Raw genomic sequence first — 72,089 nt, 5'->3', positions numbered from 1 at the left:
TGATGCAAGACATTGTGTCTGAACTAATTCGTCCTCTACTTTTGATTCATGTGGGGAAGCTGGCAGTTACTTGCTGAGAACAGGTTTGTACTGGTACAGAATCCAGGAATACTGGTTAGGTTAACTGTCCGCCGTTACGTAACTGAAATACTGTTTGAAAACGGCGTTAAACACAAAACAAACAAACAAACAACATTAATTAGTCACATTGCATTCGCATCTTGCAAGTTTTCTGGAACAATTTACAAAAAAAAAAAAATTGCAGAAAAGGGAATAATTCTGTTTATTAAATGCATAAAAGATGCAGTATTCACGAACATATATTACCACATACATACACAATGCCGGGATTTTTGGCATGTCGTTCTAAATTTAACTATCCAATCAACGGTGATCGGGAAGTTAAAAAAGAAAAGAACAATCAATCGCTAAAATAATTTCATGAAAAATTTCCGCCTTCCTATAGGTCGTAACATTATTGTGAAAAACTACACAAATGATAAATTAACTTAATAACTAACTTAGCTAATGCTAGATTGCATATTATCATAACTACATTATAACAAAATAAACTTTATATTAACCTATGTAGTATAGATTTTTACTATTTTACTACTCGGTAGTAGTTTCATTCATAAATTCCCCGAAAGTTGTTTAGTCATCGTCATGTGATTCTACAGCTATTTCGTTGATTTCCGTTACCCTGCGGACAGTCCCGGACAGTAACGGACAGTATAAAGGCCAATGGCAAGAAATCGTTAATCTCCGCATTGTAGCTATTTTTGCGCTCCGTTACCTCCCTGTTACTCATCGACAGTTTTACAAACGTGACTGTTTATTTTTAGATTTGAACCGTGGTTTTAAGCATTAGAGGTGCGATTAATATTATTAAAAGTAAAAAACGGACGTTTATTACAAAAATGACGTTAACGGATCTTACTAATTCAGCTGAAAACAATAAGCAAGAACCGTAAGTTAAAACGCATATTTTCTTTGTATATGTTGTTTCTCCACGTTGGCAAGTATCCGTAATCTGATAATAACGTATTTGTTTCGTTTAGAGTAAGTTGCAAAAGTACTTGTCTTGCAAAATATTCCGTACAATTTTGATTGCAAAATAGCTTTTATTTTCCAGAAAAGTGGTTTAAAATTATGAAATGTTTTCATTGCAGCTGTTTGGATATAATTTAAGTGCAATTAAGTTAGAATACCTGTATCTTAAATGCGTATTGCTTTTTACCGGCTGCTTACGCAATTTAGGTCTTTTTGCGTAAAATATTGCATTATTGGAGACCAAGTAACGCCCTGAATAAACTTGTTATTTAGGGTGGAGATCGCATAACACGGTCCAGTAAATAAAAGTTCAAACTTGTATGTAACCACAAAGAGAACAAAGAAATTTCCTTCCAGGCCCCAGTAGGAGCAAGGTTAGCCGGTTTGTCTACCGTTTGCAAAATAAAAAAAGAGAACGTTATAAGACCTGACTAGGTCACCGACATATTTTACGTCTTTGTTAGCTGGTTAACAAAAGACTATTAATACTTTCTCTTTCGGCTGTGGTTTGCAAACGTTTATATATTGCAAGTCGGCATAAAAATGCAAAATTACTTAACATATATCCAAGAAATTGCGTTTTTCCTTGAAATTAAATAAATAAGTTTAATGCTTATTTCAAGTGTATTAATGCGAATTGACGACAATGCATATCCGCCTTGAGCACTACAAGCATTGTTTTTTGTTGTGGGAGTACATTAATGATTTCATTCGAGGAATGAATGTTTTCGCCGAAAGTACAACAAGACTGTTACAACAAGGTAGAAAATAAAACAGGATGCGAGTATTTGCATTTCAGATTTCCGTAGAAACGAGGAATATTGATTTGCTGTATTGGCTAGAAATTAATTATTTATGTCATTACAGTCCAAGACAACATAATAAGCCTTTATAGTGCATGCGTATAAGCAGCATTGAATGTCTGGCAGGCATCCCAGACAGGACATCACTGTCATGATTTTTTTTTGCAGAATTGGGACTCATTTGCACCTGTATTTTCATATCTAGTGGTGTTTTAGTGCCGTTTTTATAGCCACATTTTCGATCAAAAGTATGTCTTAAAATTTATGCCGTTTTTGTTTTTACAAGAAATCTCCACATTTTTTAAATATTTTTCCACCAAAAATATTAGTACATATATGTAGGTAAACCTTACCATTTAAGACATAATGCCGTATACTTTTAAGCCATTGTCTTCCTGAGTGTAGCTTAAGGAAAATACTACAATTTGGTGCGATTTTTCCACTATTTTTGTCATTACGATGCGACTTTCCCCTTCTAAAGGCTCTACCCCTGGCCCCCAAAACTGAGGAAACACTTTTTAGTTCATTGCTTAAGACAGCACGGTCTAAGCAGGGTTCGCACTCACGATTTCAGACTGATCCTCCGATGTATGACAATGTGAGAACAGGTCTGCCAGTTAAGAATTAAAGGTCACAGTATAAGTATGTACACTGAGTCACATGCTATTGAGTAAAAAAGCAGTAAATTTATTTTGTATTGCTGTCATTGTATAAGACCAAAATAGTGAAATACATGCACTATGAAAAAGAACACACCTGACATTTTCCTTGTAAGGAAGTATCGGCTGAAATTATTTGCCAAAGTGCTTTCAAGGCCGATATCTTAAATAGTCGGTTAGTACGATAAACAAATACTTGAAATATTTTAATGAAAGAATGTGTGCGGGTCCACACAGGAATTTGTACTAAAACAACTTTAAACTTTTGCAAAAATAATCGAAACTGGAAGTAACTTGTATTATGTACAGTTTCGGATTCAGAACAGAACATGTGTTAATTTTTTCAGACCTTCGACTCTGTAGGATATGAATGTCAAAATGCATGACACTAATACCGTATACAGATGTTGTGAATACATTGAGGGTGAAGATATCCCTATTGTTATAGGAACTGCAATGCTGTTTGTTGTTTTTGTTTTTTCTTTATCACTTTAAAACAGGATCATAAAATAGCACGATATTCAGGGGTGTATCGATCGCGTCTTGCAATGTTTACCATGTTACTAATAAACACCGCGGTCACCAGATTCCACAAAGCGACAAAGTTCAGACAAACAAAAGAACTTTAAACTGATATTAGTGACTATTTAAATGAGGTACAAAAGATTATCTCCAAGCGAACTATAATTTACAATGATGCAGTGGATGGGCACATTATGTAAATCAAATGCTACGTGATTGAAGACGTGTTCTTACACATTTTTTCTGCACGATAAACATCCATACTTGATATATTTTAAAAATGCAAATGCTTTAAACAGTTTCGTGACTTATAAATTATCTAGTTTTACTATATTTGGGTATTTCAATCATAAATAGGCGGATTCGCCTCAAGCATTATATAGTATTGCTACCGTTCGCGATAACTGGTGCGCATATGAGAAATTCAGTAACATACTTAGTGATGACCTCATAACAGCGTACTTAAACATATCTATTGTTTGTTTTCGAAAAGATGCATGTGAGCTTTTTCTCAGCCTTTCGTGACCTTGATACAATATGAATCACAAGATGACACCACCTAGTGACTAACCTTGTGACAGCAACGGGGGATACTGTCAGTATCAGGCGTGAACTTAAACCATCCGCTACGAAAGGTCAAAATATCAGTGATTTGCAGGTTAAGGGTTGCAACTTGTTAAACATTGATTTCACTTGTTTGATTGCTTAAGGGGAAATCACCAATAATGACTCAGGTATTTATTAAGTCGGTCACATTGGGTGAATATTGGATTTTTTTTTGTATTGACCGATTAAAGGGAAGTAATCGAAAGAGTTGTATTGGATTTATTACACTGATTCATGACTACAAATACTTTGTTGACTCATATGTTATTAGTAACCAGCGTGTTCCGATTTCCCGCGGTAACTGAGTGCGCCAACTGACATTCCATTCACAGAAATATCTTTGCACTGTAGAAAAATAACTAAACTTCGGATAAATAGCGTTTTTATTTGATGATGATGGGGAAGTAAGTGTTGTAATTTGATTTATATTATTACGTTTGTTAATTGAAAAAAGCATCTGACATATTCATTAGTGCATTCTTAACTTTTAGTGTATTTTAATGCAGTTTTTGCGCAGTATTGTTCACTGGATTTGGTTCCCTGGAAAACAAGGTGGCAAATTATTGATAGCGTTTAAAAGATGTATATCATTTTGAATATCTTTGGATTTGATTTAGAGAAAGTACAGAGCTATGAAAATGTTAATGAAAAGTGCATACCTATGAAACATATCTAGAAATAACGTAAAACTGAGGTTATTTGGAACATCAGTGTTGCACTGCATACCCTCGCATGCAAAACAATATACTAGGAGATTTTCCCTGTTACTTAAAGTACGTTAATATTTAGCATAAAGCATGTTTTTAGTAAGAAGTGCCAACAATTAAGGAGTTGGAGAACAACGGACTACTTGACTATGCAATTGTGATAATAAAACAATATATGACGTGCCTGAAAAACAAATTAGTGGTTTAAGCGATATCAGCATAGATTAAAAAAGTACAGGCATCACATGTCTGAATTGCATTCATAACTATTGTAATAACGAAACAGTTATTTGAACATGCATGATCGCTGACCAGACTGCGACGTATATGGCAAGCATGGTTTGGATCCATGCTGGGCAAACGGCCACTATTGTCTCATGGCAGGATCAATGTATGCACGTGCAAACAGATTGCTTGGAGTATAAGCGATATCAAGGCTAACCCTTAAGCAAAGAAGGTCACACCCGTCTCTGTATTCATTCATTCATTCATTAGTAAGTACACATCTTTTGTACTTTCAGATCTGTAGTTGATATTGGGCAAGTACTGGTTGAGGTGCTGAAACAGGCCGTGTCTCAAGGGAGGATCACACTTGGAGGGTTCGAATGTGCGGAAGTACTGGAGACGTAAGTATCACCTGCTATAGTTTATTATTTATTTACAAAACATAATTAGAAATTTGATGCATCAAATTTTAGTTAATACTACTTTATTTTAGCTCGATTTTGATGAAGCTTTAAGCTTATTTGAACCGCTCTCGATTCTGCTTCCTGGAAAAAAACAACAGTACTGGCCTCTTAAGAGAAGGCGTGATCATGACCCCTGTAGGGCTCGAACCCACGACCGACCCTCGGGTTGAGCGGCCAACATTTTAACCACTAGACTACCACTCCCCTCGCCGAAAGCACGCTAACATGAATTTAAAGTAAGCGTAATAAATACTAACCGAAAGAAAAAAGGACACTGGCTATTATTAATACCAGATTATTTATGTTGACAATAAATGCAGCAGTATCCCATCCCTTAAAACTTAACAGAACTTTGCATTTAAGACGAAAAACAGAATTTTGTGGCGTTTTTGTCTGATGACCATATTTGGGCATATAGTACAAAATGTAGTACACTATCTGAAAGCGTCTCTATTGATCGATATTTTATCCCACGCAGCTCCTGAATGTCAAAGGAAGTTGCAGAAACCTCGGGGTAATATTTCGCAGTAATATTCCAACATCCATTTATTTGAGACATTTTTAAAATACATTAAACACTCCCATTTTGCATGTCTAGGAACTAGAATGCATTTTGAAAATAGATGTTTAAAAGGTAATTCTAAACGACAATGGCAAAAAAGACATGGCATAAATGTATCAGAATACATTTAATCTCCCGGAATATATTCTGCTGTAATAAAATACTTTTTGTACTTGATGGAAATATGGTATGCAAGAACTTCATTCAGACTTCCGCAGAAAATTGAGAGCGCCATGCATGTATAGCGCCATGCATGTATATAGAGGCACATTTTTTTTTATTGAAATGCATACATTTTAAAAACAAAATTATTTTCATTAGCTATATAATTATTTTCAATGAAATCCGTTGCTCAAACTTGCAGTAATATATTCAGGGTAACATGTTACGTCAAATTAATCACCAGATTGTTTCACATTAAGAAACTGTCCCATAAAATAAACTAATTATCAGGTTACTATCTGGAACAGTCCTGCATTCTATGCATATTTATTGAACTAATATGCATGTAATGAATAGAACAGAACAGGACGTTCCGCTTTGTAAAGCCTGAATGCAGAATAATAACCGTTTCTTTCTAATTTTTTTTTGTCAAAAATAGCTTAAATGTCGTGTTTTTTTTTCTTTTTTCATTTTACCAAGCGCTAAAAACAAAAGGTCAGTAAATGGATTCATGCACTGAATAATTGACGATATGTTTTTCGCTTTCATAAAATGTTTTATTTTTTTGTACACACAGCACTTTGTACTTTGTGTGCCCGTCCGTTTAGCTCAGTAGGGAGAACGCAGTACTACGGATCGCGGGGTCATGAGTCCGATTCCCGGGAGAAGTGTATGTTTTTCTCCGTGACGATTTGATAATAGACATTGTTTTTGTGTCTGAAATCATTCGTCCTCCACCTCTGATTAATATGCAGAATCCAGCAGTTATACTTGTAGAGAACAGGTTAGTACTGATACAGAATCCAGAAACAATGGCCAGGTCAACGGCCTGCAGTTACTATTGAAAAACATATTTTTTTTGTTTTTCATGTTTTGTTTTTTCAGATACAAATAAACACATTGTCCTTGCATTTAATATTTGTTTTGATTTTTTAACAGTTGTCCAGAACAAGTGATGCTGTGTATTCTGCCGAAGGTATCCGATTCAGACACTATGATTAACATTCAACATAAACTGATTGAGGCACACTGCTGGGAGAACGACGTCAATGTTGTAAAGGTATGTGGTATTATATTTCCATAACAGAATAAGTGAAAAAAGTACATTAACCTTTACCCTGCTAAATTTCTAAAAATGGACTGATCCATCATTCAGTTTGGGTCAGTACCACTTATGATTCAAAGGAGAGTTCACTGAAAATTTACTGACTGAATAGCGTACAGTGCAGACCAAGATCAGCCTGTCCATGTTGGTCTGCACTGGTCGCAAAGGCATACTCATTTGCCGCCAAAAGGCTAAAAGCTAAATGTACTTAGAATCACCCTGAATAACCAAACGGTATTCAGTGTATGACGAAGGGAAACGGACGGTCTGTTTGACCGATTTAATTGTAAAGACCATAGAGATTCGATACCACCTGTTTACCCCGCATGTCACGGTTCGAGCTCTGTGGGCCACATCCGATACCGGTAATAGTTTTATAAAGCATACAAAGATTAGTTGAAAGCAATTTAGTACTCAGCCTAAGTGTATACAGATCTCATCTCAGCTGGGGGTGAAATTCAGGCAGTTGGTCTTTTCAAGACATAAATGGGAAAAAGGAAAGTATATGTATTCCATATTTAGCAGAACGCTAATAGAGCCATCCTACTTGGAAATTGTAGTTGTTTTTACTTGGAGTTTTTGTATATTAAACTAAGTGTGGCTACTTAAAGCACGCGAAGCAATTGTAGCAGTTTCGCAAATGTTCATAAGAATTATTTAAAGTATTTTCATTTTAAAACCACAATGGGATGAGATGCACAAACCAGTTTTATACTAGACGTAAAAAGTGAAAAAGATGCCGAGCATGCATTATTACGAAGTTTTGTCCTTTTTTGTGAAATTTAATAGAAACGACCTTCCTTCGTAGAAGAACTATTTGCTAAAAGATGTTTAGAGACTAATTAGAAGAGAAACGTGTTTGTCATTTACGTCGTTAACAGAACAACAGAAACCCTAGGTTGGGAATACAAGAAAATTGCACGCTTCTGTGATATGTGAAGCCTTTGTAAATAAACAATAAATCTTTTTTTCATTTCTAGGTCGACAGCGCTGAAAAGTTGGTGTCACTTCTAACAACGCCGGATGAGAATTCAAACATAGACCGTACACGGGATTTTAGCAGCATCTTAATAGGCTTCCCAGTAGATGAAATGAGTTCGGACGATTACCAGATGACAAAGTATTCGTATTTATTCCAAGATAGCCAGATTGATGTCATTCCGTTACCTGATTGAGAAAACTGGACACAAAAATACATAACTGTTAATATAAAATGTAAGTTTTAATTTGCATACATAAAGACATATACATCATATACCGTTGTTGAGACATGTCAATTTTAAGTCCTTTTTCATATTTATGTATACATGCAATTTGGTGTATAACAAGTGGCGACTATCTAATACAGTACATAAATGAGCTTGCAGTGAAGAAGTTTTAATCGCCACCATAATTGTACACAGTGGTTAAAGAGGTTGTATCACGTGCGAAGCACACGTGCAAATCTACAAATAAGTATTGCAAGAAGACATTCTATGATGATGTGATTAACTAGTGATTTTATATAGGCCTAGTTATTTGCTCCAGCTGTGTCTTTTTGTCCTGAAGCTACAGGGACGTCAATATTGTCTGCAATTTAAATATTATGGCCACACTCATTTAATATTAGTTTTGCACCATCTAACATTCCATAGTTTATTAAAAATGATTAAAAGAGCCAGTAAGTAATTCGAATAAAAATATAATCTAAGCAATATATTTTCTTTTTTCAGTGGACAGCACACGTCCATGAATGATTGCGTCCAGAACTTTACGGAACACCTCGTCATTCTGAATATCTACACCATTTGATGTGACTCATCGCCTATAGAGTGTGTATCATAATGACATAGAGTTCGATGATAACGTCAATTTCAAGTCCTCCCTGGTCACAGACGATCTTATTAGTACTTAATATTTCCATCAATTAGCGGACTCTGTTTAAATGTGTCATCATTGACCTGCTAGGAAACTGTGTCAAATAGTTTTATTTCCATCAGTTAGTGGATTCAGGATTGATGTACAAGTTTTGAAGTCATCTGATTTGCTTATTTCTTCTGTTATTGATCAGGCATACAAATGCTGCGAAATGATATGCATCTCCATTAAGTCTGAACATTGGGTATTTAAATTGAAATTGAAGGCCAAAGATTTTTATACATGTATAAAAAATAAGAGGTTGGACAAAAAATGGTTTCAGTGAATTGAACAATTTAATTCTTCATATATGAACATCTTGAAACCTGTCCACATGATCAAATCGAATGTATTTATTTATGTTATCTCAGTGTATATACCATATTTATGTGCTGGCCACATAATATATTTATGCTTTGTTAAGTTATAATAGTTACACGTTATGCTATGTTATGTTTTGTTTTATTGATAATGTAGTGTGAAAAGGAAATATATGAGCCACGCCATGAGAAAACAACATAGTGGCTTTGCGACCAGCATGGATCTAGACCAGCCTGCGCATCCGCGCAGGCTGGTCTAGATCCATGCTGGTCGCAAAGCCACTATGTTGGTTTTCTCATGACACGGCTCATATATCTGTTGCTTCTTAATTTTGATCTTCTCAGCTGCTGATTTTTTTCCCACTCAACTGGAAGAGGGGATTTATTGTAATGCTCATGTTGATGTGTCTGTCTGTCTGCCTGTGTGCGGACATTCGTAGGATGTCTGCTTATGGTCAGTACAGTACCTTATTGTTTTAGAGGGTCACAATTACAATATACCAGAGACTGAAAATTGCCCACCCAGTTAGAGCTGACATGCCATCCTTGTGGTGGGTTGGTATATGTGTTTTTCAAACAGCTTTCATTTATTTTTTTTTTTTTGAAGTGTTAAATTATTTATTTATTTATTGTGTTAACAAAATCTTGCCTAGCCAAAGTAAAGATCTTGTCAGCGTCCGAATGTATGGACATGAAACGTGTCTCAAAACTGTACGGATATGAGGACCTTGTACTTATTTTGGTACAATACATCATTAAGCTACTTTTCATAGTTTGCTGAAAAAGTAAAATATGTTTATTTACACGTAGTTCAATTTTAAACCATGCGTCAGTGATAAGAAAATAATGCTTGAAATATGTATTTGAAAAAAAAACATGCATATAGGGTCTTAGAAATTTACTTCTTTCAAGATGTTTATTTTATATTGTACAAAGAATTAATTATTTAGGTAACTTGCTCAGACATGTCAGTCATCTCCACAAAAAGGTTCACCTGGCTATTTTTAATGCAAACTTCCATTTTTCTTTTCATTCTTGTACATAGATGCTTAGAATTTTTGTTTTGTTTAATGTTAATTAGATATGAATTGAGTGTCAGAAAACAAGTAAATATATATGCCAATATTCCCTGTAAACGTCATTTCTCTACTCAAAACTTCATTTTGCAAGATGGTTCTTTCTAACGTGACAACACTTGCATTGATAAAGATCTAATTTCTGTCGTTTTCTGCACGTGAATATCGTTCGTTTTTCTCGGTTATAATTTGAGTATTTTTTACTTTTACATTTTTTTGCTGGGCAAAATCTTAACATGTGACGATGTAATATGATTATGAAGGTGACCTTTGTAAATTTATTTTATAAATAAAAAAAAATCAGAAATTAGTGAAATATTAATGCGTAAATTATGTTATGTTATCAAATGACATATTTATTCACGTTTGCGTGACTTTGTAACTGTTGAGTTGCATAAATGTATAGATTGTTATGAATCCACAAAGCAATAAAATGAATGATGCTATATCTTTTCTTTGAATTTTGGTATTGTATTTCTCAACATTTTAGAATGTTGGAGCTGTGGTTTTCTTTGTATGTCATGCAGGTAGCCAAAATGACCAGACATATATGGACAATTTGACAAAGAAACAAATACTGTCTATTACCTGCCCCAAAACTTTGCCATTTGCACTGTGAGAGGGTTCAACTTGTATTGTAACACTACAAACATAAATATATGTTCAATGATGTACATGTACAGTAACAAATGTTTGATTCGACATCTGCTACTGTAACAGTAATAAATCGTTATGCAAGGCTTAGATAAAAGGACAAACTTGTATTAATAGTTTATTGTAACTTGTAAGTCCTAAAGATCAGTTTTAAAGCATTTTGGGGGGAGGGGGCGGGGGGCGGGGGATAAAGAGCGTTTATGCATTCGTCTTTTTGGATTCTGTGTTTGGACTACGTAGAGAGAATTTGAAATCCATTCTTTTGGGAGTTAAAAACATTCCTAAGAGTCCAATGTCCGTTTACATGAATGCATTAGGAACAAACTAGGCACACTGTTACCTTTTCTTACGTAGCACATCCGGTTATGTCCATATGTTTCACCTTAATAAAATAAAGCCTTGTCAGATACTACAATTTTTTTCCGAATCCGATTTCAAAATTTCTTTAACACCGTCCCAAATTCTTGACCTCATTTCCTTTGTGCAGCGCTGAGCAGACGTACTTTTAATCTTTTCGTACGTTTATACTACGTATTCTTACCTAGATTACATTTATATTTATCCGGTAGACAAACTTTGGAGATAATACAAGCGATGTACTTTAATAACCGTTGGTGTTTGCTTTTGGAGGTCGATTTTGGAACGTTTCCTAAATTCCACCAATACTTCAACCCGATTTTATGACAAATGTCTGGTACTTAGGTTAAAGAAATGTTATACTACATTTTCCGTACTTGTATTAGAAGCACTATGCTCTCTTATTTGTCACCTGTATGCACGCGTGCAGCCACATGTTTTTTCGAGTCAAAGTGCGAGTATTTTTAAAACAATGGTGCAAAGTACAAATTTCGAAATATTCGTGATGTGAATTTCAAAGTGTTCACACCTCTCATATGTTTCTGATGTGACAATTCCATACATGGGCTGATAAGGTATTCTGAAGCAAGGTGTGTGCACTTCACTACAGGGAACGAGTCATATTCATACGCTTTCCAGACATTGTTCAGAGTTTACAACATGCTGAACAGTTTCATGGAAAAAAAAAGATTAACACTAAATGTTCACACAGATCCTATTGCATGTTATATGAAAACAAAAGCAATGGTATAGACTTCGCAGTACCGGCGGCCAATATCCCTAGCTGGATGTCTTCAGTTAGAACATTAATTTTTTTCACGCCTGTTGCATCTGAATATCACAGTCGAAAAGAATTAATACTCTGATTGAATGTAGTATAGTGTATTGAAGTATGAATACACGGTCTTCGTAGTTTTCTGTATAGCGTGCTGCACTGTGTTGCTTCAGGCGACTTACACTAGTTTTATTTTCCACTAGATATTGTAAATGTTAAAGCTTGAACTTCTTAAATATCTAAGCAGCTTTGTTTTATCTGATTTCAATTACTGTCATTTTCCATTTTATGGTAAGTTTAAATCAAATAGTGCAGGAATTAATATGAGAATCTTTGTTATACATTGAGACAGTATATTCAGCACCAAGGCACGCGAAATGCAAGTAGTTAATGTTTGTGCCTTGTGCCTTGAACCAAGACATGTCTTGAAGTCCACCTGACCGCGCAGTCCTATTGTGCAGAGCATAACCGAATCTCTAATAACTTAGACGCCAGGCTATGAAAATTGGGACGCGAACGCTCGAAAATGTATTTCAGTGTCCCTACATATAACGTTCGTTCCAAGAAAAGTACATGAGCACTGGTGCAAGTGCAGCCGTCCGCCCATATACTGAAAACAAACGATATCGATGTATTACTTTCCGGCTGCGATGACATTTCGTGCTGCACAGGATTATCGTGCACTATATAGTTTTCAAGGTAAAAAGCCAAGTTTAATTAATTAGATCGGGAGAAATGGAAATTACAGATTTATAATGCTCTTAGTCTGCACACAAAGTGTAACGTGCTAATTGGATCTATTTTCACGTTTTCGTACCAATGACGGGTAAATGTTTTGAGGTTAATTGTGCCATTTGGAATATGTCTCTGTTCCGCATAGTCATATTTTCCGTACTTAAAAGCAGACATTTTTTTCAACTGCTGATAGCTCAAAAAGAGACAGCCGTAAAACTGCAATCAAAACGTCAATAGGTCTAAGCTATGCTCGAGAATGATTATTTTTGTACGTAAAACCTCCAGAACTCCCCCTAGTCTGTTGCAGAATTTATCAAAACTTTAGGGACTTTGAAACTGTCAATGAGTACTGTACTCGCCGCAATCAACAGGGAAAAATCAGACGGCCATGGAAATTGCGGCAATAAACTGCCCTGTCACGCCCTATATGGTCCCCTTAGGATAAAGCTCCATAGGGAGCCATATTCGGAGCACGTTTTCCTATATTGCTCCCCTTATCGTGGAGCTGTATACAAAGGCAAGTATGTAAAAATTCGAATATGACTCCCTATACATGGATTAAAATACTAACAGTAATGTAAGAGCACTACAAAAGAGTTTTACAAAACACGAGTATGTGGCCCTGTATGTTGCACTTATGATTTTAACCGCCGACCAACCACCCACCCATACACACACACACACACACACACACACACACACACACACACCCTTAGGGAAGCGGGGGAGTTGTAAAGATTTGCTCTTTTCCGTCCGTGCGTACGAATGAGCAAGAAAGCGCGAGCGTATGCAGGTAGGTACGTCCCGAAAATTGTTACCATTTGATCAAGAATCACCAAAATCTACAAAAATGATAACTGGCAAGTGACCTTTGGCACCAGTCCTGGGTTTTAATTATCTGGACCAGGTATTATAGTGTTTTGTGTTATGGCCCATGCTTTAGTCACAGGAATGACGCGTTTATCTTCTTTGGAAAAACTACCCACCGGCTAAACACGCGATGATGCATTTATGATGATGCGATATTTCAACGATATCTTAAACTGTCTAACCAGTCTGCCATTCTGTGTAAAATTAATGCGAAAAAAATATGTCTTAGAGACAATCCCGCGACACATTTAGCATGACCCTAGGTTAGACAAGCAAATGCCGGTAGCCGAGCTCTGCATTCTAGCTCGGCATTCATTAGTTACTATGGCTATCCAACTCTGTATTCTTTTTGTTCAGCTGTATAAAATCGGATGCCAATAACCAAGCTATATATGAGCCGTGCCATGAGAAAACCAACATAGTGGGTTTGCGACCAAAAGGATCCAACCAGCCTGCGCATCCCGCAGTCTGGTCAGATCCATGCTGTTCGCTACAGTTTTATCATTGCAATAGGCTTTGAAAGCGAACAGCATGATCCTGACCAGGACTGCGCGGATGCGCAGGCTGGTCTGGATCCATGCTGTCGCAAACCCACTATGTTGGTTTTCTCATGGCACGGCTATATAGGCATTCAGCTCCTTGGCATTCGTTTTTTTTTCTACTATATAAATGTGAATGCCAAGCCTGAACTTCACACACATTACTGAAAGTAAAATCGGATCTGGACTATGCTCTACAGTATTTTAAGTCACGTTTTAGAAATTAATCTCACTATCTTAAATGAATTAGCAACTACGTAGTCTATGCTGCATGAAGAGACCGAGGAGCTATATGCGGAACAGAGCAACAGGTGTTCCGTGTATAGATCCAATTTTAGCAAAAGAAATACCCAATGCAGGTCCTTTCGTAAGAACGTTCGTACGTGAATAGAGGGCAATATTTAGATTATGCAAGTACATGACTTTTGCTTGTAGGTCATAGGTCGAGGTCACTATTGAAGGCCAAGTCAAAATTGTTTCCGCTCTATATGCATTGATTGATCTTAGTGCTACACACAAATTTTCCCCATGATGAGACAATGTGTCAACATAGGTCAGGTAAAAATTTGTTTCCACTCCGTAACTTTTAATTGCATTGAAGGATGATTCTATTTCTACAAAGCAATGTTCCCCATGATTAGACTATGTGTCGCGCACATGATCCATGGTTGTCGGTCAAAGGTTAAGGCCACTATTGAAGGTCAAATTAAATTGTTCCCGTTCCATAACATTTAAGTGCATGGATGGACTATCTTAGTACTGCACATTAATGTTCTCCTTGATGAGACAATGTGTCGCGTACATGATCTATGCTTGTAGGTCAAGAACACTATTGAAACTTTTAAGTAAAAATAGTTTTTGTTTCTTAGCTCTTAAATGCCTTGAAGCACGTTTAGTCTTAACACTGTTGCCAACAACGAACGCTAACAAAGTTTTCCGCCGGTAGGGGACTTCTGTATTGCAATACTTGGTCACTTTTTTAATTAAAAAAAATACGAAAGTAAGGATATCATTTTATGACTGTTGTCAACCAATACTGCATATGTGTAGTTTATAGATATCAATAAATGATCAACAAGATAAGAATGTTGCCTATTACTGTACACGCTATATGGTACGACCCTTAGTAATAATATTATCATAATCTTCTCAGCAGGGTAACTCGTAATTAACTGCTGGAAATGGAGTATATTAGCTGTGAGTAGCACTGTTTACTAAAGGAAAAAAGTAATTGCTTGACAGTGTAATAATTAATTCACACTTTGCTAAAGAAAGTGAAAAAGGATAATATTTGCCTTCCATCGACATATTCGGTAACCTTGGTTGATGTACTATGTACTTTAGATTTAAGCATGGTAGGATGACTTTTGTTGGCGTAAAGGCACTTTTTTGCAGGCATTTCCGGGCATTCCTGTAATTGTCCGTGGCGGAAGCCGCCAATTAAGTGTGGCTACGTGCATTAATACATTATTTGTACCAAAGATTGAAAGTAATGAGATATTATACCTTTCGTATAATTAATCACTTTGAACCAAAATTAGCAACAGAAAAAAATCTTTCTCCCTATAAAGTTTCTTTGTTGGATTGTCAGAGATTTATTGTATATAAAATTGTTCATGCGCATTACAGGGGCAGATCCAAGATTCTGGAGCACGGAGTTTCTCGGCGGATCCGGAGGAACGCCCCCATCCCCTTATCTCGGAAAATAATTGGCATGTATACCTCAAATGGTGCAGTCTGACTAATAGTTGAGATAGTTTGAGCTTGAATATTTTGACGCAATGCTTTCTTTTTTAAAGAATGACACCAGATTAACAGCTTATATGACTAATACTGATAGTAGAGCCAACATTTTTAACTACTGTATGATTCAATTTTATGCTGTCTGTATGGTCGCCGAATTCTAACGGAGAGGGACAGCTCCCTCCAGTCTTGAATCTGCCTTGAGATAAGTAAAGTTAATTACGCGTGCTAAACGCCATGTTACATAATATATATGTCAGTGCGCTTATCGTAAAATTTAAATACGGTCAGCACAGTGCTGTAAATGGAAGCAAACTTGTCCTAAATCAGAGACTCAAAACCAAGGATTTAGTCATAGATATTAAAGCAAATCTTCAAAATACGTGCACACATGCTAATTAGAATATTTTTGCAAATGTATCTTGATAACGAAGGCAATTACGACCTTATAAGCTAACGTATACGGACACCCTATATAAAGCTCTTATATCCCAAAAAGGAGTGAATATATAATAATATAATCTTAACTTGACCCGATTTACCATATATAGGTATTATGATCACGAAAACTAACCCAAATATAGTTATCCCACTGCTGCACATAGTAATTTCTTATTTAAGCTTTTAAACGAACTGAATGATTAAGTTTGACTGTGCCTATGACAAAGGCTTTAGAAATGGTATATTTTTATTTGAATGACGTATTTTGAAGGACTATAATGGCATTTTTATTGCAAATATCCGTTATATCGTGACTGTTTGTTTATGCGTGACGTCATACCTTTCATCTACATTTTAACCCGGGTTGATTCTATGTCACGTGACCGACTTTGCTATTTTTACCCAGTATATATAAATCGAAAATTTTACCGTCGCGCTATCATACGTGAAACGGGCTGGTACGTGGATGATTGGCGGGGTGGAATTTACAATGATTTTATTAAATTGTAAACATAGGTGTAAGTAGCCTAATGGGAAAACATGCTTTTTGATTTTATGTTGACGCCTCATTCAAAAGTCTGACACATGCAGCTTAAAAAGTGTTCCGCCCAGTGGTAGGCTTAAAACTACCACGTAATATGTCGAGTGATTCAAGAATAAATTATTAAAGGGAAGCAGTTTCTCTATAATATTGACTTCTTCATATGTATACGATGCTTTATCCGTCTCAAAAATACGGCGATCATTTCTATATATTTACCTACAGCCTAACATGTTCCTTGCAAGCAAATTGCAATTTCTCTACATAGATTTATGCAGAGGACAACACCACTCAGACGTGAAATGTCCATCAAACCATCAGAGAATCGAACTCGCAACATCTAGATTGAAATACCTACACTATGTCGGCGGTTTTCTTAAATGTGCATTACTATAACGTAAAGGGGAGCAACTATTTTAATCGGTGCGAAAAACATTTTGAGAATCCAGATAGAGCCGGTGTAGTTGCCTCCCTCAATATAATTCTCCCTGAATAAGGAGGTCATGATGCAGCTATATTTTAACACTATATACTCTCTAGGAGGACGTAGTGCCGTCGTATAGTTCGAAATTTCCCCCACCCAGTCTTCTGTATATTATAACTTGCAAAATGCGTCTCATTATCACTTTTACTAACATATAATTGTACAAATTTGTTAAATTACAAGGACACATTAACTACAAAATGAAGGGTTTCAAGTAAAGGGGAATAATTGCTTTTAAAAGTACTGGATAAATTCTATCAAGGCCGATATAGTAGCCCCCCTTCTTCTAAATGATAGGCGATGGTATATATTATTTCATAAATTTCCTGTACTGTTATGTATGCTTAATTGTTTATTTATGGTGATAATATTAGTAAGGATTTCTGCAGATGACCATTTTTTGGTAAAATTATTGAAGGTTTGAGTATAATTTCCTGCATGGGTCCTTCGCGACAATATCCGTTCATTCACCTCCTTGCGAAATAAACGTTAAAGCTACCACCGAGTTAAAGGCCACTAATTGTTTTTCCATAGACCTCAATTACAACATTACGACACGTTAAGCCTTCCACAAATCGAAATTTGTATACTTACAAGAACTTTTTTATTCGAAGGCGTAACCGGGCCGAATGTGTATAGGTACGGGTTGGGACCCTCCTCTCGTGCCTTTTTGGACTAAAATTTGAGGTACGGGAGGAGGTACTCCCATCATTTTAGTGTGACCAGGGGGGCCCTCCCCAATATAGGTATGAAATGGTGGCCTCTGGGGCATCCTTGGGGTGGGGGGCACAGACCCCCTGGATCCGGGCCTGGTAAAAAGTATATGAAAAATGATACAGTGAGTAATTTTGGCCCCCTCTTTTACAAATTATGACCCCTTTTCACATCGTTGAGACAGTGGGAGAAAACCGTTTATTGAAACTATATTTCAATACACATCAAATATAGCACTTATCGTAAAAATGTTTAATGTGAATTTTGTAAAAAAATGTAAAAAAAAAAAATTCACTTACTGTGTATATTTACTAAAGTGACTTTGAAGAAGTAAGTCTTACCTTATTCCCAGGTATATATCTACCTTACGTAATATACGTGTTGTAAGACGTAGCTTACAGAACGATCTTCTCGTGCACAAGCAACAACACCATGCTCATCAAAATCATCAAAAATAAAACCATCATATAAGATCAGAGTTAATGAATAACAATAAGCGAATATCAAAATATTCTAAAACAAATTGCAAGGATGAAATACTTATCGCAGGAGCATAAAAGTGTAACTGTTATTTATAATTTGTGTGTCCTGTTAAGGTGACCTATCAGAACTATTTCATCATTTCTTTTAACTTGTGATTTTTAAATCATAAGAATGAGAGACGACTGTTTAGTTATTCGATCACCTAAGTGTCGAAATCTTAGTTTTAAAAAGGAGATTGCATGACAGTCGAATTATGGTGATAATGACACATCTTCATAAACTGTTTAATGTTTCTGCACTTTCGCCATAGAATAGTGAACTGAAATGCTCATAGAAACGGTATTTTTTCGCAAAGTTTGATTGTTTTTCCACAGATTTTCGATTCGAAATAACGGAATGAAAGAAATGTTTTGCCCCTGAAAAGTGTAATTTAATGTGTTAACTTAGGCTGAATTTGTTTATATAGGGAAATAATTAACTATTTTAAGCCTCCCTGAATTACTATATTTTATTAAAACATTTTGTTATTCTACGTCATTAATTGTGCCGCAGTAAGTTTAAAAGCTATAATGTTGCAATATATGTTTTCTTTAATTTGAAAAATATACTTACATTGAGCAGACTGGCGGTGCAGAAAAAGCGTTTCCGAAGTATTTCATCATCGGGCTTAGTCCATAGTCTATTTATATAAGTACTCTCCTCACATTAGGGAACGCACTGTATAAATGAGTAATCTGTGTCGGTATAATTGCTTTTCTTCTACATGTCATAGGTCATAAAATAAGAATTGTGTAAGGTCTATAGTGTCAGTGTGATTTATTATATTCCAATAGTTTAATATGCATTCTCCTCCACGACCTATACATTCCAATACAATACTCTACTGACGGATGCCGTACCATACTAATCCGATAACATCACATTACCCTAGATAGATTGATATATATTGTATTGTAATAAATATATTATACATATATTTACAGATTTCCTCATACAGAACCCATATTGTATAAAAGGCCCCCGTGACATACATTATGGAGCAGACTGTATTAATGGGAAATCTGGGTCAGTATGACTGTTCTTTCTTATGACATTATGGGACATACTGTTTGAATTGCTTTCCTGCTGACATTACGGAATGCACTGTATAAATGAGTAATCTGCGTCTTTCTAATTGCTTTTCTTCTACATTATGGAGCAGACTGTATGAATGGGAAATCTAGGTCAGTATGACTGTTCTTTCTCCTGACATTATGGGGCATACTGTTTGAATGCTTAATCTGCTTTCCTGCTGACATTGCGGAACACACTGTATGAATGAGTTATCTGCGTCTTTATAATTGCTTTTCTTCTGCATTACGGAACAGACTGTATGAATGGGAAATCTGGGTCAGTATGACTGTTCTTTCTCCTGACATTAGGAACATACTGTATGAATGTGTAATCTGCATCAGCATGAATAAACACCTTCCCGTGCTTCTGGATGGACTTCGAATTCTTTGTTTCTGGTATGAACTAGACAGTACTAAGTGAATTCAATTTAATCTTCTTCAAGAAATCACCTTATTTTCTTTTCTTACTGTGGGTGATGTATAAAATAGGTTCTGATATAACAGTATAAAGTGTTTTGTTATAAAATTAAAGCATATATTTTTAACATAAAGCAGAATGGCGCAGTGAAAGCGTGCTGGGCCCATAACCCGTAAGTCCGAGGATCGACACCTTGCTCTGCTATAGTATCTTTATTGCTGCATTTAGTTTGGAATCTTTTACACTGGCATCAGTCGTTAGTGTCACATAGCTGCTTTAGACAGTCTAGAATAAATTCAACACCTTCCTGATGTTGTAGAATCCCCAAAGGCTTACACCTTTCTAAATATTTTCTGATGCAACAAAATGTAATAATTAAAAAAAATCTGATTACTTTATTCAAAATAGATATACGTAGAGCAGAGTGGCGCAGTGGAAGCGTGCTGGGCCCATAACCCAGAGGTCCGAGGATCGAAACCTCGCTCTGCTATAACATTTTTTATTGCTGGACTTAGTTTGGAATTTTTAACACTGGCATCAGTCGTCAGTATCAGATAGCCTGAATACATTCAACACAATCCTGATGTAGTAGTCTGCCCCTACGCTTACAACATTTTTAATATTTTCTGATGCAACAAAATGTAATAATTTCAAATCTTATTACTTAATTCGAATTAAGTAATCGTAGAGCAGAGTGGCGCAGTGGAAGCGTGCTGGGCCCATAACCCAGAGGTCCGAGGATCGAAACCTCGCTCTGCTATAATATTTTTAATACTAGACTAAGTTCGAAATCTCTTACACTGGCCACTGCCACCAGACCAGAAAGAAAATTATTCATGTCCTACCCCTATGTATACTATAGTAGACGCAACTTGACCCCGATGGTTGACCTTTGCATTATAATACATAATGAGGCACAACCTATTATTGAAAAGGAGTGTACGTAAAACACGAGCTGCACGAGAAAAAGGAAATATAATTTTGTGTAAATATAAATTAGTGTATTGGAAAGTTTTAATTGATCAAATGTAAGTATATATACTTTGATACTGCACTGTATACAAACTAATTCCATATAAATATACACGGCTACCCTAAGCACCCTTGATTTCTATAATGAAATAACCGATATGAATAATCAGCCTAAGGTCAACCATCGCGGTCAAGTTGCGTCTACTATATAATTTATAGAGATAGTACCTAAGTTTTTCAAATCATAGGTTTGAAGTTAAAAAGCTTTGAAATGAAGAGAAATGTCCATATATTTCTCAAAAACAGAAATATAGACAATATTTTAACCAGAAGTGCGGAGTTATGAGCATTTAATATTTTCATGATAACGAAAATTTTGTGATCAAGGAAATGTAACTCTTCTTGAACATGGAGAGCATAAACATCAAAGGGACATAATATAGTCAATATTTTCTAATTGGGTGCATTTGATTTAACTTTCAACTTTGATCTGGATTGCTAAATACTGATCCATGATACTGTGTGCTAAAAATTTAGAACATCTGGAGCAGTCTATTAACAGCAAAACTATGCTTTAGCAGAATCTAAATAGAGTTAAGCTCTAACTGGGACTCGAACCCAGGACCTCTCACCCCTAAGGCAGACACTCTACCACTTCCCTATAACAGCAGTAGCTAATAGCTATGCAGTTTAATTGCTGGATTACATTGCGTGAACTGGAACAATAATCGGTGAACTCCGGATTATCGGCGTATTCACTTTGTTACCTAACGGCAATTTTTGTGTAAAGAAAAAATATAATCTAATGCTGCCAACGTCATAATTGGTCAAATCTGCCCAAATTTCTCTGACGTGTTGTTCAGAGTATGAACTTACTAACTGGCAGTACCAGTGAAATATTACTTACACTGAATCTTTTATATTTGCCCTTTTTGCAGCTGCCGAACGGCAAAGACGATGAGATTTGTCCAAATATAAGTAATTATTTTACCAGTTTTGAGAGGATTTCAATTGATGGGAAATTACAGTTACAAACTAAATACCTTTCTGCAACACATGGAGTCATTAGCATTCACTGTCAATCAGTATTATGACTGAGATCGACTGTCATTCATTCATTTCAAAGTTTCATAGACAGAGTCCGTTGTTTACATTTTTATCGTAACCGGTGCACTTGTAAAAATCACTTTAGTTTGAAAAATCAAAGTATGCGAAGAGCTATGGTACGGTCTCTAGGTATAGTATAAGAACCATGGTTGTGAACGGGAAAATGTCCTAACGCAGCAGCATAAAAAGTGTTGTTGTTGTTGTTTATAACTTGCGTGTCCTGTTAAGATTACCTATCAGAGATTTTTCATCATTTCTTTCAATTTACGATTACTATTTCCTAGCCAATGGCAACTTTTAGAGTTAAGTTTGAAGAACAGATCAACAGAATGGGAGACGAGTTTTTAGTTATTTGGTTACCTTAGTGCCAAAATCTTAATTTCAAAAGGGAGATTACATGATAATTGATTAATGGTGATAATGAAACAGGTAAGTTTGTTTTTGGTTCATAAACTATGCAATTTAATATTTCTGCAACTTCACCATAAAACAGTGAAAACCACCTGAAATGCTCACAGGAACAGTATTTTCCGCAAAGTTTAATTTTGATCGGTTCTCTACAGATTAATGGTGGATGCCTTCAACTCAAAATTACAATATGAACGAAATGTTTTGTCGCTGAAAATTGTCGATTTGTGTTAGATTAGGTTGAATTTTGCTGATAAAGGGAATAATAAATCAACTGTTTAGACTCCCTCAATTACTATAATTTATTAACACATATTCTGATTCCACATTAATTGTGCCACAGTAAGCTTAAATGCTATAATCTGCAATATATTTTTGAATACTAACTGTATGAGCAGGGTGACGCAGTGGAAAGGTACTGGGCCCTTTTCCAGGAAGTCTGATGATCGAAACATCGCTCTGCTATAACGAAATATTTTACCATCGGGCTTAGTCCGTGGTCTCTTAAAATCCGAATGTTCTTTATTTGATATAAAATCCACTTATTTTGTAACGGTTTTACGACATTTTCTAGCATATCAGATTTTCAGAGACTTATATTCCCATTAAAAACTATATCGCTCCTACAGAAAAAGAAAAAGACAAAAAGTGGGGGAGGGGGGGGGGGGGTGATAACTTTTATATAAGAAAACTACAATTCGTTAAATACAAACCGCTGAATTGACTCCTTTTCGCTTCTTTCAATGTCCATTCAAAGACGGAAAATCTTTACGCCGCCATTTTTACCCAGCATGCGATAGAAACATGCCGATTTCGATAGATCTGGGTCAGTATGACTGTTCTTTCTCCTGACATTATAGAACATACGGTATGAATGCGTATTCTGTGTCAGCATGAACAAACACCCATCCGTGCTTCTGGATGGGCTTCTTTGCTTTTGGTATGAAGTGATAGTCAACTGAATTTAATCCTGGTCAAGACACCATCCTCATTTGTTTTTTTTAATGAGGTTGATGTTTTAAATATTTTCTGATATAACAGTATATAGTGTTTTGTTATAAATTTAAAGTATATATTTTTTTAACACAAAGCAGAGTGGCGCAGTGGAAGCGTGCTGGGCCCATAACCCAGAGGTCCGAGGATCCAAACCTTGCTCTGCTATAACATTTTTATTGCTAGACAGTTGGCTAACTTGGAAAAGAGGCCTGGTTAACAAATCCGTAGGCATTTTTTAGTACAATATGGTATCATACCTTAAAACGTTCGTTATTCTTTCTACTATTCAACCAGGGTGGATACCATGCACAAAAATCCATTTTTATTTTTTTTTTTGTGAGGCCCCAAAAGGGGACAATAAGTTTTTTCTCAATTTTAAGGGAAATTAAAGAAAATTTTCAATTTTATCATTATTTGATGAAATGTGTATCTGTTTTAGATTAAATGTATTGTAATATGAATAAATATGTTCAACACACTAATTATTTTAGAATTTGAGGCCCATTACAGGGTTTTTTAAAAAAATATTTTGAAATTTTTGATAGGTATCGCATAATTTAGAAGTATATTGCTTTTATTCTACTTGTGAAATCTCTACGATAGTAAGGTTGAGTATTTAAGGTTCAGGTGTGTAACAGGCATTCTAATACACAAAATAATAAAAATGGCACCACTTTGGGGTCATGTTATTGTAGAATAATTGATAAGCAAATTTTAAAGTTGGTAAATTGCCCTCTTCTTTCATATGTTGTAAACCATAAAATTTACCAGAATATTTTCTTCACAGCAATTTAATATGTGTTCTTAGGTAGTAATTTTACACACCGCCCCCCCCCCCCCCCACCCCCCCGCCCAAAAAAAAAAAGAATACAATAAATAAATTTTGAGGCTCCAAAGGGGTTTAAATTACTCTCATTTCATGATAATTTAGATTAATGAGTAGTTATTAGTTAAAAGAATCATTGCTGAAATATATTTAGCATATGACGATTTATGATTCACCATTTTATATGTATGTTGGTATTCACATCTCTTTAATAGGATGTAAGTGGAACCTTAACTAATATGCCATAATATAAATATTGCTCAAAGACCAGATTATTCTTAAATGTGTGCCCTCTTGATATACTAGTAGCAAGCCTACAATTATATTCATTGGCAATGTCACCTATACATGTTTCTTTATTCATCTGATCTCATGTAACATTGGAATATACCCCAAACAACAATCAGATCACAGCTAGTGAGAGATACAAGTCAAAGACGTTTTAACCAATTTGGTATCAGCGGAGCAGTTATCCGCTGCTCAATCTGGAGGTCAGCATTTCATGTACCACATGACACCAGTACTGGTGTGTGTCCACGTCAGTAAATGTCACAATGACACTTCACAGCTGATAGTTACATTTTATTATTGTAAGTATTTCATTACCTGAAAAGGATAACTGATGTTCATGTGAACATGCAGCACCTATTTTCCCAACCAGCTACGTTTTTGGTAGGTGGTGTTTATGAAGTAGCCACAAAGGGGCTAGAAAATTCTAATATTTCCAAAAATAATGTAATCATTAGTTTTTTTGTGTAATTTTGTGCCTTGCAGATTGTAGATATCGGCTCTTCTTTGTCCTCATATATATACTCGCCTCTATTAATGCTATAGGAAGAAGACCGTCCAGGACCTGTGAAATCTGTTTGTTTACAATTTTGATAATAGATTAAGTATGTATATTTTGTTGTTCGTCATTAACGATAGTTATACTTGTAATGATTCCTGAGAGTAAGCATTTCTATGTACAATGACTGCATGAAACGATTTTCCGGACACCTTAGTGATAGGGCTAGATTCCAACCTGAGGGTCCTCCATGTAGTTTCAAGTAAACATTAAAAATTTGTTAATGGTCATTTTTTCAGTTCTAGGCTTATTATGCTCTAGAAGCCTATTTTGCTCAGGTTAAAAGAACTGAGTACAAGACTTAATAGTTGTTAGGCTTACTTTGTATTTAAATTTACAGAAACATTTTGTATTGTACATACTTTGTCATTACGTCTTTTATTTACACTGTTCTGCAACTCTGAAAAGTTGGAAGGATGAGGAGAAAGATTTACTTCACTTTTTACTGGTTTAATTTCCAAGTTGTGTTTTTGCAACTGACAGTTCCAAAGACTTACAAAACCACATATTGGTTACTTCCTGAGGTCTGATGACCGGAAGCAATATGTGAAATTTTAATCAAATGCATGTAGTTTCTGAAATACACCTTGTTTTTAGCTCATCTGATTTTTTGAAAAAAAATGATGAGTTATTGTCATCACTTGAGCGGTTGTCGGCGTCGGCGTTGCCTGGTTAAGTTTTATGTTTAGGTCAGCCTTTCTCCTAAACTATCAAAGCTATTGCTTTGAAACTTGGAATACTTGTTTACCATCATAAGCTGACCCTGTATAGCAAGAAACATAACTCCATCTTGCTTTTTGCAAGATTGATGGCCCCTTTTGTACTTAGAAAATATCAGATTTCTTGGTTAAGTTTTATGTTTAGGTCAACTTTTCTCCTAAACTATCAAAGCTATTGCTTTGACACTTGGAATACTAGTTCACCATCATAAGCTGACCCTGTACAGCAAGAAACATAACTCCATCTTGCTTTTTGCAAGAATTATTGCCCCTTTTGGACTTAGAAAATCAGTTTTTTTGGTTAAGTTTTATGTTTAGGTCAGCTTTTATCCTAAACTATCATAGCTATTGCTTTAAAACTTGCAACACTTGTTCACCATCATAAGCTGACCCTGTACAGCAAGAAACATAACTCCATCCTGCTTTTTGCAAGATTTATGGCCCCTTTTGTACTTAGAAAACACCAGATTTCTTGGTTAAGTTTTATGTTTAGGTCAACTTTTTCTCTTAAACTGTCAAAGCTATTGCTTTAAAACTTGCAACTCTTGTTCACCATCATAAGCTGACCCTGTACAGCAAGCAACATAACTCCATCCTGCTTTTTGCAATAATTATTGCCCCTTTTGGACTTAGAAAAATCATTTTCTTGGTTGAATATTATGTTTAAGTCAACTTTTCTCATAAACTATCAAAGTTATTGCTTTAAAACTTGCAACAGTTTTTCACCATCATAAGTGGACACTGTACATCAAGAAACATAACTCTATCCTGCTTTTTGCAAGAATGATGGCCCTTTTTAGACTTAGAAAATCATGGGTAGGACAATATTTCTATTATACAAAAAAAAAATCAGATGAGCGTCAGCACCCGCAAGGCGGTGCTCTTGTTTAAGTACATGCTAATCTTTTTCCAAATAGTCTAGGTTGAAAACGAAATCAGATTATTTTTATTTCAAAAGGTTAGATGACACAAAAGCCTTATGTAAATTTTTAAGATATGAACTGTAATACATGCAAAGCTTATCCAAGGTCAGGATGTCAACAGTGAACAGAATAGCTCTCACTATTCTTCAAATGCACTGGAATTTTGAAAAGTTCGGCAATTTATATGTGTGTATCAATGTACATCAAATATTTACACACAATGTTTTGCAAAAAAAAAAAGAAGAAATATTTGCCAGAAAGTGATATTGTGTGTTTACTTTTTGAGTGTATATATCGGTTCAGCATTCCATATTTGGGCGATTTGACTATATGTGTCTCAAAAGTTGGTACCAATAAACCGACATTTTACGCACTCTTATTGTAGTAACAATTAAATGAAATTTGTTTTGCCCTCCGTGCATTATTTCATCACGAGCGGGCACCTGGGTAGAACCACCGACCTTCCGTAAGCCAGCTGGATGGCTTCCTGACACGAAGAATTCAACGCCCCGAGTGAGGCTCGAACCCACATCAATGAGGGGCAAGTGATTTAGGAAATGAGATGCAGCGAAGTAACATATATATGTAATATATTGGCTCTACAATTTCTTGAAATTCTCAGAGTTACTTATTCTATATGTATCGAAGTGTTTTGTGAAAGTCTTGGTTTTAGTGTTCTCAGACCTCAATAGAAAGTGATGCTGCAATAATAAAAACAATGAAATTACTTTACACAATAAGTTTTAGTACAGTTAATGTTTTAAGACTACGTGAGTATATCCGCACACTTAACTGAATTTTACGTTGATTGCAAAAATGATATGCAGCATGTCCGGTTAAAATTGTTCATTTTGGGTGTAACTCCTTTTGGGGCCTCTTGAATTATATATGATATTTCAAAGAAAATGTAATATGTCTTAGTTTTTAATATGCACTGGACACTATAGAGGATAAACACTTCCTAATTACATGTTAATACCAATGTACCGCAAATTTTAACATATTGGATACATCACATCATCATGTAAATGCCGTCTGAAGAAGAACCCCCAATCTAGGGCCTCTTAGTCTTTAATTTCACCTGAAAATAACATTTATACGTCAAATTATATTATATAAGTGAATCTTTCCACTCTATTATATATTTAAGTCAGATTTACCTTAACCTGTAATTTAAACACTTTACTTTCATTATTATTTCTTTTCACGTGCAGCCCCTTTTGGGGCCTCGCGAATAGGGATATTTGAGCCTGGTATCCACCCTGGCTGACTGCCATATACCCCAACGAACATTTTGATGTATGATACCATATTGTACTAAAAAATGCCTACGGATTTTTTTCTCAGGGCTTTCGCCAACTGTCTATGCTGCCTTTAGTTTGTAATCTTTAACAATTGCATTAGTCGTCAGTGTCAGATAGCTGCTTTAGACAGTCCTGAATACAAATTCAACACAATCCTGATGTAGTAGTCTGCCCCAACGCTTACAACAGTTTTGGTTACGGGTTTATCCCGCTACCAAAGTTAATGTGTATTTCTGACAATTACAGCATCTTTATTTGATTCCAAATCACATCCAAAGGATGTTCATTTGCTACACAAAATAGTCTCATTCATGAACAATGCGGATGAATTATCAATGAACAAGCAGTTCTTATTCAACCTGTATCCACTCGCACTGACCATTTAGATTATATAAGATCTGTCAATGATAAGGTATTCCAGCCCATGGCTACATCACACGCTGGGTCAGGCAGAGTTCACCTTAGATATGAGGCACGTTAAATTTGTATTTGTTTCTCATTCATGTATATTCATAGACTGGCATTTAAACAGAAAATAAATCTACCAAAAACCCACAACCATCAGACATTTCAAGGCTTTGATTAATATTTTCTGATGCAACAAAATGTAATAATTTCAAATCTTATTACTTAATTCGAATTAAGTAATCGTACAGCAGAGTGGCGCAGTGGAAGCGTGCTGGGCCCATAACCCAGAGGTCCGAGGATCGAAACCTCGCTCTGCTAGGATATTTTTAATACTAGACTAAGTTCGAAATCTCTTACACTGGCCACTGCCACCAGACCAGAAAGAAAATTATTCATGTATACCCTACCTTTAGGTATACTATAAGAACACCAGAAAGAAATTAACACGGTACATGTTGTACCTTTACCCCTAGGTATAGTATAAGAACCATGGTTGTGAACGAGAAAATGTACTAACGCAGGAGCATAAAAAGTGTTGTAGTTGTTGTTATTTATAACTTGCGTGTCCTGTTAAGATTACCTATCAGAGATTTTTCATCATTTCTTTCAACTTACGATTACTATTTCCTAGCCAATGGCAACTTTTAGATTAAGTTTGAAGAACAGATCAACAGAATGGGAGACGAGCTTTTAGTTATTCGGTTACCTTAGTGCAAAAATCTTAATTTCAAAAGCATGGCCAACATTCCAATACACTGACCAGTAGTTTGGCAAAAGTAGTCTCCCTTGAATATACACGGATCGCGGACCCGATAACGTTTATCGATAAGCAATTTTACTATAGATTTGTATAGGAAAATATATTTCAAACATTAAAAACGTATTTTTATCGTTATTTAACAAAATTTTATAACCTCGTGAAGTAATCTTCATTTTTTGCCCTTTATTTCAATATATTTTTCATCCATGTGATACAAAAACTTATTGCTTCCATTTTTGTTTGAAGTTGATGACTATGGTTTCTATGTATTTCTATATAGAAATTTTAAAAAGATCGGTTATGTCAGGTTTTAAAAGGCTATAAAAACATTTTCTATCAAAATGACATTATTTTATAACCTCGTGAAGTATTCTCCATTGTGTGAACATTGTCTGGGTATTTTTTATTTTAAAATTGAATTATAACAAATTGCTTCCATTTTAATTTGAAAATGAAGTAATCGCAATCTTGAGCACGCTTTTCACAAATATTTACTTAACGGTACGACGGCACAAGGCAATGCTTATCAATGTGTTGCATATCTATTTGAGCATTTTATTTATTTATTTATTATGATTAAAAGTAAATCTTTTTTGAATTGGCAAACTTTAAGTCACATCTTTAATTGGAAATAAATTGATCTTAAAAAGTCCGCATTAAGTTAAAAAGGCAATTAGAATTAATTCTATGTAATTGCTTTACAAACTGTGTGCCGGTTAATTTTTGACGATATTACAATAAACCGTTCAATAATTGAAACATTTCGCGAAAATTTTGTTATGTATGGGCATAAAATATTACATACAACCATGACTTCTTTACGTTCACTGATCACTGCGTGAATGAAAAAGTATAAATTACAAATTAATGAATGATGGTCATATTAACTGTGGTGATAATTTGATTTATTTACCCGTGCGAACATTTCTGTAGAAGATGAAAAAAAGTACACTTTACGAAACTTATTATTCAAATTGAAAAAAACAAACAGATGTATATTTATCAAATACAATAATCACTTTCACCTGTATATGACCTTTTTCATTATCATGATATTGGCAGAAATATTTTATGAACACAAAGATATTTTTATAACTATATTATTATTCTATATTCCATAAAGGAAAATTAATTCCTACTCCACAAATCTTCATGGTCCACGGGGACCCCTGTTGTGAAAAATTGCTCATCAATTAGCGACTATTACATAATCGCTGATAAGCAGCAGATAAGACGGGGGTTTTAGATTGGATTATCGTGGTGGACACCTCTTCACAAATGTTTTATGGTCTTTTTGCGAAATATTGTGAAACAATGAAGTTTTATTGTAATACAATAATTTTTAATAGCAAATAGATACTTCAGGTTAATTGTAAAATGTAAGATAGTATGTGTTTTAGACAATTACAAAATGTTTTTGTTTTTTTTAACAAATGTATGTTAATATAAATGTGCACAAACATGACTCAAATGAAATGTTGAACTTATATAGTAGTGGATCTAGGCATTTAAAAACACACATGACACTAGAAATTGCCAAAATTTATATATGTCTTTAATTCAGTTTAGGTTGTATTGTCCAGCTGTTCGAAACTATTCTGAAACAAACTGCTTAACCGTCACCTAATTTTCTACACCCATCTAAAATTTTATGCAAAAAAGTATAATAAGTAAAAAAAAATGTACATCTATGATCAATTTGCCGATAAATAATTTAATAAATAAATATCTGTTATGAGAAGATATATATGGCAGAACATCTCTACTTTATGTCTCAGTTGATTATTTTTATTACAGACGTATTTTGGGGGTAATTAGCATAGCCTGGGGTGTTTAACTTATCTCCATCCGGTGTATTCGCAAAGGTCCATAAAACGCGTAAAACATTTAGTCAAATGCAGTAATTGTCAAAATCGAATTTTTCTGGGCGATAAATTAAAAAGAAAATAACTCGAGAACATAATTTTATAACATTACGTTTCGCAGCAAAAAGGGGAAATGCTTTCAAAGGGGATTTAAAAGAAAAGGAATCGTTTAGTGTGATGTTTTATGTATATCCTTTATCACTGAAAAGTGGCATTTTTTATTTTTAAATTTTTGGTCCATGCATTCAACGAAACTTATAACTCCACTCAGCATATACAGGACAGAAAATCAACATTACATACGCATGATAAACAAGTATTTTTACTGTAAAATCGTACATTTTATAACTCGTGAAACAATGTCGGTATCTAGCAAAGTCCATAAAATACAATTAATTACAGTAGTTTAAAGATGTATTATATTCTGCTTTAATTAGCATACTTCAATAATTCTGTCTAACCAAGATGCGTTGCTCGAACATGTAGAGCCGAGTTTACCTATAAATGCCAAGCAGCAGGTTTATCGATATTTTAGTGTAAAGGGAAACAACTACAACGGCGCACAAGACAAAAAATCAATACCGACAAGAGTTGTGGTTCTCATATATTTCACGCTCAAAGTTGGGGATGGGGAGATTACATGATAATTGATTAATGGTTATATTGAAACAGGTAAGTTTGTTTTTGGTTCATAAACTATGCAATTTAATATTTCTGCAACTTCACCATAGAATAGTGAAAACCAACTGAAATGCTCACAGGAACAGCATTTTTCGCAAAGTTTGACCGGTTCTCTACAGATTAATGGTGGGTGCCTTCAACTCAAAATCACGATATGAACGAATTGTTTTGTCACTGAAAAGTGTCAATTTGTGTTAGATTAGGTTGAATTTTGCTGATAAAGGGAATAATAAATCAACTGTTTAGACTCCCTCAATTACTATAATTTATTAACACATATTCTGATTCCACATTATTAGTGCTACAGTAAGCTTAAATGCTATAATCTGCAATATATTGTTGAATACTAACTGTATGAGCAGGATGACGCAGTGGAAGCGTGCTGGGCACTTTTCCAGGAGGTCTGATGATCGAAACCTCGCTCTGCTTTAACGAAATATTTTACCATCGGGTTTAGTCCGTTGTCTCTTAAGGCTGAACACCACTAAATCCGACTGTTCTTTATTTCATATTAAATTTACTTACTTTATAACAGTTTTTCGACATTTTCTAGCATATCACATTTTCAGAGACTTATATTCCCATTAATAACTATATCGCTGCTATAGAAAAAGAAAAAGAAAAAGAAAAAGGGGTGTTAACTTTTATATAAGAAAACTACAATTCGTTAAATACAACCCGCTGAATTTACTCCTTTTCGCTTCTTTCAATGTCCCTTTCCGAGACATAAACATTTTACGCCGCCATTTTTACCTAGAGTGCGACAGGAACATGCCGATTTCGACGAAATGCTACACATACATACTGGAACGCGGTAGAGCAAAGGAAAACACGATGCTATTGAGAAAGGGCAAGAGCAAAGGAAGAAAGATCAGTACTATTTATATTTGGACTACTTGTGTCTAGACCTGCGGAAGCTTACATTTGATTTGGTAGTGATCAGCCTAATTTTAGAAGTCTAACTGCTTTTTTCTCACATTACAGAACATACTGTGTGAATGCGTAATCTGCGTTTCTGCTGACATTACGGAACATTCTGTATGAATGCGTAATCTGTGTCAGTATAATTGCTTTTCTCCTGCCATTACGGAACATACTGTATGAATGGGAAATCTGGGTCAGTATGACTTCTTTCTCCTGACATTATAGAACATACGGTATGAATGCGTAATCAGCGTCAGCATGAACAAACACCCATCCGTGCTTCTGGATGGGCTTCTTTGTTTTTGGTATGAATTAGACAGTATTTAGTCAACAGAGGTTAATCCTGGTCAAGAAACCATCCTCGTTTGTTTTGTTTTTTACTGAGGTTGATGTATAAAATATTTTCTGGCATAACAGTATATTGTGTTTTGTTATAAATTTAAAGTATATACTTTTAACATAAAGCAGAGTGACGCAATTTAAGCATGCTGGGCCCATAACCCAGAGGTCCGAGGATCGAGACCTCGCTCTGGTATAATATTTTCATTGCTGCCTTTAGTTTGGAATCTTTCACACTGGCATCAGTTTAGCCATCCTGAATAAATTCAACACAATCCTGATGTAGTAGTCTGCCCCAACGCTTACACCATTTTTAATATTTTTCTGATGCAACAAAATGTAATAATTTCAAATCCTATTACTTAATTCGAATTAAGCAATCGTAGAGCAGAGTGGCGCAGTGGAAGCGTGCTGGGCCCATAACCCAGAGGTCCGAGGATCGAAATCTCGCTCTGCTATAATATTTTTAATACTAGACTAAGTTCGAAATCTCTTACACTGGCCAATACCACCAGACCAGAAAGAAAATTATTTATGTATACCCTATACCCTCGATATACTATAAGAACACCAGAAAGAAAATAACATTGTACATGTTGTACCTTTACCCTTGGTACAGTATAAGAACCATAGTTTTGAACGGGAAAATTTACTAACGCATTTCAATTGCGCATTTTTCATCTAAAACGCACAGTTCTGTAATTAAATATAAATAACGCAGAGGTCCGAGCAGGAGCATAAAAAATGTTGCTGTTATTGTTATTTATAATTTGGTCCCCTGTTAAGATTATCTATTAGAGCCTTTATATAATTTCTTTCAGTTTGCGATTACTATTTCAAAGTCAATGACAACTTTCAGATTAAGTTTGAAGACCAGATCAGCATCTTTTAGTTATTCGGTTACCTTAGTGCCAAAATCTTAATTTCAAAAGGGAGATAACATGATAATTGATTAATGGTGATAATGAAACAGGTAAGTTTGTTTTTGGTTCATAAACTATGCAATTTAATATTTCTGCAACTTCACCATGGAAAAGTGAAAACCACCTGAAATGCTCACAGGAACAGTATTTTTCGCAAAGTTTGACCGGTTCTCTACAGATTAATGGTGTGTCTTAAACTCAAAATTACGGTATGAACGAAATGTTTTGTCACTGAAAAGTATCAATTTGTGTTAGATTAGGTTGAATTTTGCTGATAAAGGGAATAATAAATCAACTGTTTAGACTCCCGCAATTACTATAATTTATTAAGACATATTCTGATTCCACATTAATTGTGCCACAGTAAGCTTAAATGCTATATTCTTGCATAAAACCTTTGTTTTTTGCCGATTTTGGGCATGCACAAACAGGGATAAAACGTGTACAAACAAGGAGATTCTCGTGAGCACGCGCTGTTGGTGAACGTTTTGAATATGCTGTTGCGGGTCCAACGTAAGCAAATTATGGATCCCGAATCAATTTTGGCCGAAGTCGAAAGGTCCGAGATTTATGAAATCTTTTCATCTGCATTTTTATTAAAAATATCATTTTTCAACCTAACTTTACTTTAACTTGTCATAAGCGCTACCTCTCTTGATACGCGACTGCATTGACGTTCCTTATTATTGTATTATTACGCGTACAGGCGCGTAGGAAGGCCTAAATAAAGTGGATTCACCAAATAGGCGAGGGGTATAGGCATCGGGTCCAGGGCAGAGCCCTGGTAGGGGGGTCAGGGGGCGAAGCTCCCCGGCGAAAACATGGTTCGCAGAAAATTATATAATATTTCAAGCTCTTATTGTTGACATTAGGCCTACTGATTGAAATTTATAAGTTATGGTAATTGAAGAAACCTTACATACACAAACTTTAAGTCATATATAGGCCATTTTAGAGCATAATATGAAACATTTGGAGACAAATTTTTGCACCCATGATGGTCACCGGTTTTAACTAAACCATTTTTATCTATAACTGCAGCACAGAACTTTAAAGATATTTTGGCATAAATAAAAATCAGAAATCCGAGTGTTTTCGTTTTTCGGCAAAGGCTGACTCTGAATATATCAAATATTAGGCCTAAAAAAAATCTTTGTTTCCGGTAACATACTAAAAATTTTTTTGTGTCAAAAAATGATTGCAAATAAGGGGGTAATGCCTTTAGAGCATCACTAAGTTGATTTCTAACATCACTGGCCATGTTTAAAGCATAAAAAGTGAAGTTTTGCAACTTTTTGTTAAAAAGTTGAAAAAAATAGGCCCTATTCTCCAAGGCCATAAAAACATTTAGGATCGGGCCAAAAATTTAGGGTAGGTCGGGATACCGGAAACAAACAATTTTTTTTACGCCTTACCAATTTTGTCAAATTTTACTTGGTTTTAACAAATTTTTAACAGTATAAACTTTAATCTAAATAAAACTAGCTTCTAATAGAAATTGCCTCAAAAATAACTTTATAAAAGACAAAATTAAGAGCATTGCAAAATAAACATTAAAAGTTGGTTCAGCATTCTTTTTTGTAAGTGTTAGGGACCTATGGTGGCATATGAAAGATGTCACCATAGGAAAGTCCAGTAGTGATGATGTACAGTACAAAACCAGACGACGCAAAAAAGACGCTAAATAAAGTAGAACGAAATAGGTATTTTTAGTTCAACAAAGCACCACGAAATTTAGGCGTTACGTACACAAAAAAACGCGCGTACTTGTGCATTCATTATTTGATATTATCACCTGAAACTTTCAGCACCGTCGAAAATAAAAATAGCTCTAACTGAATTCTATAGCAATTTTGATAAGGTAATGGCAGAATGTTAAACAAAAATATATAGAAACAACCGGTTATTATAAAATATACCCGTAATATTTCATACAGCGTGGTCGTTTCTATTTTCTTGTCCTTTTTATATTTCATTTTTATCATAAATAAATGAGCCGTGCCATGGGAAAACCAACATAGTGGGTTTGCGACCAGCATGGATCCAGACCAGCCTGCGCATCCACGCAGTCTGGTCAGGATCCATGCTATTTGCTTTTAAAGCCTATGGGAATTGGAGAAACTGTTAGCGAACAGCATGGATCCTGACCAGACTGCGCGGATGCGCAGGCTGGTCTGGATCCGTGCTGGTCGCAAACCCACTATGTTGGTTTTCTCATGGCACGGCTCAAATGCAAAATACTACGGGCATAAAATTCAGACTTTAGGCCAGAAGAGGTCAAAAACAGAATGCAAAAAGCTTTAATAACTAAAAAAAACGGCAGCATTTTAAACACGTGTTGTCAAACAAAATTCTGTTAAATTGCATAAAGTTGCAGTGCACTCATCGAACGGAGCGTGTTAAATTTATCAATTTTAAATAAATCTTTGTTCTTAATTTTATCTAGTTGCTTTTTAGTTACTGTAATAAAAAGAACAGTACAGATAGTCCATGGTCATGGCAGTTGTCCCCTTGGATGTTTTGTGGGAAACCGCGGGTATCCTTGTGGATGCATTCTCAAATTAATAACTTGCAGAAAACAGTATTAAAACATTTTTGTAACATCTATTTAAAATTTGGAACTTACAAAACAAAACAATCATACCACCACCATTACTCAGGCATATTCTAAGACTTACACCCGGGCTTTGAATCAAGGCCTTTTATCATATATAGTACACTAATTACGATTTGGAACACATCAATTCTAGATAGGATAAAGATGTAAAGAAAAAAATTGCAAAATTATGTGGATTCACGGGCGTACAGGCGTATAAGTAGCTACGCGCCTGGCGTATTAAACTCAAAGTAAGTTTACACGCCGCGATTTGATCCCTGAAAATGATAGGCAAACAACATTTACAAAAATACAATTTCGTTTTCCAAATTAATTTGAGTCGAGAAAGTTGACATGCTAACTTTAAATCTTACACTAAAACTTTTAAAAAATGTTTGTGTCTACTTTACACATCTATGCAGTCTACTGATGTAGTGATGGTGTGTAATGTAAAGCATAAACATGACGAAGCGTAGGCTAAAGTTTGAAGGATTTTTCCATAGTTAATGAACATTTGATGAAGAGAAGGTATTTATTATATATTTTTCAATTTATTTGTAGATCTCACCAACCATGTTTGAGTTTATAAATCCAATCTAAGTTGATTATATCGATGTTGGAAAAATTCAAATTTTTGTGTTTATCAAACTTTGATCGCGATGGGGTGGGATGCAAAGCAAAATTTTCTAGTTATAGGCCTAGAGATTTCATTTTTAACGACATGAAGAATATAGGTATCGATACCAGTTTCTATTAAACGATAATATTTACATTTAAAAAGCGTAAGGGACAGACTATTAATTTAAACCAAGCAGAATTGTGTTCTGTCGGCACCTCACCTGCAAATTGTGTAAAGACAGGATGCCGTGTATGCCCTTTTCTCGTAATTCCGAGCCTCTAAAGCTAAAGTTCCTACCGATATATCGGAAAAAGGGGAAGTCATGCTTATTTTACATATATTTAATATTAAAGAAATTACCACAACAAGAATGTCCGTTCGACATGTATAAAATATGCACTGTTTCTGTATGCCCTGGAAATGCATAAATAAAACATGTGTCCATAACAACCTGAAACGGCCGACTTCGATCGGCTAATGTCAGCTGAATAGTCTTGTTTTTTCGATATTTCCAGCACTTTAGTTGTGTTTTATGCAAGAATAGCGACAACACACGTTTGTTTCGTGAAACAACATCTGCAGAATCCCTCGGGCTATGTTGGTGCACTCGCACTACGGGCTCGTGCACCAACCAATCCCTTGGGATTCTGCAGATGTTGTTACACAAAAAAACGTGCGTTAACCCTACAATCTGCAATATATTGTTGAATACTAACTGTATGAGCAGGATGACGCAGTGGAAGCGTGCTGGGCCCTTTTCCATCCATGAGGTCTGATGATCGAAACCTCGCTTTTCTTAACGACATATTTTACCATCGGGCTTAGTCCGTGGTCTCTTAAAGCTGAACACCATTAAATCCGACTGTTCTTTATTTCATATAAAATCCACTTATTTTATAACGGTTTTTCGACATTTTCTAGCATATCAAATTTAAGAGACTTGTATTCCCATTAAGAATTATATGGCTGCTATAGAAAAAGAAAATGGAAAAGAAAAAATGCGGGATGATTACTTTTATATAAGAAAACTACAATTCGTTAAATACAACCCGCTGAATTTACTCCTTTTCGCTTCTTTCAATGTCCCTTTCCAAGAGATAAATTTTTTACGACGCCATTTTTACCCAGCATGCGATAGAAAATTGCCGATTTCAATTGAATGCTACACATACATACTGGAACGCGGCAGAGTAAAGGAAAACACGATGCTATTGAGAAAGGTCACGAAGAAAGGAAGAAAGATTAGTACTATTTATATTTGGACTATTTGTGACTAGACCTGCGGAGGCTTACATTTGCTTTGGTAGTGATCAGCCTTAATATTAGAAGTCTGACTGATTTTTTCTCACATTACGGAACATACTATATGAATGCGTAATCTGTGTCAGTATAATTGCTTTTCTCCTGCCATTACGGAACATACTGTATGGATGTGAAATCTGGGTCAGTATGACTGTTCTTTCTCCTGACATTATAGAACATACGGTATGAATGCGTAATCTGCGTCAGCATGAACAAACACCCATCCGTGCTTCTGGATGGGTTTCTTTGTTTTTGGTATGAATTAAGACAGTACTTAATCAATTGAATTTAATCCTGGTCAAGAAACCATCCTCGTTTGTTTTTTTTACTGAGGTTGATGTATAAAATATTTTCTGAAATAACAGTATATAGCGTTTTGTTATAAGTTTAAAGTATATGTTTTAACATAAAGCAGAGTGGCGCAGTGGAAGCGTGCTGGGCCCATAACCCAGAGGTTCGAGGATCGAAACCTCGCTCTGCTATAATATCTTTATAGCTGCCTTTTGTTTGGAATCTTTTACACTGGCATCAGCCGTCAGTATCAGATAGCTGCTTTAGACAGTTCTGAATAAATTCAACACAATCCTGGTATAGTAGTCTGCCCAAACGCTTACACTATTCTAGATATTTTCTGATGCAACAAAATGTAATAAAAATTTCAAATCTTTTACTTAATTCGAATTAAGTAATCGTAGAGCAGAGTGACGCCGTGGAAGCGTGCTGGCCCATAACCCAGAGGTCCGAGGATCGAAACCTCGCTCTGCTATTTCATTTTTATTACTGGAAAAAGTTCGAAATCTCTTACACTGGCCACTAGACCAGAAAGAAAATTGTTCATGTATACCCTGCACTTTAAGAACACCAGAAAGAAAATAAAACTGTACATGTTGTACCTTTACCCCTAGGTATAGTATAAGAACCATGGTTGTGAACGGGAAAATGTACTAACGGATTTTAATCGCGCATTTCTCACCTAAAACCTGCAATTCGGTAAATAACGCAGAGGTCTGAGGATCGTTTTTTCGCAGGAGCATTAAAAATGTTATTGCTAATTATGATTTGCGTGCCCTGTTAAGATGACCTATCAGAGCTTTTTCATAATTTCTTTCAAATTGCTATAACTATTTCCAAGTCAATGAGAACTTTCAGATTAAGTTTGAAGAACAGAACAGAACAGCAGAATTAGAGACGAGTTTTTAGTTATTCGATCATTGTGTTGATATTACTAAGTCAATTCAGTTTAAACCTGGTTAAGAAGCCACCCTCATTTGTTTTCGTACTGAGGTTGATGTATAAAATATGTTCTGATATAACAGTATAAAGTGTTTTCTTATAAATCTATAGTATATATTTTTAGTTTAATATTATAACGGATATTAATCAGAGTCGCATGGTGGAATCGTGATGCACCCACCCAGAATTTCGCTCTGCTATAGCATTTGTATTGCTGCACTTCGTTTGAAATCTCTTTCGCTGGCATCATTCGTCGGTATCAGGCGGCTGCTTTAGACAGTCCTGAATAAATTAAACACAATCCTTATGTAGTAGTCTCCCCCAACGCTTACACCTTTTAAAATATTTTTGATGCAACAAAATGAGTGGTACAATGGTAGCGTACTGGACCTATAACCCAGAAACCTCGCCCTGCTTTAATATTTTCTTACCGTCCTTAGCCAGGAGTCTCTTACACTGGCCACTGGCACCACACCAAAAAATATGCCACTGTAGATGTTATATCCCTAGGTATACTATAAGAACACCAGAAAGAAACAAAACCACTGCACATGTTATACCTTTACCCCTAGGTATATTATAAGAACCACGGTCGTGAACGGGAAAATGTACCAACGCATTTCAATTGCGCATGCGCAGTTCGGTAAATAACACAGAGGTCTGAAAGACTTATTTTGCAGGAGCATAAATGTGTTATTGCTATTTATAATTTGCGTGCCCTGTTAAGATGACCTATCAGAGCCTTTTCATCACTTCTTTCAACTAAGAATTACTATTTCCAAGTCAATGACAAATTCAGATTAAGAAAACAGATTAGCAAAATGAGAGACGAGTTTTTAGTTATTCAATCGCGATCACCTTAGTCAACAGGGAGATTACGTGATAGTCGGCTAATCGTGATGATGAAACATGTTCGTTTGTTTTTGGTTCACAAACTATGCAATTTAATGTTTCTGCAACCTCACCATAGAATAGTGAAAACCAACTGAAATGCTCACAGGAACAGTATTTTTCGGGAAGTGACAGTGGTTCTCTACAGATTAAGGTCGGGTGCCTTCAACTCAAAATTACGAAATGGACGAAAAGCTTTGTCCCTGAAAAAGTGTCATTTTATGTGTTAGACCAGTTAGGTTGAATTTTGCTGATAAAGGGGAATAATTAACCAACTATTTAGCCTCCCTCAATTACTATAATTTATGGACACATATTCTGATTCCACATCATTAATTGTGCCATAGTAAGCTCAAATTCTCTTATATTGATACTGACATTATGAGCAGTGTCGCACAGTGGAAGCGTGCTTGGCCCTTTTCCGGGAGGTCTGATGATCGAAATCCCGCTTTGCTTTAACGAAATATTTTACCATTGGGCTTAGTTCGTAGTATCTTAATATAAGAATTCTGACTGCTTTTTTTCTCACATCATGAAACAGACTGTATGAATGCGTATTCTTCTTTTCTGCTGACATTACGGAACATACTGTATGAATACGTAATCTGCTTCAGTATAATTGCTTTTCTCTTAACATTATGGTACAGACAGTATGAGTAGGAAATCTGGGTAATTATGACTGTTCTTTCTCCTGACATTACGGGACATACTGCATGAATGTGTAATCTGCGTCAGCATGAACAAACACCCATTCCAAACTTTCTTTTCGTGCTTCTTGACGGTCTTCTTTGTTTCTGGTATGTATTAGACAGGAGTATGTCTATTCAATTAAATCCTGGTCAAGAAGCCACCCTCATTTGTTTTCTTACTGGGTTTGATGTATAAAATGTGTTTTAACAGTATAAAATGTTTTGTTATAAATTTATAGCATATATCTTTAACATAAAGCAGTGGCGCAGTGGAAGCGTGCTGGGCCCATAACCCAGAGGTCCGACGATCGAAATCTGGCTCTGCTCTTACATATTTATTGCTGCATTTAGTGTGGAATCTTTTACAGTGGCATCAGATTATCAGTCGTTAGTATCACTTAACTGCTTCAGACAGTCCTGAATAAATTCAACACAATCCTGTTGTGGTAGTTTCTCAAAACTTTTACACCATTCTAAATATTTTCTGATGCAACAAAGTGTAATAATTTTAACTCTAATTACTTAATTCAAATTATGTATTCGTAGAGCAGAGTGTAAAAACGTGCTGGGCCCATAACCGAGAGGACCGAGAATCAAAACTTTGCTCTGCTATAACATTTTTATTACCGGACTAAGTTCGGAATCTCTTAAACTGGCCACTGGCATCACACCAGAAAGAAAATTCCATCCTTCATGTTATATCCTATCCTTAGGCATACCATAAATACACTAGAAAGGAAAAAAGCACTGCACTTGTTATAATTTTACCCCTAGATATAATTTAAGAACCATGGTCATGAACGGGAAAATGTACTAACCCATTTCAACCTAAAACGCTCAGTTCGGTAAATAAAGCAGCTGTTTGAGGATCTTTTTTTTTGCAGGAGCATTAAAAGTGTTATTGTTGTTTATAATTTGCGTGCCCTGTTTAAATGACCTATCGGAGCATTTTCATCATCTCTTTCAACTTGCGACTACTATTTCCAAGTTTCGTATTAAGTTTGAAGAACAGATCAGCAGAATGAGAGACAAGTATGCAACTTCACCAAAGAATAGTGAAGACCAACAGAAATGCTCACTGAAACAGTATTTTTTTGCAAAGTTTGACCGGTTCTCTACAGATTAATGGTAGATGCCTTAAACTCAAAATTACAAAATGGACGAAATGTTTTCTCCCTGAAAAGTGCCAATTTTATTTGAATTTTCCTGATAAAAGGAAATAATTTAGCCTCCCTCAATTACTGTAATTTATTGACACATATTTTCATTCCACATCATTAATTGTGCTACAGTAAGCTTAAATTCTATAATGCTGCAATCTATTTTTTAATACTAACTGTATGAGCAGGATGGCGCAGTGGAAGCGTGCTGGGCCCTTTTCCGGGAGGTCTGAGGATCGAAACGTCGCTCTGCAATAACAAAATAATTAACCATCGGGCTCCGTAGTCTCTTAATATTAGAACTCTGACTGCTTTTTTTCTCACAATACGGAACATACTGTATGAATGCGTAATCTGCGTCCTTATAATTGCTTTTCTCTTAACATTACGGAACAGACTGTATGGTCAATATGACTGTTCTTTCTCCTGACATTCAGGGACATACTGTTTGAAGTGGAATCTGTGTCAGTATGAACAAACATTCATTCCCAACTTTCTTTCTTCTGGATAGACTTCTTTGTTTCTGGTGTGAATAAGACAGTATTTAGTCAATTCAATTTATTCCTGGTCAAGAAGCCACCCTCATTTGTTTTCTTACTGCGGTTGGTGTATAAAATAAGTTATGATAAAACAGTATGAAGTGTTTTGTTATAAATTTAAAAGTATATAACTTTGATTAGATATTACATATATTTATGATTTAGCGGAGGGGAACAGTGGAAACATGCTCGTCCAATAACCCAGAGGTACGAGGACCGAAACCTCGCTTTTATGACTTAGTCCAGAATCTCTTATGCTGGCATCAGTCGTCAGAATCAGCTTTATATAGTCCTGAACAAATTGTGATGTAGTAGTCTCCCCCTACGCCGACAATATTCTAAATATTTTCTGATGCAACAACATGTAATAATTTTAAATCGTCATGAGGAAGAATTGACCTCATGACCGATATTGCAGAAAATCGATATCAGGGGAGACAACAGCTATTTGGTATTGGTAACATATATTGGTAACAGGTGACCGGTATTGCGATGTCGATATCTACTGCCTCCGGGTATTGTCACCTGGATGTTTATTTCAATATCAAGTGTAATAAAAGAGAAGGTTTTTCATAAGATAATTAAACAAGCTTGAATTATCACTGGAGTTACAAATTATGGAAAAGGGATTTTTCATTAGAAATAAAAGAAGTCATTTTTATCAAATGAATGTTTAATGTGTAATTTTCTGAACCATTGCAGAACAGAACAGAATTTTATTTAAGACTTGTACATGGTACATCGTCATGCATAATAAACAATATATTTTGATAATACAATGTCACGTTAACATGATCTTTCAAACATATGATAATTATGAATAATATAATAATTAAACAACAAAAAGTAATGTTTAATGATGGAGGATGAACAGTTATAATATACCATTCATAATATATTTATAATAATTCTATCAACAAGTAGGCTTAAATGTGTTGTTAAAGTTGCTAATAGAAGACGCATATGTTAATATTAATTGTTAGCATTCATAATCATATTTCTAGTTTTAACAGATTCTTTAATATACTTTGCAAGATTTAATAATATACTCTTTTTATTTGTAGTAATAAGTTCAATGAATTTGTACATCGATGGTCTATTATAATAATACTTCTTAATGTATTTTCTTCTAATATCTATATAACATGGGCATATTAAAATGAAATGATATTCATCTTCAATATCTATAGTGTTACAACATAAACAGTATCGTTCATTACGTGGTATTCTATTTTGTCCGTATCGACCAGTTTGAATTCTAAGAGTATGTGCAGATATTCTTATCCTTGTAACAAAAAATCTATAACTTTTAGGTAATAAATCTAAGTAGCATCTATATGTGAGAGTTGTTATACAATTTTTATAAAGATCTAACACGGCACTATTTTCAACAGATGCAAACCACTCTTGCATGTAATTATCAATAAGTCTTTGTTTAAAAATCTTTGGAAACATTTTACAATCTATCAAACTAGTATTATTGAAATATTCAGAAAAGCCATACATATCTAATACGTTTTTAACATTCGATACCCAGTTCTTTTTACCTATATTACAATCAGATACACCTAGTTCATAGACTTTCCTTAATATAATATTATCAGTATTTATTAATTTGCACCAATATTTTATTATTCTCACATATCTATCAATATATAGAGGGTGCCTACCTAACTCACCATAAACACTTGCATTACAAGTGCTACTTCTAACATTTAAGATTCTTTTACAAAATTTAATATGTACACGCTCAATATCTTTTGACTTATTGTGGCCCCATACTTCAAAACAGTATGACAAAATAGAGCCTACAAAAGAATCAAACAACTGACATAATAACTTTGGTTTAAAATCAAAATCTTTACAGTTATACAATAAAACGTTTAAAGCCTTTAATGCTTTACCAATCAAATGTTCTTGGTTTAACACAAAACTCCCTGTATAGTTAAAAACTGTACCAAGATAATTAAAATAATCTACAACTTCTATCGGTTGGTTATTGTAAAACCATCTTTCTCTAGCGAAAGTAATTCCCCTTTTCCTAAATACAACAATTTTAGCTTCATAACATTAACTTCTAATCCCCATTGTATACAATATGTGTGTAATAAATCAAGACTATTCTGCAGATCTTCCGGAGTTTTACCCATAATTGCCATATCATCGGCAAAAAGTAATAGAATTAATACAATGTCGTCAATCAATAAACCAGAACTAAAATTGCCTTGTAAGTACAATTCAAGGTCTTCTACGAAGAGAGAAAAGAGTATAGGCGAAATTACCTCCCCTTGACGTAAGCCTATTGCATACTGGAAAAAATCAGAATATGAATTACAGCATCTTACGCATGATTTTACTTTATCATACATATCCTTTATAATGCGCAGAATTTTTCCTTGAATGCCACACTTGTACATTTTCAACCATAGTGAATTTCTACAAATACTATCAAAACAGGATTTTAAATCAATAAATCCTACATATAAGCGTTTGTTATTATTTAGGTAATGTTGTATGACAGAGTGCAGAATAAATACAGCATCAACAGTAGACTTTCCTTTTCTAAAACTGAATTGGCAATCAGAAATTACTGAATAATTGTTACAAAATGTTTCAATTCTATTATTTAATATTGTAGTAAATAACTTAGACATACAACTAACTAGAGTTATTCCCCTATAATTATTTACAACTTTGGGGTCACCTTTTTTAAATACCGGTACAATAATACCCTCTGTCCATTTGTCTGGGAAAAAACCAGACTCTAAAATAGCGTTAAACACACCACAAAGATGTGAACACAATACGTCTATAGATTCAATAAAATACTCGTTTAAAAGACAGTCTGAACCTGCAGCTTTGTTTGACTTAAGCGACTTTACAGCCTTCTGTATTTCTTCACATGTAATGGGGACATTCAATTCTTCATAACTACAGTCCGAAGAATTAAAATCATGTTCATTACAAAAAGCTTTACATTCATCATTTTGGGACTGAAATACATTGTTCGACAAATTTTCGAAATAATTTTTAAATTCATCTAAAGATATATCATCTTTTGTACCAGTATATTTATTTTTCTTAAAATGTTTCCAGAATTGCTTGGGATTACAAAACCGTAATCGTTCAATTTCAGAGTATTTCATTTTAATATAAGCTTTCTTTTTTCTACGAATTAAATCTTTATATTCCTTTTTACATCGACAAAAATATTGCCTACTGGCTAAATTTTTACAACTATTAAAAGAACTCAATGCATCTAAGTATGTACTTTTTAATAATCTACAATCAGCATCAAACCAGTCTGCATCACTTACAGAGTAACTATCTGCAAATGTAACACGCTTTTTACTTATATAAGTTCTGGAAAAAAGTGGATCTGCTACTTCCCTAATTAGACTTGTAAAACTATTTAACATAGTATTAATGGACATGCGATCATTTTTATCAATATCGCTCGTAAGGCGATTAAGGTCAGGTAATTTTGCAATCAGACCTACCCGGAAGGTATTTTGTAGGTCATTTACCCATTTATATCTAGTACTAACACTTTCTTCTAAAACAGGTGTGCTATAATTTGTGTATAATGAAAAAGTAACGGGAGCGTGATCACTCCATTCGTTTATACTTTGTATACAAAAAGAACTTATATTTGAAAAATTAATTTCATTGGTTATAACATAGTCAATAACGGACGCCCCGTTTTGCGAAACATATGTATACATTCCAGTATTACAATCACTACCTAATCTCCCGTTGACTAAGCGGAGGTTATTTGATCGACACAGGTCAATTAATTTAACTCCATGGGTATTACAGGTCTTATCCATTGAGGCCCGGTCTATGTACTTGTCGGGAACATAACAGTCATCATCGAATGACTGATTTATACGATCACAAATAATAAAATCATGTTTATCACCCACTCGGCTATTAAAATCGCCTGCTAAATATACCGAACCTAGGGTTTCATAAAGACTAACATCATTTTCAAGGCAGTCAAACAGATCAACATTTACTGTATTGTAAGCCGGGGAATCTTCTCCCCAGAGGTACACACCACATATATAAATATCGTTTTCTGTATGAAAAAAAGTTTTATCTAGTTTAATCCAAAGTAGAGTGTCATATTTATTTTCAACAATAGAAATGCCATCAGCAATTGATTCCCTATAATATAATGCAATTCCACCACTCGGTCTTTTTGCTCTACGATGCTGGAATTTTCTATAAAAATTATGAGTTACATAATCAGATAGAGCAATATTACTGTCTTTGGTAGCAAAAGTTTCATACAGAAAAATAATGTCATGTTTTGATAATATATCTACAAGCTCAATACTGTCTCTTTGGCTTTACCTAGCCCATTTATGTTCCAGGAAAGGATCTTAAGTTCATCCCCAGCGAACTCCTAGTCTCTGACAGGTTTACCGTCGATGTAAAGGGTGTCGTAGGATATCCATGAGGTCTTACCTTGTTCCCGGGCTGCTTTCATCTTTGGGACGAGTTTCTTTCTCTTGTCGACAACTTCTTTTGGGAGTTGTTCGTTTACAAAGTATGGTGTACCAGATAGGGCCTTCCACTGTTTACGTACTAATTCCTTCTCTTTGTATAGAGTGAATTTCGCAACGATACTACGATAGCGTCCATTTAATTTACTGCCCATACGGTGTACTCTCTCAAAAGATATACTGTCCACTAGATCCTGTGCAATTTTCATTTTGTCAACCATAAATTGTCTTAATTTGATTTCTGTGTCCTCAGTTTTCTCCGCAGGGTCCTCTGGTATGTTAGAGAAAATGAGATTATTTCGCATAGATTGCGATTGCAAGTATGTCACATCATTTTGTAAGTTCTCCCTTTGCTTTTCTAAAAGTGTTAATTTGCTTGCAGTTTGCGCAAGTGCAAAGTCAACAGAATCCGTTTTTTCTTCAATTGAATTAATCCTTTCATTAGTTTTTTGGTCCATGCCATGTAGTTTTGTCCATATTTTCTTTAGTTCATTTTCAAAGCTATCAACTTTTTTTTCTAGTGTTTCTAGCGTTTGCAGTTTAGTGTCCATGTTAGTGATTTTTGTGTCTAGTTTCTTCATATATGCTAAAAGATCATCATTACTTGTTTCTTGCTTGCTTATGTTTGTTGCCATTTTGCTTGCGTGCGTGCTTTCAGAAGTTTTGGACTGCCCTACTGACTCTTCAATCGGAACACATGAAGGATCAAATACACTGTTATCGAGATTTTCACTATTGTACAAAATACCGTTAGTCTGATTAAGAACTTCGCTCACTAATACTGGGTTAGAATCCGAGCCAGATTTTGACCTATACCTTCCCGCCTTTAGCGTATGATCATTGTTCTCTCCTTCACTACTGTTTTTCCTTTTTTCAGTTCTTATCCGTTTTCCTTTCCCCATGTAAATTTATATGTGTATTCCTTATTCAATATTCTAATATCCAGTTCTAAATTTACTAGTTAAAAAACTGTTTAAATCCATCTAAAATCCATTTTTTACACCACAAGATTTTGAACGACCACACCAAACGATCACGTGACTTTGCATTTTTAACATGTTATTTTATAATAATTAAATTAATTTTTATATCAATAGACCATATCTATCAGCAATAAAAACCATATTTTCATATTAAATTATTTTCATACATATTCTTATATAAGAAGAATGTATATTTTAACATGTTTTCGAAAAACAATGTAACAAATCGGCTGAACATTGCTATCTGTAAACCATTTAGATTCAAGTTAAAGGCAAATATCGATGAAGTCTTTTATTTATTTTTTTTTCATTTTCAACCAAATCTGAAATGTAAATGACCCTTAATCTCTAGAAAAAAGGAGGTTCGTACCCAAAGACACATCCTTTTATATTTATATAGCACTAGCATTGATATTTTTACGGCGTCTCCCATCTATAAAATATGCTGTCGTTGAAAAATAAACTGATACTGATAAGTTATTTTGTTGTTTGTTTTTTTTTAAACAGCTGTTTACAATTTATAATTACACAGGTGTAGGTTTTGAATTATTTTAATCTGAAATGGTTGAACATCACACGTATATCAATTCAATAATTCTTAACATATAGACAAAATAGGAAGTTTAATGAATCGAAAATTATGGTATGTTTGTAAAATTTAAAAAAAAAAAAAAAAAAAAAGATAGTGGCAATCAGCGTGGTACAGGTATTTTGCCATATTCAGGCAGACATTATTCATTTTAATATAACTCCACCAATATATGAAAACTGTTTGCAAAATAAAAAATATGCAAAAGATTAAAATAGCATGATAATTTTACCTTGTAATTACAAAACAAATACCCGTATTAAATTCAAAACGCAATTATAGCCTTATCAGTATTATAAACGTCTGTGTTGTTTTAACGTTCCTTATTTAGAGGTAATTGGCAAGTTTTATTACAGGTCCAATAAAAAGGATTTATGCGTGATGCATACAACATTTTATTACTTCTATATAGAAATTTGTTTCATGTAAAATTATCTTGAATTGAACATGTACAATAAATTATGAAAGTAAGTTAATCACGACGACATTTATGATAACTGAAAAGATCATGAAACCAGGTAAAATGTTCACGAAAACAAAAATATATCATTAAGTTACTGAAGTAAAATTCAATTCTGTTTTAAATGCAGATATTATTTACATTGCAAAAACATTCTTGTACACAAAAAAATGCTCCGGACATATTTTCCAGCTTTAATTTGATCAAGGCGGACCTTGAAATTTATTTACTCAAATTTATTAAGATTTTACTTAATAATATACAAAAAATTCTGTATTTTACTTTTTTACGACAGTTTGCACTTGTGATCCAAGGGTCGATAGGAAAGCTATCTCTTTTAATGTTTAATTGACATAATTGGCATAACTGACACTTGATATTTAAATGTATATGAAATAAGATGAGAACAACATAAGAAGAAATGCGCATCTCTTTCTTTTTAGAACCGAAATATTAAAATGCAATATTTATCTTATATTGTTTTTGTGATATTAACACAAAATGAATTACTCGCGAAGTAAAATTACATTAAATGATTAAATCATTACTTTAACCTTTTGATCACAATACCGTATGTTCACGCGGCATACTATAATATCGTCTGCTTATGACGCTACAACAACAACTTCGCGCTGAAGTTAATTTTTCTTCGAAATTAGTGGAAATAAACCGTCTGAGAACGAATCAAATTTTTATTTCACAAAAATGAAACAAATATCATTCAAAAGATAAATTCAATGAGAGTAGGAAAGTTCTTGCACCTAAGCTTTCATATCAATGGTTTTATACAAAAAAAATGCTTTGAAGAAACGCATGTATGAGCTTTTTGTACATTTTATATGGAAACAAAGAAGGGAAAAATGACGAAATGATGGCATCAAACTTCATGCGAAGAACGAATAAAAAATTAAGATAAAATTTAATTAAAAAAACCTTGTGATGAATCAAATGTTGAACTTTGGTAATATGTTTGCACCTAAGGTTTCTTATTTTTAGTAATTTTGTTATTAAGTAAAATGTGTACATGCCCTTCTTATTTCTATATAGAAAATCTGACCGCTATCGATTATTGGCCGGAGGAATATTCTTCGGTATGATTATTTAAATTGAAAATAAATATGCGTAGAGCAGAGTGACGCAGTGGAAGAGTGCTGGGCCCTTAAGATCGAAACCTCGCAGTGCTATGAATTTTTAATACTTTTCTTTCTCCTGGCTATGATTATGAAACAGACTGTAACGGGTAATCTGTGTCAGTATGACTATCTTCTTTTTCCTCCTGACATTACGGAACATACTGTGTGAATGGTTAATCTGCGTGAGTATGACTGTTCTTTCTCATGACAGTATGGAACATACTTTATGAAAGTTTAACTGCGTCAGTATGACTGTTCATTCTCCTAGCCATGATTATGGTACAGACTATATGAATGGGTAATCTGTGTTTTTTTTTCTCCTAGCCATGGTTATGGTACAGACTATATGAATGGGTAATCTGTGTCTTTTTTTCCTCCTAACATTTTTTTCTGTTTGCTTCTGGATGGACTTTTTTGTTTCTGGTATGAGTTAGACAGTATTTCAAGTAAATCCCCCTTCCTCATTTGTTTCCTTATTGAGAATGATTTACAAAATATGTTCTGTATTATGAATATAAAGTATGTAATTGTGGTTTAATATTATGGACATATAGCAGAGTGGCGCAGTGGAAGCGTGCTGGGCCCATAACCCAGAGGTCCGAGGATAGAAACCTCGCTCTGCTACAACATTTTTATTATTTGACTTAGTTTGGAATCTTTTACACTGGCATCAGTCGTTAGTATCATATAGCTGCTTTAGACGGTCTTCAATAAATTCAACGCAATCCTGTGATATAGTCTTCTCCAACGCTTACATTATTTTAAATATTTTCTGATGCAACAAAATGTAATAATTTAAAATCTTATTTTTCAGTTCGAATTAAATATACATAGAGCAGAGTGGCGCAGTGGAAGCGTGCTGGGCCCATAACCCAGAGGTCCGAGGATCGAAACCTCGCTCTGCTATAACATTTTTATTACTGGACATACGGTAGTCCAAAATCTCTGACACTGATACCAAGCAAGAAGGGCTGTTTGATATTTGGTTTTATTATGCTTTATATATATGTCTTGATTTTTATATGATTATATTGTTTTATATTTTCTGTTTGTCTAATGTTTCTGTTGACACGAATTTTAGAATATCTTAAACCCATGTTCTTGAGTTTGTATGAGTGTAGATATTTAATATTTTGTCTCTTTAAAGTAATGGACTGCGTGAATGCGTAATCAGTATCGAGTTAAACCTGATGCCCCAGTTTAGATTAAGGGGAGTAAATGTTTTAAATTCAACTTAAGCCCGGTCCTGTAGCCTCCCATTAGGTTTGTAATAATTTTTTAAAATATATCTTTTATGATGCAACAAAATGTAAACATCTAAAACCATATCAGTATAATTAGTAATACAAATGCGAAGAGCAGAGTGGCGCAGTGGAAGCGTGCTGGGCCCATAACCCAGAGGTCCGAGGATCGAAACCTCGCTCTGCTATAACATTTTAATTACCGGGCATAGTCCAGAATCTCTCACTTAGCAAGAAACTTTCCTTTAATAGGATTGTTTTGATATTTGATTTTCATTATATTTTATCTGCATTCATTGTGAAAATGCCGATCAATCACTAGAAAATCTATGTGGTACAGAATTTGATTGTCTGATGGTCACTTAACATTGGGACGTAGACTATTTGTCTTGACAGTTGCTGTGACACAGGTGATGTTCCTTTGATATTTGTTTGCTTTTGAAACCAGTAAATGTTGACCAGGTACGTTTAGTATATGTCTTGATTTTCGTATGACTATATGTTTTCTTTTTGTCTGGCATCTCTGTTGACACGAATTTCAGAATATCGTAAACTCGAGTTTGTTAGAGTGTATATTTTTGATATTTTGTCCCTTCAATGTAAGGGACTATATGAATGCGTAATCAGTATCGGTATGACCTACTGTCTGATTGAACTTAATCCCGGTCCTGTAGTCTCCCTTTAGGTTTGTATTCTATGCTCTGCTTTACCGGGCTTTGTCCGGAGTCTCTTACACTGGCATCAGTCATCAGTCTACCTCTTTAGCAGGACTTTCTAACTTTGTTACATTATCCTTTATTTGCAATGATGGAGAAAATGTCGACAAATCACTCGGATATGGAAGGGGAACACACTTTGTTTGTCTCGACTTTTTTTTTGACATTCGCGAGATGACTTTTTCCGCGGCACAGGTAATGTTCACTTGATATTTGCTGTTAAAATGGATAAATGTTGTCCGTGTAACAGTATTATATATGTCTGGATTGTTCATACTAATATATTGTTTTAAATGGGTTTTCTTGATGTCCTGATGACACACATTAGAATATCTTTCACTCATGGTTTAGTACTCGTTGATTAGTCTTTCACTCATGGTTTAGTACTCCTTGATTAGTTTGTAAGATCACAACATAACAGGGTGAATTTTAATGACTCTGCATGAATGCGTTAAAACAGTGTCATACATCTATAACACTTCTAGGCTCCTTTTTGTTATTATAGCAATTTATTCGTTAAACTAAATGAGATTGAGGGTGCGTACCTGGTGCCTGTGTTTAGAAAAGGGGAGCAACTGTTTCAGACAGCAACAATACATAAACTTAATCTCGATCCTGTAGTCTCCCTCTAAGTAATCTCGGATTTTTAATATTTTCTGATGCAACAAAATGTAACTAATATATCAGATCATAGTAATTAATAAGAAAAAGCATGACAGCAGAGTGGCGCAGTGGAAGCGTGCTGGGCCCATAACCCAGAGGTCCGAGGATCGAAACCTCGCTCTGCTATAATATTTTTATCACAAGGCTTAGTAAGGGATCTCGAGTACATTGGTGTCAGTCGCATGAATCGTTTGGATATAATGCTTCCAAAATTGCAGAGAGACAGATTTTATCTATAATATTTTTACTTTTTTTTCTAGACATTCTGAAGATGAGCTTTTTCATGCTTAAATTTTGTGCTGGAAAAATCATTATAAGTGACTTGTTTGGTCGCAATGATACATTGTTTTATTTTTTTGCTTGTCTGATGTTTTACCGATGAAACAAATTAGAATATCTTTAACTCGTATTTTTCAATTTGTAAGAATAGTAAGTTACACTGTGGATTCGTAACATTTTATCATAATATAATTGAGCCGTGCCATGAGAAAACCAACATAGTGGGTATGCGACCAGCAAGGATCCAGACCAGCCTGCGCATCCGCGCAGTCTGGTCAGGATCCATGCTGTTCGCTTTCAAAGCCTGTTACAATTAGAGAAACCGTTAGCGAACAGCATGGATCCTGACCAGACTGCGCGGATGCGCAGGCTGGTCTGGATCCTTGCTGGTCGCATACCCACTATGTTGGTTTTCTCATGGCACGGCTCATATGAATATAAATGTAGTGGACTGCATGAATGCGCAATCAGTGTCGATATTCCAACTACTACATAATTATATCCATAACACTCTGCATCTTCTATTGTTTTTAGGGTACGAATTTATTCGTTAAAGTAAATATGAGATCAATGGTGTACATTTTTTTAAAAAGTACTGACTAATTTACCTGATCTTATTTCAAGTACTTCCGTTCCAGATAAAGGGGAGAAATTGTTTAGACAGTGTTGAATACATTTAACTTAAGCCCGGTCCTGAAGTCTTCATCTATGTTAATGTAACACGTACAATTTAAGCATCTGATATCACATTTAATCCGAAAACTTCAAGAGAATGGCAACAGAGTGGCGCACTGGAAGCGTGCTGGGCCGATAACCAAGAGGTCAAGGGATCGGAACCTCGATCTGCTTTAACGAAAATTTATATTTACCGTCTGACAGTCCGTACTCTGAAAATTAGGACTCTTGACTGTTTTCTGCCACCTGACATTACGGAACAGACCGTATAAATACGTAACCTTTTTAAGTAGTATTGCTTTTCTAATGGCATGATGGAAAATACGCATGATTGTGTAACATGCGTCAGCATGACTGTTTTTCTCATAACATTACGTAACAGACTGTATGATTGGGTAATCTGTATCAGTAGGATCGTTACTCTATTGACATTACGGAACAAAATGTATGAATGTGTATTTAGTGCAAGTATGAACAAACACACATTCCCAACTTTATTTCCGTACCTTTTCTGTTTTTCCCCTTAATGGACTTCTTTGTTTTGATATGAATGTAACAGTGCTACGTCAATCAAGTTAGAACTGTCAAGTAGCCATCCTCGTGTTATTAAGGCTGATTTATATATGTTCTGATACAATAATAAAGTGTTGAAATAAATTGAAAGTAAACTATTTTAGGTTGTTAAGATGTACACAAAGCTGGACCCATAACCCAGAGGTCTGAGAATTGAAACCTCGCTCTGCTATAACATTTTATTACCGGGCTGTTTGTGCCGTACGACGGCCGTAAAAAGTCTCCCCGTACATACAATCAGGGCTGTTATATTTTGATATTCTCAGATCGTTCAGCACGACCTTTACGTCGTGTTACTGGTACTGTTTAGTTTCTCAGCTTGAACATTTCGGGCTTGAACATTTCGGCCGGGGTGGTTCTAATATTCCCGCTTTCATAGCTTTCAAATTAGGTATTGTATAATCACACCTTGGATATGGTGCCTGTTTTTTAATTTTGTCTTTTGGCAGTTTCTGTGATATGCAGGCTCCATAACCTCAGATCCCCTTTCTACATTCCAGTTTGTTCATACCCATTGTTTTCTCGTTTAGGGCAAACCCATTATTTTAACTGGGGACCATACGCCGCTTTTCATGGAATTACACACTTGTCTAGTGTATCATTGAAGATTCCATGTGCACCGCCGTATGAACACATCTGCGGATATCTCTAAATTGTTTTTGGTGGCTGCTGCCACCAGTGTCAAAAAGAATACTCAGTTTGAGAAATCTTGTCAGTTCTTAAGACCATCCTAACAACACAACCAGAAATAGTTCCAAGCTTTCCAGGTAAACAATTATCTACACAACGTGCAGAATATGCAAAGCTACAATATATGCCTTAATACCATTTTTAATGTAAATTCGGAGACTAAAATCAATACAAACTGAAGTCAACGTTTTAATTAAAACAATCACGTGTATGAATACAAACATGCAAATTTATGGTCACGTGAATAAACGGTGACCTCATGTCACCTGAACTGGAGCGATGATATTGATTAGCTATTGCATAGTACTGCCCCAGAGGTCACGTAGCTTATAACGTAGAAAAAGCAGCTTATATATATAGAAACCTAGCCTGGGAATCATGACTGACAATTCAAAAATGTTTCCTAACCGCAGTGTCACATGTATAACTCCCGAAATTTAAGGCTTTATTTGATAAAGAACAATGACTTCTGCTAGCAATAATCCGCGGCTAAAAATAGAAACGGAATTTCAACGGAAAAAATTCCAAACATTTCCGGTCCATAGACAATACCAGTTTGTACCTCTGATAGCTTTTCCAGCAAGTTGTAACACTTTTCAAATATGTCAGAACAAACTTAAATGTTCGTCATAGCTATCAAATTGTAAGATATTATATTAACGAACCCTAGTGATCTAAGAATGTTACTGAATTTTCGACTGCATTGTCTCGTTTTCGTTTCAAGCACGCAAAAATATGACCACATATTAATTAGGCTATTTATAGAAAATCGATAATCAGCAGTGATATGGATTTCCTCAGGCGTTGATACTGCCAATTAACACTAATTAGCGCAAATTTAGTTAGATGATTTATGAACAGGACAGTAATTTATGGATATAACTTGAACAGGTACAGTTCATCGTTATATCAAGAACAATATGTACTAAAACATGCTTAGCAATACGAGAGTGAACAAAAATAAAAGAACATTCAGTTAAAATTCATTCGATATTGTTTGCGATGTGACCTGCCGTGAGAATCAAAGACATGTATGTTTTCTAAATAATATTCCCTCACGGATAATCTTCCTTCAGCAAATGTACAATATAAGATATTAATTTTGAAACCAAAGCCGAATATTAAAAAAAAATGCAAAAAAAAAAATTCCTCAGTTGTCGCTTTCTTTGTAATATTTTAAACATTGATTAGCAGCCACCATCAGCGCTTTGAGCGCTTTGATTTGTACTTGTAGCATGTGTAAATGTTGAGTTCTGCCCAACCCGGGGCTAGTGAGCGTGCACGGTAGCATCCATTTCCACTACCGTCCGTGAACAGGCTCAGTCAAACCGAGCCTGTAACATTTTCGTCAGTTTTATCGTGTTGAGCGACCTTTTTTTCTGTTTTAGTCCGGAATCTCGGAATTTCTTACACAGGCACCAATTGTCAGAATTTGATAGGAATTTGTGTAAATAAAGGGGGCGACCGTTTTGGACAATATCGAATACATTCGATGTTTTCCTGTTGTAGTTTACAGTTTTTAGATTTTTTCTAATGCAACAAAATGTAATCATTTCAAACCATGTTATTTAATTCTATTCAAATATGCGTAGAGCAGAGTGACGCAATATAAGCGTGCTGGGCCTATAACCGATTGAAATTCGCTCTGTCATAAACATATTTATTAACGGGCTAAGTGCGGATGTTACACTGGCATCAGCACTTTAAAACTAAATCACTCAGCATGAAATTCCTCTTTAATAGAGCTTTCTGATGTTTGGTTTACATTACCTTTTATCTGCAATTATGGAGAATGTCACTCGGATATTGAAAGGGAAATGTTCTTATTATAGGGATTATTTTTTCGACATCCTTAAAATTATTTTTTTTTGTGACAAAGATAATGTTCGCTTTCTTGTTTTTTTTTTGCAATTGAAATAAGATATTAGTACCAGTAGCATAGTTTAAGTTTTTCACTTCACGCCTTGTTACGTGCAACCGCCTCTGTCGTCACGCTACTTTGTTCGTTCGTTTTGTCCTCATGTGTTGGCTTTGTGTGTGTGCGTGTATGTGTATGTGTGTGTGTGTTTGTGGTGTGCACGTCTGCGTGCTGTAGGTTTCATTTTGGGGAGGCTGCGTTTTTGGTACGTGGCATTCCCTGTTTGATATATGTCTTTGTTTTTTTGGAATAGTATAGTTCAACACACTATACTACTGTTAACTTTCTCCAGTTATGAGGGGGCCTCCGTAGCCGGGGGGTTAAGGTCGCTGACTTCAAATCACTTGCCCCTCATCGATGTGGGTTTGAGCCTCAATCGGGGCGTTGAATTCTTCATGTGAGGAAGCCATCCAGCTGGCTTACGGAAGGTTGGTGGTTCTACCCAGGTGCCCTCCCGTGATGAAAAAATGCACTGAGGGGCACCTGGGGTCTTCCTCCACCATCAAAGATGGAAAGTCGCTATATGACATAATTTTGTCAGTGCGACGTTAAACCCAACAAAATAAATAAATAATTATCCAGTTATATATAGTATACGATGGTCTTGATTTTCATACTAATATATTGTTTAACACTTTTTGTTTGTCTGGTGTTCCTTATCAAACGAATTAGAATATCTTAAATTCATATTTGTAAGGTCACTAGGTAGCAGTTTTTAACATTTTCCCAGATAAATATAATGGATAGCGTAAATGCGTAATCATATATACTTACAGTAACACCGAACTACTGTTTTATATATCCATAGCACTCTTGATCCCCTACTAGATTGTTTAGAGTATGAATATATTCGTTAAACTAAGTACTAGTCCTGGGGTGCGCAGTAGTACCAGTCATGGGGTGCGCAGTGTTGTTACAACGTACTGATACTAATTTAACCCCGCCTTGTTGAGCAAGTGCATTTAGACGATTGTAATGCCATAATGCTGACACTACCTGTTTGTGAAATAAATCGCTGACACAACGTTCCGTTTTGTACTTTTAATATTACTGCTCGTGGAGAACCACGCAACGTAATAAATAACAAGTTTCTCAAAGGTTATCCTGACATTAACAACTAAAGTACATATATTTAAACAGTATCAAATTATTTCTAGTGGGGAACCACACAGTGTTAGGACTTGGAAATCCAAATCTATTCTGCATTTTACCAAATCTCAGAGTGATATATTTTTCATTGACCAATAGGGGCCTCCGTGGCCGAGTGGTTAAGGTCGCTGACTTCAAATCACTTGCCCCTCATCGATGTGGGCTCGAGCCTCACTCGGGGCGTTGAATTCTACATGTGAGGAAGTCATCTAGCTGGCTTACGGAAGGTTGGTGGTTCTACCCAGGTATCCGCCCGTGATGAAATAATGCACGGAGTGGCACCTGGGGTCTTCCTCCGCCATCAAAGCTGGAAAGTCGACATATAACTCATAATTGTGTCGGTGCGACGTTAAACCCAACAAAATAAATAAATAAATTCATTGACCAATAAAACTGAAATCGTTTTGTAACTAAAACAACAGAATAACCAATCATATTTAAAGAGGAAAATAGGGTAACATGGCAACATTGTATTAAATATTACTTAAAGTCATAACCTCTTACAGCTAATTACATCGAAACAGCTTAATTTGACTTAATCACTTAAATAATCAAAAAACATTTAGCACATTCTGACTGAACAAAGAAGAAAAAATGCTATGATATGTCAAAGTTTACATAATAATATTTTTTGACATCTTTTATGAAAACATGAAAGAATTGCAACGTAAACATATTTAGATATTTTACATTTTTTGTAGATTTGGCCGTTTTACACTTACAGAAGTTATTAATTTTATGTGTTGAAACTTCATAGTATGCATTTTCATTCAGATTTTTTAAAGAATTATACTGATTTTCAACTGCACAACACTTCTGCCTCCTTCAAAATTATTTCACTCCTGAAATGTGGCTATGACGATTACCCAGCCCAGCTTACCTTGCATATACATGTAACTACCAGTTAACCAAATTAAATATTTTTTACCTTAAAAAACAAGGACAGATATCAAACAGGGAAAGCCATGTTCCAAAAGCCTCCCCAAAACGAAACCCACAGCACGCCGACGTACACACCACCAACACACACACTCGCGTACAAAGCAAACACACGACGGCAAAACGAACAAAATAAAGGAACACAGTGGAGCACCGCCTTGGAACGGTCAGTGGCAAAAAAATACACTACTGGGGAGCTTAACCGGTTTATGGTGCGCCAGCTTTACTGAAATTCATTGTGAATATTAAGCACCGAATTAGTTAAAAAGCATAAACACCATTCACTAAATAATGCATTAATGTTGCTGTCTTCTTTTTGTAAACAATTTCAGTAGCGTTCATTGCGCCAGCATTGACCTCTCTTTCCTTGACCTCGTCCACGATAGGATTGGCCACCTCTGTGCCATTGGGAACCACACCCTGCATTGGGCATCCGAGGGATCGTGATGCGGGTTTTCCTTACGCACATGCTGAATACGTTGATTTCCTCTATTGTGAGGCTGATTTTTGGTTTGTTTTTTAAATTGCGCAAGTTCATTTTTCAAACTGTTGTTTTCAGCTTTAAGGTCATCTATTTGATCGTTTTTGATTGATTATATCAATAACCATTACTTGATTAGCCTTCTCGTTTTGCATAAGTCTCAGTTTTTCATAATCATCATTCAGTTTCTTAACTTCTTTGATAATTCTATCCATTTTCCCAAGTTTTGGGGTTGCGACCGCTAACTATTCTTTTAGTGAATTGATTTCATATGTTTCTCGCAGATCCCTTAATTTTGATTGATTGATTGATAGAAAGTTCATTCTGCAAGTGTTCATTAAAGCCTTTCAGTCTTTGATTTATCAAAATGAGAGACACATTCTCTGATTTCATACCGTTAATGGTTTTAGTCAAAGAATCAACTGATGATTTTAACTTCTGAAATTCTGCAAGAGAAACTGGACTTACAGCGTTGTTTGTTATCTTGTGAGATTTTGAGATGTCGTCGTGCTTTTTCTTCTAGTGTTTAGCATGAGCATAGAAATGTATCTGTTACCAGTTTACAGCTTTTTAAGTTGTTTCGTGTGATCAAACCTTTTAAGATATTTTCTGATGCAACAGAATGTAATCATTTCAAATATCATATTATGTGATTTGGAACAAAAAAGTAAGAGCAGAGTGGCGCAGTGGAAGCGTGCTGGGCCCATAACCCAGAGGTCCGAGGATCGAAACCTCGCTCTGCTATAACATTTTCATTCTGGACTTTGCCCGAAATTTCATACACTGAGATCTTTAAAACTATATGAACCAGCAAGAATCTCCTCTAATACAGCTTTCTGATTTTCACTTTACATTATTCTTTATCAAATGTCGACCAATCGCTCGAATACAATGTTTCCGAGTTTCGGGATTTCAAGTTGTTTTCTTGATCATACAAACATGAGATGGTCCTTAAATCTTAAACCTGGATAAAATAATATATGATTTGATCCTGCTAATACTGGCTTTTAGTGCAGTTAGTAGAGCACATGCACTGTTAGTATACTTGGGAAAACTCTAGTTTCTCGCACATTAAATTATTTTTATTTACGTATTCGCACTTATTAGCGTTTGCAGTATCGGTTGCTTCAAATGAAAACAGTTTTGAATTTTAAGAAAAATACAAAAATGGGTGAATGAGTTGGATTCTACGACGAATCGACACCAAAAGGTCATATCGCCGAGAAGAGGCTGAATTGGAGAATATCCTTACAAAGAACATAGCGCAACAAAACATAACAGCTAAGTCTGTTTGTTTCACGGAAATAAAAGAAAATATTACAATTTTATTGAAAGCGAAAGCATTCGAATTTTCTAAAATGACTCGGTCTGTAAAGAAAACATATCCGTAAAATTTCATTCTAGTATTTCAGTCCACGTATTAAGGATTTGTTTCATAGTTGCCTTTTTATAGGTGTTACTTGCTCTTATTAATATAAAAAGAATTGATGTCTCCGTAGGCGAGTGGTTAAGGTCGACAACTTCGAATCAATTGCCCCTCACTGATGTGGATTCGAGCCTCATACGGGGCGTTGAATTCTTCATGTGAGGAAGCCATCCAGCTGGCTTACGGAAGATAGTGGTTCTACCTAGATGCCTGCCTGTGATGAAATAATGCACGGAGGGACACCTAAGGTCTTCCTCCACCATCAGAGCTGGAAAGATGCCATATGACCTATAATTGTGTCGTTGCGATGTTAAACTCAAACAAAAACAAAACAAAATAAAAAAATCTAAGAACGCCAACTGGATGTTAAAAAACCTCCATGCTTCCGGTCTTCCTGATCTGAAATACAACACTTTACCAATAGCTTGTATATGAATTCGATTTAAACCTCATATGACCAAATAAGAATAGACATTAGGATTTATTTATTCTTATCGCTTTTGTTGTATTGTAACGTCAACTGATGTAAAATATCAAAGGTTTTAGACGTTTGTGTAGTCGTTTTACGAGTGGGGTGTACATGCAATTATTGAATATCATTATGGGGAACTATAAAGATAATCAGTTAGATACATGAAGGAAGCAATTTTTATCAACAATTAGTAAACACATTTTGGACGGCACGAATTGACGGTCAACCTCAAATGTGTTTAATTTCTGTTTTTATCTCTAAATATCACTTTTAGTTTTTCGATTTTAGTTTGGATAGGGATTATTATAAGAAACCAAATGTTTCTGACTAAAAGTCGATCAGGAACAATGTTTTCAAAAAATACAGATACTACTGGAAAATTGGGGCTATGTGGCCGACTGGGTTAAGGTTGGTAACTTTGAATAACTTGTCCCCAACCTCTTTCGGTCTGGGGTCATATTGGGTGGTCATATAAGAAAGCCATCTAGTTGAATTACAGTTGGTCAGTGATTCTACTCACTTGCTTGCCGTGCCTGAAATAATGCGCGAAAAGGAATCTGATGTCGCCATTCGCCATTAATGCTGAAAAATCGTCATGTGACCAAAATTATTCGATGTGACTTAAACCCCAACTAAAAAGCAGTGCTATCAAAAAGTTTGGTTTCATTGTACTCTTAAAGAATGTGTAATCTTTGTCAGCTTAAATACTTTACAAGGTTTTAAATTTCATAAAAGTAATTTTACTACAACGTTTATTCTGCTTTGCCTCTTGCACTTGCTTATATCTTTCATTACATGAACAGATTGACATACAAGAAGAGACTAATGTTGTGATCCAAATACACTAAGCCTTTCAAGTTTGATATCAACGTTTGAAGTACCTAATATTCTCATTCCACCATCAACATACCTGGTTTTCTTGAGGGACATTCACAAACATTTTGCAGTTTAGCAGAGTCCCACCTCCATCACTGTCAACTTTTCTTGACCTAACATATTCCTATTTCTTCTAATTCACCAACTGCACTATACGACAGGTTAGCAACAAGAGAATCATCTGTTCTATGCACTTTATTCAGCAGAGCCAGATCCATATTTGTGGAAACAAAATAATCTATTCTAAAAAACAATGATAAATATCAAACAGGGAATGCCACGCTCCAAAAACGTAGCCTCCCCAAAACGAAACCCGCAGCACGCAGACGCACACACCTACAACACCCACACCCACACACAAAGCAAACACACGAGGGCAAAACAAACAAATAAGGGAACACAGTGGGACACCACATTGGAACTGTCAGTGGCAAAAACACCACCGGGGAGCTTAAACCGGTTTATGGTGCGCACCCAACATCACTCTTACCGCCACTTCAGACTTAAAGAGCATACAAACTTAATGATCTTATCCCATTGTAGTCCATATCATCTTTCTTTCAACAGAGTAAGTAATAATTCAAACGTTTTTATGAACAGGTAAGTTATGTCTTTATATAATTAGTTCGTCTGAGTTTTGAAAAAAATCTACGAGGTATTGTCGTCACTTGATCGTCGGCGTCGGCGTTGGTTAAAATTTTTGTTTAGGTCCACCTTTTCTCAAAAACTATAGGAGCTACAGCTTTGAAACTTTGCACACATAGTTTATCATCATTAGTTGACTAAGTAGGCCAAGAACTATAACTCTGATATGCATTATGTTAGAATTATGGCCCTTTTTGTACTTAGAAAAATTGATTTCACGTTTAAATATGTTGTTTATGTCCACCTTTTCTCAAAAATATAGGAACTACAGCTTTGAAACTTTGCACACTTGTTTATTATCATTAGTTGATTGTGTAGGCCAAGAACCATAACTCTACGATTTTGTCAGAATTATGACCCTTAACTGAACTATAACTCTTCTCTTACATACTGTCCAGCACTTACAGACGAGCGATGGCACCTGTAGGCGGTGCTCTTGTTAATACTTCATTACCTCTCAAGTTACCAAATAAAATAATATTTCAAACACTTGGATGAATATATTGAAGACGAATTAACACTGTTATTGTCCAGTGCATTTTGACACTTTTTAAGACTTATTTCCTCAAAAATCAAAAGAACCGATGGTGAAAGTCGAAACCACGATGATTAAAGTCGAAACTACGATGACGAAAGTCGAAACCACGATGATGAAAACACGTAATCACGGTGGTGAAAACGCGAAATTATGTCGCATTTTTCGTCAACGAGGTTTCGTGATTTTGACTTTCACCATCGTAGTTTCGAGTTTTCACTATCATGATTTCGACTTTCACCATCGTGTTTTCGACTTTCATCATCGTAGTTTCGCGATTTCGCTTTTCGATAATAAAAATATCGACGGTCCAAACGGAACACTGTTTAGATAAAATTAAAATATTTTCTGATGCAACACATTGTAATTATTTCAAAACATATGATCTAATTCGAAAATATACACGTAGAGCAGAGTGGCGCAGTGGAAGCGTGCTGGGCCCATAACCCAGAGGTCCGAGGATCGAAACCTCGCTCTGCTATAACATTTTTATTACTGGACTTAGTTTGGTATCTTTTACACTAGCACCAATCGTCAGAATCAGAGAGCTGCTTTAATTAGACAGTCCTTAATAAATGCAACACAATCCTGATATAGTAGTCTCCCCCATTAAATATTTTCTGATGACTTTTTCAGTTTCTTCAGTACTACGTCTTTGTAGTACTTTCCGGTGATGCTTTTGCCCTTTTTCACCGGCACTTTTATTGCGACTCCTTCACCAGAGAAGAAGATTGCATAAAAAATCTTCTTTGCACTCAAAGAACGTTTGGCAATTATTGGGTGTTTGCTGTGTTTAGTGGCCCAGATCTGATTGCTAACCTTTCTGACGGGCTCAAAATAATGGACCCAGGTTTCATCACCTGTGACGACATTGGGAAAGTGCTTTTTGTCATATTTTGGAAACATTTGAAGCAGCTTTTTGGCCACTTTAACCCGTTGCCTCTTTTGCTCATCAGTCAACAGATGTGACACCCATCTAGCAGAAATCTTTCTGACTTTCAAATGCTTCTTCAAAATACGGTGAACCGTTGATAGTGATATGCCTACCTTTCGTGCAATATCACGAACTGTAAATCTGACATCTCCTTCAATGATTTCCTTTATTTTGGAAACGATTTCTTTACGAGATGCAGATTTTGGACTACCTGATTTCGGTGCATTTTTGATGGACTCTACACCAGACTCAGATTTCTTTTTCCACCGCCGAACTGAGTCATAAATCACACAAGAAGGTCCATAAGCAGTAGAAAGTTCAGTCATCAGCTGCTTCAAAGAACAACCAAGTTTGGAGCGAGCTTTGATGTAAGCCCGTATTTCATCTTTCTTGTCGACGCTTCTACCAACCATTTTTACTACAGTGGTCAATATGATTGCGTGTATTCAAATGGCAAATTTTATGTCTTACACTTAGTCTAACATGTACATTTATACACCGTTGTGTAGGTATTGAATACTTAATGGATTTTATTCAAACTTAAATAGTTGTTTAACATCATCACTCACATCACATGACACAAGAGCCATAACTCTTGCACCTGTATTTCATGAATTATTCCCCCTTTTTACTTAGAATTTCAGGTTAAAATTTTGATGCACTTTCACTCCATCCCAGTTATTACTAAATTGATTTGATTCAGACTTAAAATAGTTGTTCAACATCATCACTCACATCATATGACACAAGGGCCATAACTCTTGTACCAGTATTTCATGAATTATCCCCCCTTTTAAATTATAATTTCAGGTTAAAGTTTTGATGCACTTTCACTATATCTCAGTATTTACTGAATGGATTTGATTCAAACTTAAAACAGTTGTTCCGCCTTATCACCCACATCATATTAACCAAGGTCAATAACTCTGGCACAAATTTTTCATGAATTATGCCCCATTTTATTTTGAATTACAGGTTAATTTTGATGCAGTTTCATTATATATCAGTTATTACAAAATGGATTTGATTCAACATGACACAAGGTGCATCACTCTTGCACCAATATTTCATGAATTATGCCCCCTTTTTGCTTAGAATTATACTTATTTAATGTTTTGATACACTTGATCCTTATCTCTCTTATTACTTGATACTTTGGCCACAGACTCAAGCTATTATCCAATATCTTCATCCACATTGGAGTCATTAAACACTTCAGTGACACCTCCAGCCTCATCAGATATGCCCAGTTTCGCTATCCAGCATCGAAATAGTCGAGCGCGCTGTCTCCTGTGACAGCTCTTGTTTTTACATGTTCTATATAACATTTTAAGAACAAATTACATAAAGCTGCATTATAGTGCATATTACAACTTCTATTAAGAGACCACATAAGAGAATGACAGATGTGGTCTCTGGACACAATTGTTCTCTTAATACATCATATATTTTCCTTAACGGCACAAGGAAGAGACTGTAATATGCACTATTATGCAGCTTTATGTAATCTCTTCAAAAGCCGTAGGCAGATGCGCAATTGGTTGTTTTATAGTTCAAACATCTTTTTAACCAATGACAAGCGAAGGATTTTCAAAAAAGTAACGCACTTATTTTCATATTATTTCATAACGGGAAAAAATGAGTCACTTAATCACGAAGTGGTTCAAAATCAATGGGAATTCTAGATACGCCTACTTTGAATCAACAACATTCAAGGAGGCGGAACAATTGCCAAGTACAGGGACTGCTAATAAAATTAAAATGACCTTTTAATAAACATATACCCCCTCGATCATGAGTGAAGATTAGACGAGCCAATGAAATCCAAGAGATTTAAGAAGGCGCGGTTTAGTTTACATTAGACGGAGATTTTTGTTGTTTTAACCTTTCAGCAAAATGAAACAGGGTGTTTTAACTATAAGTCGGTTATAGACCATTTATTGACATTCTAATGCATTAAGTTTTGCCTTCACTACGCTGCGCTCCATTTCCGCAAACTTAATTGCATTAGAATGTCAATAAATGATTTATAACCTATACTTCTAGTACAGCTGTCACTTTCGGTTATTGGCATCTATCACGAAGGACATGGTCACTTGTTTCTATGTATGCTGCCATGCGGTGGGGAGACGAAGAATAAAGGTCATTCAGAGCCAAAACAACTTGAAGTTGTCCTCTAGAAAATAACGCTGCTTCTGTTAACAAAAATCTTGTTACTTTTTAGCTCGACTATTCATAGAATAGTGAGCTATTGCACTCGCCCATGCGTCGGCGTCGGCGTCGGCGTCGGCGTCTGCGTCCGCGTCCGCGTCCCGATTTTGGTTAAGGTTTTGTATGTAAGCTGGTACCTCAGTAACCACTTGTGGGAATGGATTGAAACTTCACACACTTATTCACTGTGACAAACTGACTTACATGGCACAGGTTCCATAACTCTATTTTGCATTTTTAAAAAATTATGCCCCTTTTTCGACTAAGAAATTTTTGGTTAAGGTTTTGTATGTAAGCTAGTATCTCAGTAACCACTTGTGGGAATGGATTGAAACTTCACACACTTATTCACTGTGATGAACTGATCTACATTGCACAGGTTCAATAACTCTATTTTGCTTTTTTACAAAATTATGCCCCTTTTTCGACTTAGAAATTTTTGGTTAAGGTTTTGTATGTAAGCTGGTATCTCAGTACTTACTAATGGGAATGGATTGAAACTTCACATACTTGTTCACTATCATGATCTGACATGCACTAAGCAAGTCCCATAACTCTGCTCTCTTTTTTTTCAAAATTATGTCCCTTTTTCGACTTAGCAGTTTTTGGTTAAATTTTTGTATGTAATCTGATATCTCAGTATCCACTAATTAGAATGGATTGAAACTTCACACACTTGTTCACTGTCATGATCTAACATGCACTGTGAAGGTCCCATAACTCTACTTGGCATTTTTACAAAATTATGCCCCTTTGACTTAGCAGTTTTTTGTTAAGTTTTTGTATGTAAGCTGGTATCTCAGTATCCACAAATTGGAAAGGATTGAAACTTCACACACTTGTTCACTGTCATGATATGACATGCAGTACAGAGGTTCAATACCTCTACTTTGCATTTTACAAAATTATGCCCCTTTTTCAACTTTTGTATTCATTCAATTGACAAGGCTGTTGAATATTCGAGCGTTGCTGTCCTCCGACAGCTCTTGTTAATAATGCAATTTTCGACTTGAGGAATGGAGCACTGTACTCAACATTTTACTGTTTAGCGGTACCATTCCATACTGTACATATATCTAGTGTTTTTTTTTCACAAAATATACTAGAAGTTGACAAAAGGGTATGAGATGTACCACACTTACGTCTATTTTACTAAGCTAGCAGTTGAATAATAGGGCGATAACTTTAACGGTTCAAGATTTACTATTTAAAATGATTATGTTCCCTTCTCCTTATTTTCAAATAAGTTATTTTTATATTTTTTGCATTTGCCGTTAACATTAAACTTTACTCTGAGTTCGATCCCCGGGCGGAGCATATGTACTCCGTGACGATTTGATAAAGACATTAGAGAGTTTGAGATTTCAACCTTCGCCTTCCCCTTCAACGTCTCCCATATATATTTGGGGTAACACGTCACCGATATGCGTGTATTTTATTTATATCAGACGTTGCTACTTAAGTTTTCCATGTAATATCAAGTAAGCCTAAGACTTCTCTTTGTTACATTGTGAAATAAAAAAGCTTTGTTTCAGGATTTCTGCTTATTAAGTTATTCAATTATCCATATGTATTATTAGACTAAATTTGATGCGAAACACTATCAATAAGTATCAGAATAATGAAGTTTTATATGGCTAATAATTTTAACTAAATACATTGAATTGAACCTGGAAGTAAGAAGTTATCAACTGATTCTGAGAAGCATTGAGATTTTGTTCAAACTTTAACTTCTACGGCATAATTGTGTTCCCAGGCAGTATCGATTATACTAGATGGGCCATTTTGTCGTATGAAGTGAAGTTTTGAACGTCCGAAGATGTGATATCACGAAAGACCAAACTTTAGTACTTTTTCATCTACTCTGTCCACATACTCAGCATCAAAGAGTGAAATCTAGATGGAGGCACATGGCAGGACAGACATTTTACTTGAAAAATAAATAATTACGCGCGATTATCATTTGGTGGAACATTTTATTTTCACTTCCAGATAAAAACAATCCGTTTCTGTCTGACAATTTATATGACGGTTGCGTTTTAATTATAACCATAAAATGGTACTGGCATAGGGGCATTGTGGGTCAATCCCCCCTTTGATTCTTACATTTTACAAAAAAAAATCGGTCTTGAAACTCGGTGTGACCCCCTCCCCCCTGAAATGGGTAACCCCCTCTTTAAAGTTGGTGTCCCCCTAACCGAAATTCCTGGATCTGCACATGCTTTACTTACAAAATAGTATATTCAAACAAATACATGTATATGCCCACATGTTATTTTGTGCGACAATTTCCGTCTCCACCTAACATTTCTTGACTGTTTCGCTAAACACATGGTGACTTGGCACGATTTTATTGTACTGTCTGAGAGTTTGGTATTATACAGAGTCATGCAGGGTGTCATGATGCCAAAACGTATGATATCACGAGAGTATCTAATATTTGTTTCAATTCGCTTCTTAAATGTATTCATAACTTGTGTATATTGGCTAATGTTATCAACATATCTATTAAAAGGTAAAATTGTCATCAGGTACATTGTTTATGAGTGTCTACAAGTAAAACGCGTCTTTTAAGGAATTCGATGTACAAAGTACCAATTCAAAGTGAAAAATCCTTTAAGAAAAACTATGAAATACTAGTCCACAGCATGACGGATGAATCTGTCCTTTATATTTCATGCCTTTTGTGTTTGCTTTATCGCATATATTTAACTTAATTTCAAAGTATTTGTAATACTTGGTGTTTCATGTTTTTGTTTGAAAAATATTAACTGCATCATCTTTCAAGAACACCATCAACAATAAAATACGTTGATATGAATATTATTTTTATAATGCACGAAAAAAACGATCATAATTACGGATAAATTGAAAGGGCGGATTAAATGAAGTAAGGTTTATTCTAAAGTTTGAAATCTCAAGGAATTTTAATCGAACTTCAACTTCATACGTTAACTTCGCAAGAGACGTTGAAGGGGAAGGCGAAGGTTGAAATCTCAAACTCTCTATTGTGTCTACTATCATACGCCCCCCACCTCATATTCATGTGCGGAAGTTGGCAGTTACATACGGAGAACAGGTTTGTACTGGTACAGAATTCAGGAACACTGTTAGGTTAACTGCCCGCCTTTACATAACTGAAATACTGTTGAAAAACGGCGTTAAATCAAAAACAAACAAACTGTTTTAATTTTTGCTAAATTCTGTGCGGTATATGTGGTAAAACTAATGAAAATCTATTCTCTTACAGCAGTCAGATTGAAAAAAAATCAACACTTTTCAGTTAATTAATAAAGAATTCTGGAATGGCGGAATTTTTCAAAAGGAAAGCATGCGAGAGATGACTTTACAACAAAAAATTTAGAAGTTCATTCAAAAGGGTTGATTTTGTATGCAAAGGATATGTTTAAACGATAAAGGGTTTTTTCCTTGTAACATTTTTTAAACTCCGATAGTTTCGGACTTTGTCAAAACGGATTCAACATCTTGCGGAAGTTGGCGGCTATAACACCAGATTCAGCAAGATATTCATGTTTCATTAACACCAAGACATCAAAATTAATATTCATACATTTAGGCACTACTTGATAAGCATCAACAACCACACAAAAGCGGTTATTTTGACTGTTGGGTCCGTGTAAAAAGGGAAAACTTGTTATACTTTTCTTCTTCATGAAATTTTACGCAAGTAAGGCTGACTTACAGTGTTCGATAAAAACATAAAATTTACAGAAACCTTTTGCTGTAAAAATAGGGAGTTATTTAGAATTGTTATGTGTGCGTTTTCGCAGTGTTTCAATGTAAACTGCAAATTTCCGAAGGTGAAACTCGCGAGAGCAACACACTTGAATTGATTCTTACAAACAATCAAACGCGTGTTACAAGAACTGATCATGATAAAATACCCGGAGTGTCGGATCATGATGTTGTGCTTGTTGAAATTGACATTAATCTGATTAAGAACAAATAACAACCAAGGAAAATGCCACTTTATGAACGTGCAAATTGGAATACATTAAAAGAAGATATGAATAAATTATTTAGTGATATAACTACCTAGGTTAACATGAGTGTGAACGAACTTTGGAATCTCTTCAAAAATAACCTAGAAAAGAGCATCAGTATGCACATTCCCCATAAAACTGCTCGAGAAAAGGACACTGTGCCATGGATATCTCCCACAATGAGAAAATTAATCCGTAAAAGAGACAAATTATATAAAAATATGAAAAAATCAGCACATCCACAAGATCGTATTAAATATAAGGAAGTCAAACGTGTGGTGCAACGTGAATTACGAAGGGCATAATATATTATTGGAGTTACAACGAATATATTGTGACACCAGTTAATGAGCAAGATGATTCCAAACAGAACAGTACGTAGGAAACGTTTCTGGACATATATAAAACATAAGAAAACGGATACTAATGGGATATCACCGCTGAAACGTGAAGGAATTTTTCATTCTGATCCTTTAGATAAAGCTACCATCTTGAACGAGCAGTTTCAGTCGGCTTTTTCTCTAAAAACAAATGTGTCGAGATCTGAATTTGAAAGTAGTGAATACATGCAAGGAACTTTTCCACCTTGCCCAGATTTAAACATTACATGTAATGGTATTGAAAAGCTATTGAAAACTTTGAACCCCTACAAAGCCTCAGGGCCGTATAATCTGAAACCCAGGATACTGAAAGAACTCTCACATGAAATTGCACCAATACTCCATGTAATTTTCGTAAAATCATTGATATCAGGAGTTATACCAGATGACTGGAGGAAAGCCCATGTGTCACCTATCTATAAGAATTGTCAACGTTGTAAGCAGAAAATTATCGCCCGGTGTCACTAACTTGCATTTGTTGTAAGAACATGGAACATATAGTTACCAGTCATATAATGAACCATGCGGATAGAAATAACATTATTTACC

General features: G+C 35.2%; 1 protein-coding gene and 11 non-coding genes across 13 annotated transcripts; all 12 read left to right on the top strand.

Annotated features, from left to right (window-relative positions):
• The first annotated feature begins 810 nt into the window (after positions 1 to 810).
• LOC123524650 (growth arrest and DNA damage-inducible protein GADD45 alpha-like) lies at positions 811 to 10,608 on the top strand. 2 transcript variants are annotated; one of them, XM_045302991.2, is made up of 5 exons: positions 811 to 970; positions 4,872 to 4,976; positions 6,703 to 6,823; positions 7,849 to 8,083; positions 8,581 to 10,608. In XM_045302991.2, exons 1-4 carry the CDS (start codon positions 921 to 923, stop codon positions 8,041 to 8,043), a joined length of 471 nt encoding a protein of 156 aa, XP_045158926.1. In that variant the 5' UTR covers positions 811 to 920; the 3' UTR covers positions 8,044 to 8,083; positions 8,581 to 10,608. The 2 variants fall into 2 exon arrangements, with proteins under 2 accessions (XP_045158926.1, XP_045158927.1); XM_045302992.2 differs by lacking the exon at positions 811 to 970 and adding an exon at positions 3,858 to 4,047.
• A 9,836-nt stretch (positions 10,609 to 20,444) lies between these two features.
• On the top strand, positions 20,445 to 20,516 carry Trnam-cau (transfer RNA methionine (anticodon CAU)). Its single transcript has one exon. It is a non-coding gene; the product is annotated as a tRNA-Met (tRNA).
• Positions 20,517 to 20,714: 198 nt separating this feature from the next.
• Trnam-cau (transfer RNA methionine (anticodon CAU)) lies at positions 20,715 to 20,786 on the top strand. Its single transcript has one exon. It is a non-coding gene; the product is annotated as a tRNA-Met (tRNA).
• A 7,996-nt stretch (positions 20,787 to 28,782) lies between these two features.
• On the top strand, positions 28,783 to 28,854 carry Trnam-cau (transfer RNA methionine (anticodon CAU)). Its single transcript has one exon. It is a non-coding gene; the product is annotated as a tRNA-Met (tRNA).
• A 4,637-nt stretch (positions 28,855 to 33,491) lies between these two features.
• Positions 33,492 to 33,563, top strand: Trnam-cau (transfer RNA methionine (anticodon CAU)). The gene has a single exon. It is a non-coding gene; the product is annotated as a tRNA-Met (tRNA).
• Positions 33,564 to 38,955: 5,392 nt separating this feature from the next.
• Trnam-cau (transfer RNA methionine (anticodon CAU)) lies at positions 38,956 to 39,027 on the top strand. Its single transcript has one exon. It is a non-coding gene; the product is annotated as a tRNA-Met (tRNA).
• Positions 39,028 to 51,285: 12,258 nt separating this feature from the next.
• Trnam-cau (transfer RNA methionine (anticodon CAU)) lies at positions 51,286 to 51,357 on the top strand. The gene has a single exon. It is a non-coding gene; the product is annotated as a tRNA-Met (tRNA).
• A 210-nt stretch (positions 51,358 to 51,567) lies between these two features.
• On the top strand, positions 51,568 to 51,639 carry Trnam-cau (transfer RNA methionine (anticodon CAU)). The gene has a single exon. It is a non-coding gene; the product is annotated as a tRNA-Met (tRNA).
• Positions 51,640 to 52,090: 451 nt separating this feature from the next.
• On the top strand, positions 52,091 to 52,162 carry Trnam-cau (transfer RNA methionine (anticodon CAU)). The gene has a single exon. It is a non-coding gene; the product is annotated as a tRNA-Met (tRNA).
• Positions 52,163 to 53,407: 1,245 nt separating this feature from the next.
• Positions 53,408 to 53,479, top strand: Trnam-cau (transfer RNA methionine (anticodon CAU)). The gene has a single exon. It is a non-coding gene; the product is annotated as a tRNA-Met (tRNA).
• A 7,250-nt stretch (positions 53,480 to 60,729) lies between these two features.
• On the top strand, positions 60,730 to 60,801 carry Trnam-cau (transfer RNA methionine (anticodon CAU)). The gene has a single exon. It is a non-coding gene; the product is annotated as a tRNA-Met (tRNA).
• Positions 60,802 to 64,420: 3,619 nt separating this feature from the next.
• On the top strand, positions 64,421 to 64,492 carry Trnam-cau (transfer RNA methionine (anticodon CAU)). Its single transcript has one exon. It is a non-coding gene; the product is annotated as a tRNA-Met (tRNA).
• The last annotated feature ends 7,597 nt before the right edge of the window (positions 64,493 to 72,089 follow it).

This window comes from Mercenaria mercenaria, chromosome 3, assembly GCF_021730395.1.
Source record: "Mercenaria mercenaria strain notata chromosome 3, MADL_Memer_1, whole genome shotgun sequence".
Lineage (NCBI taxonomy): Eukaryota > Metazoa > Mollusca > Bivalvia > Venerida > Veneridae > Mercenaria > Mercenaria mercenaria.
The sequence above is the reverse complement of the archived record's forward strand: the minus strand, read 5'-3'. Positions and strand labels throughout refer to the sequence as shown.

Excerpts from the sequence above, each read along its gene's own strand:
- LOC123524650 (XM_045302991.2), top strand. The coding sequence starts at position 921 with ATGACGTTAACGGATCTTACTAATTCAGCTGAAAACAATAAGCAAGAA. Across the intron at positions 971-4,871 it reads GAAAACAATAAGCAAGAACC|ATCTGTAGTTGATATTGGGC; the intron begins GTAAGTTAAAAC and ends TTGTACTTTCAG. Across the intron at positions 6,824-7,848 it reads ACGACGTCAATGTTGTAAAG|GTCGACAGCGCTGAAAAGTT; the intron begins GTATGTGGTATT and ends TTTCATTTCTAG.